The 72,089-nt window shown below is 43.0% G+C and overlaps 1 long non-coding RNA gene across 3 annotated transcripts; it reads left to right on the top strand.

The window, feature by feature from the left end:
- Positions 1-4,850: 4,850 nt before the first annotated feature.
- Positions 4,851-36,393, top strand: LOC117354753. 3 transcript variants are annotated; one of them, XR_004538238.1, is made up of 8 exons: positions 4,851-5,292; positions 5,546-5,557; positions 5,811-5,828; positions 17,170-17,190; positions 17,474-17,518; positions 31,321-31,341; positions 31,625-31,669; positions 36,204-36,393. It is a non-coding gene; the product is annotated as an uncharacterized LOC117354753 (long non-coding RNA). The 3 variants fall into 3 exon arrangements; XR_004538237.1 differs by having other exon boundaries at positions 4,852-5,557; XR_004538236.1 differs by having other exon boundaries at positions 4,855-5,828.
- The last annotated feature ends 35,696 nt before the right edge of the window (positions 36,394-72,089 follow it).

The following is a 72,089-nucleotide window of genomic DNA, read 5'->3' on the forward strand; positions in this document are numbered from 1 at the left end:
CTTTGACTGCATCTTGTTTCTCGGGCTACGGACAGTCTGTATCCTGTCGTGCAGAACCTTCAGCCTTGCTGAGCCCCCAAACAGAGAGAAGACTGTCCCAATGGGCTAGCTGAGCGTCTTGTTCCCTGCTCAGTCAAGAAAGAGTCTAAGCTTTGCCACATGGCACAAGAATGCTCCTGAGGTGCTAAATTTGTGCAATCCTGGCAAGAATTTACAATAGGATAGCCCAAGGACTCCATCCCAACAGGTTGTGAGGCAAAAATTTGTTTTGGAAGAGCAGGGAGCTTTTGAAAAAAAAGACTGCTAAAAATCCAAGATGGCCACAGTTAAGAAATTCATGTCAAAATCATGATATTTTTCACATATAACAAGTCACAAAAACAGCGATTTTAGGATTTTTTAAGTAGGGAAACAGGAGGACATGCAGAAACCTTAAAAACTGCCAAATTAAGACCCCCCTTCCCCCAATTCACCTCACAAAACAAAATAGGACTTAAATTCAAATTTTACAATATGTAAATAGCATGAGAGCTTACATTCATACTCGCGTTAATGAACGCATAGTGGCGGAGCTAACGGTGACACGCATTAAATATCCAGTATTTCCTAAAAGGCTTCTAAAAGAGGTTATCAAATGCAATAACATTTTTTTATTTCAACTACTTTCAACTCTCAATAATACCGGGAGGTTCTTTATATTACAACTCTATTTTCAAAAACCCAAGGATCAATTTAAAATTCTCTTTTAACATACCTGTTTATGCCAGTAAGATTTAGATTTTAAGATTTTAAATTTTAGATTTTAAGTTTTAACCATGGGGAGACTGCATAGTATCACGGCCCGATAGATAAGCCACTTTAGCCGTCGTCTTTCATACTTTACCCAAACTCACGGGATTAAATACTAGTCCGATGGCGTCTGATGTCACATCCGGAAATTTAAAAATCTGATACCGACCATCCGAAATTAAGCCTAAATAGTAACAAAAGGCTTAAGGGATTTAAATATGTAAACCAAAAGCCACCCGTTGCAGGGTGGAAGAGATACATAACATTCGCCACCTTCCAGTCTTCTGGAATCTTTCCCGATTTGATTGACAAATTGGCTATTAGTTGATGCAATTCTGCTATGGTCCCTTTCAGTTCCTTGATGACCCTCGGATAGATGCCATCCAATCTCAGGGATTTATCGCTCTTAAGCCTATCAATCTGCCTACAAACCTCCTCTAGACTGACCGTCAATCCTGTCAGCTTTCCATCTTCATTTCCAGCATATAGCCTGATGGGTTCCGGTATGCTGTGTACATCTTCTTTGTTAAATACAGACACAAAAAATGTGTTCAGTTTGTAGGCAATTGCTTTGTCCTCTTTTAGCGCTCCCTTTATTCCATAGTCATTCAATGGTCCACCGCTTCCTTCGCTGGTCTTTTCCCCTTAATATATTGAAAGAACAGCTTGAAGTTCTTCGCCTTCTGAGCTATTTTTTCCTCATAGTCTCTTTTGGCCCCTTTTACTGCCTTATGGCACCTGTGATGTTTATGCTTTTTCCAGTTTTCATCCATTTTTGACCTTTTCCATTCTTTAAACAAAGTCTTCTTGTCTGTTGTGTCTGATCGCTTCCTCATTCTTCCCTTTAGGTTTGCATTACTTATAATTTGGTAAGTCCAAACATTTGATTTTCTGAACAATTGCCAAAGTCAAAAGTATTGAATTGGTGTTATTGTATCAGAAAAATATTAATAGGAAAAAGAAAAAAGTCATTTTTAGTTAGGAAAGCCTTGGCTTTCTAACCCTTAGGGCCGTAATTTAAAAAAAGTGTGAGGTCATGTGACGTGATTGCTGGTGAGGACGGTTTCTTGCTAGCTCCATGCTGGATGAACTTGCATTGCATTAAATTGGTGGGTCTCAAACAGCATTTTCAATTTGTTTATCTAGCGCTTTTGAAGATTCATCATAATGGCATGTGGCAATCATTTGCCACCCCGGAGACTGCAGGTGACTTTATTGCTACTCTGGGAACTTCTTCTGCTTCTAGTGGACCTTGAGGGTGCAGCATTTTAGATTTTGTGGAGTTGTTCCTTCATAACATTTTGCAGATCCTTTCTGGTGGTATTAGTTCTCTGTTATTTGAATTGCTAGGGGATATCACGGTATTACTGGCCTGTTCATGGAGGGGGTGCCTTGTTAATCTAGCGTCAGTTCGTACCTCCATTGGTATCCCTATTGGGAGGATATGTTGGGGTTTCTGTGGGAAAGAGGGGGATGGGTTTGTTGGGTTGGTTAGGTTTTGGGGAGCAGTGGCAGCACTGGGGCTTGCTTTTTATTATGGGGGATCTATATGTTTGCACATACTGGGGTTGTTGGGTTGCAAATTATTTTTTGTACTGTGTTTGGGTATTGCTTCCTTCTCTGGAGTCTTTACCACTTTTATCTTCTGGGTGAGGCTGGGTGCCCAGTAGATTTTGTTTACATTTATTGGCTTATGGTATGTCCCCTGATACACCTTGAGTAATCGCCCATTGGGAATCATTTCCTGAAATGTGTCAGGCATAACGTGCCCAATTAAGAGAACGAAAATTCTCACTCAGTTGAAGCATCATAGGGTGGACATTGCCTGCCTCCAGGAAACACACCTTACTGATACTGAGCATGCGAAACTGAAGGGGAGTTGGGTGGGAGACATATTACGCTTCTTCCCCTGGTAAGAAGGCTGGCGTGGCTTTGCTGATTCATAGGGGTTTACCTTGTGAGGTTCAAATTAAACAACATGATCCCCAGGGTAGCTATTCATTGTCCCACATTACAGTGCGGGGTACCACCTTCCGCTTGCTTATAATTTATGGTCCCAATGTGTATTCTCACCCTTACTTTCAAAACTTGGTGAATCTTTGCATTAAAGAGCCTGCATTACCATTGATAGTGGCTGGGGATTTTAATCAGGTTCTGGATCTGGCCATGGATAGATCCCACTCTCCTGTGGGAGCATTGGGGAGGAGTACTAAGGGTATTCCTTACTTTTGCCCATCCTTGGGGTTGGTGGACCCAGGGCATCTCTTACTTCCAACCGACCATGATTATACCCACCAGTCTAGAGTGCATCATACCTTTTCGTGCATTGACTACCTTTTGACTGCTGAATCTTTATTTACTCAGGTAGAAGAGGCTACAATTGGTCCCTTGGAGGTATCTGACCATAATTTAATTTGGTTGGCTGTCTCTATGGGTGGCCCATCGGGCCTTGGGTGTGGGTGGTGGTTCCCGGCATATTTACATGGGGATAAACAATTTACTGCTTATTTACAGACTAAATGGGATGAATACCTTCACTTTAATTCTCTACACTTAGAGAGTCCAGTCCTATTTTGGGAGGCAGCGAAGGCCGTCCTCGGGTGACATTATTTCGTACGTGTCCGCTGAGGAAGAGATGAACTTTGTTGGACTAGCGCAGAAATGGACTCAAGAACTACGGGTCTCTAGAACGCCGGATATGTTGAAAAAGGGCCTGCAGCTAGGTCATAAACATCTGACTCAAGCCACAGACAAAGAACGTAATTATACATTTGTGCAGGTGATCATTGGATTAAATGTTTGCATACACACGCCACTCTTGGACACATGTTTTGGATTCAACTTATAGCATATGTGGCACAACTTTGGAATTGCTCATGGCGCTTACATCCTAGTTTTCTTTTTACGTTGCAGGTCCGTCTTCACCCTATTTGACCGGGTTGTGCAGCCTTTATTAGGAAAGCCATTGTTTTGGGCAGAACTAGTATTTTGCATTGCTGGCTTTCCCCACAACCAGCTACTATGTCACATTGGAGGTCTCTGATGATCCACCATGCACTGATGGAAAGGAGAGATGTGGGAGCTCTGAAAAACAGATGTTGGACTCCCTTTTGCATGACTTCAGAACAAACTTGGGGTTTGAGTGGTTAACGGAGGTATCCCTTTCTATGCACTTGCTGCTGCTGCTGCTCCCGGGGTGGGAGGGGATGGGGTTGGTTGCTGATACACTCTAACTGCTGATTGTTTTTGAAATTACTTTACTGCACTTGTTTGCTGTTGTTTTCTGAACCTTTAATAAAGAGATTTACACATAAAAAAGTGTGAAATTTTGACCTGTTTCTCACAGTTCTTCAGAGACAGAGAAACTGATTTATTCAACTGCCAGTTTTTTGCCTGTGACAACTAATCACAAGTATTTTTGGCAAGAACAACAATCGCTAAAAAAAAGAAGGAAAACCTAACAAGCCCTTCTTCAGAACAAGCGTGGGTCTGTTGCCCTTACAGACTTGCCAGCCTCGTTTTCTCACATAGCAGCCGCTAGGACCATGGAGACTTTAGAAGTTAAGATATCTATGCCTCCAATTTCACTACAAACCGGCACGGAGAAAATGCCAGTGGTTTTTATGGCTCCTTCCCCTCAGGGCCCTGCTTCTGTTCCAGCGGGGGAGGGAAGTGCCATTCCAGCTCAACTGGCTGCACCCCAGCATTGGCAGCAATCAATAATATGAGGCAGTTCCTGGATATCCCAGGTAAGTGTTGGGACGTGGGTGCTTTCAGCGGCTAATAGGAAAGCCACACTGGGACGTTGGTTCCCACGCAGGGACTCTGAAGGCTGCACCGTTGAGAAGATTTTATTGGGCCACGTTCTTCTTCTCTTGTTCCCTCCCCTCGGGGCCATATTTTGACTCTGCAAGGTGATGGAATCCTATCGCTGCCATCACAGCAAATAAAAAAGGGAAACTCTATATTATTAATACTTATAATATGATAATTATTAACTAAGTACCCAGAAGCTCCTGCTGCTGAATTTTGGTACTGGCATATTAGACAGAGAGTTTGAATTCATGAGTGGCAGTGGCTCTCTCTTTTTTATCTTATTGGGGAGATGCCTCTGAAGAAGTTGGTGGGTTCTAAATGCAGTGGAAGTTACAAAAAATACTAATAATAATTATTTACAAGTCTTGACGGAGCAACTACCCTCCTACACCCAGTTGCACAGATGGTTGCGGAGAGCTCGTGGTGGGCTATGTCTCCAGTTTCAGAACCATTGGATATGGAGAAATCTGACAGCAAACCAGTATCCTTCAGCCACTGTGTCTTCCTCTGTGTATATGTGTGTGTCTGTCTCTGTATTTCTGTGTGTCTGTCTATATCTGTGAACATATGTGTGTCTGTCTCTATTGATTGATGCCAATAAAGTGACTTTGCTGCTGTATGACTCTCCCATGAGATGTTCCTCTCTAATATCACTGCTCTCATTCTTCCTTTTAGGGTCAATTTGTGGTAAGTCCAAGCTTTTGTTTTTCTGAACTATTGCCAAAGTCAAAAGTATTGAATTGGTGTTATTATATCAGAAAATCTTGCTCATTGTAGCCACTCTATCTATATCTGTGTGCGTGTGAGTGTCTGGCTTCATATCTGTGATCATATGTGTGTCTGTCTCTATTGATTGATGCCAATAAAGTGACTTTGCTGCTGTATGACTCTCCCATGAGATGTTCCTCTCTAATATCACTGATCTCATTCTTCCTTTTAGCGTCAATTAGTGGTAAGTCCAAGCTTTTGTTTTTCTGAACTATTGCCAAAGTCAAAAGTATTGAATTGGTGTTATTATATCAGAAAATCTTGCTCTTTGTAGCCACTCTATCTACATCTGTGTGCGTGTGAGTGTCTGGCTTCATATCTGTGATTATATGTGTGTCTACCTTTGTGTGTGTGTGTATTCATATGTTTGTCTGCCTCTGTCGACTTTCCCATGAGAAGTTCTTCTCTAATATCACTGATCTCATTCTTTCCTTTAGTGGATCTTTCCTGATACGGTAAGCCCAAACCTTTGATCTTATTCTTTTTCTTCTGAACTATTCTAGATGTGACATATATAATTGTAGCCAGTGTTTATATCTCTGTATATATGTGTGTGCGTGTTTGCATGTGTGCATGTCTGTATCTAACATGTGTGCATGTGTGCATGTCTGTATCTGTCTGTCTATAATTCTGTCCTATTTCTGTCTATGTCTGTCTCCCTCTATTGATTGATGCCAATAAAGTGACTTTACTGCTCTGCTACTATTTATTATTATTTCTATTGTGCTGAAAGGTGTACACAGTGCTGTACATTTTAACATACAATAGACAGTCCCTGCTCAGAAGAGCTTGCAATCTAATTTAGACAGGATATTTCAGGTAACGCAGCCTCCCATTGCTCCAGTGGTGCTCAAGGTGCCCAAGGCTTCTAAGCCCAAGCCCCCTAGCGGCCGAGATCGCGAAGTCCGTACAGAAGGTCCCATTGCAGATGCGGATCCCTCTTTGCCGGCTTCGTTCCATGCCATGATGGAGCAGGGTTTCGTCGAGCTCTTTACTAAGATTGGGCCGATTCTTCTCTCTCAAATCCAGCCTGGGCATGCGGAAGCCTCCCGCGAGGTCGAGTCGCCTCCGGTGCCCCCTCGACGGTCACTCTTGCTGCTGGGAGCCGAGTCTCAGCAAGTGGCTGGTCTGGCTTCGGGGCGTGCATCGCAAGGAGCAGAGTCTTTGCCCATGCCACCTCCGATTCACTCGATTCATGGCGCTGAATCCTCCCCACTGCCTGGAGCGGATCATTCCTCAATGCTGAGCCTCGAGGCTTGGCGGGTGCCTCAATGGGCTTCTTCTCAGCCTCCTATGCTTCGATCCACAGCCTCCAGCCCCATCTACTCGCTGGATGCCTCGTCTGAGCCTCGCTCGGTTCGACGTTCGAGACCTGCTTCTGGACACAGTTCTGGTCATCGCTCGAGACATTCATCAAGGCATTCATCGAGACATGCCTCGCCTCATCATAAGCACCCCTATAAGGAATATTCTCCACCGGCTTACTCGCCTCCTCCTATGCCGGAGCTCGAGGAAGCCATGGGATCGCTCTCCCCCTGCCGATCCTCGGCCTCTGTGGATCAGGACGCCTCGACATCGAGTCCTTCTCGAGGCCAGCTCTGGCTGACCAATTGTCTTTCTCATCTTTCCTGCGTCAGATGGCGGTGGATCTTGATATTACTCTGGACTCGGGTTCCAAGTTTTCCAAGGAGTATTTGGAGACGATGCATCTTCCACAGCCTCCGGCTGAGTCTCTTTGTCTGCCTCTGCATAAGCTTCTGGACCAGACCTTTATAAGATGTTTCGAGACACCTTACTCCATCCCCGCTGTCCCTGGGAAGTTGGATGCCAGGTATCGCACGATGCACCATAAAGGATTCGACGGTGCCCAGCTCTCTCACCAGTCCCTCTTGGAGTCCTCCTTGAAGCGGTCTCATCTCTCCCAGGTCTATGCCTCCGTTCCTCCTGGCCGGGAGGGCAGGACCATGGACAGATTTGGCAAGCGCATCTACCAGGCTTGCGAATGTTCTATGTGCGGGAGCCGACCTCTTTGACGAGTCATTTCAATCCATTCTCTGCCAGAAGCTCAAGCCTGCTATTTCTCACCCGTCTCGCCAGCCTATGATCTATCAGCGGCTCTACCCCCCGAAGCAGGCACCCGCCATCCGTCAACCTGTGAAGAGGCAGCACCAACAGAAGCCCCAACAAAAACTGCAGCCTTCTGCTGTCCCCAAGGCTCCTCAGCCTTTTTGATTGTCTCGTAGAGAGCATAACTTCCATCGTTCTGCCCTTCCCTGTTTTTCCCATCGGGGGTCGTCTCCATCATTTTTATCATCGATGGACTACTGTTACCACCAACCTCTGTGTCCTTTCCATTGTAAGGGAGGGATACTTTCTTCAGTTCCATCAAGTTCCTCCGGAACATCCTCCAAAAGAGTATCCTTCCAACTTAACCCAGACCGCCCTTCTTCTTCAGGAAGCTCAGGCTTTGCTCCGGCTATGCGCCGTAGAGCCGGTCCCTTTGGACCAACAGAACAAGGGTTTTTACTCCCGGTACTTCCTTGTTCCGAAGAAGACGGGTGATCTGCATCCTATTTTGGACCTCAGGGTGCTCAACAACCCCATAAGCTCCACCAAACTCACCCAAATCAACATAAAACCTGTACCCCCCACACTCCCCCTCCACAACACTTACACAAAACATAACACCAGCACAAATGGGAGGGAGGGAGGGAGGGATAATCTTTTCATGAAGAGAGTATTCTACTGTTCCCCTTTCCTCACAGAATTCACTCCAGCCTGCCATAACATCCAACAATCACGTGACTGCTCCACCCCATCACCTTAGAAACCTCCCTAATCATAAGAACATAAGAACATAAGAAATGCCATCTCCGGATCAGACCTTCGGTCCATCAAGTCCGGCGATCCGCACACGCGGAGGCCCTGCCAGGTGTACACCTGTCGTAATTTATAGTCCACCATATCCTTACATGCCTCTCTTAAGGAGATATGCATCTAGTTTGCTCTTGAAGCCTAGGACGGTCGATTCCGCAATAATCTCATCTGGGAGGGCATTCCAGGTGTCAACCACTCTCTGAGTGAAGCAGAACTTCCTGACATTAGTCCTGAACCTGTCCCCCCTTAGCTTCATTTCATGTCCTCTAGTCCGTGTCAAATTGGACAATGTAAATAATCTTCTCTGCTCTATTTTGTCGATTCCTTTCAGTATTTTGAAGGTCTCGATCATATCCCCATGCAGTCTCCTTTTCTCAAGGGAGAACAATCCTAGTGTTATAAGTCTATCCTCGTATTCCAGTTTCTCCATACCCTTCACCAGTTTTGTTGCTCATCTCTGCACCCTCTCCAGCAGTTTTATATCCTTCTTTAGGTAGGGAGACCAATGTTGGACGCAGTATTCCAAGTGTGGTCTGACCATTGCCCTATAAAGCGGCATTATAACTTTCTCCGATCTACTCGAGATTCCTTTCTTTATCATGCCCAACATTCTATTTGCCTTCTTTGCCGCTGCCGCGCATTGTGCCGACGGCTTCAGGGTCCTATCTATCAGTACACCCAGGTCCTTTTCTTGTTCACTCTTCCCCAGAGTTGCACCTGACATTGTATACTCGTATTCCTTATTCTTATTGCCTAAATGCATTACCTTGCATTTCTCCACATTGAACTTCATCTGCCATTTCTCCGCCCATGTTTCTAACCGACACAAGTCGCTCTGGAGTTTCTCTCTATCCTCATGCGATCTGATCGCCCGGCATAGTTTTGTATCGTCTGCGAACTTGATGATCTCACTGGATGTTCCTTCCTCCAGATCATTGATATAAATATTAAAAAGGATCGGCCCAAGTACCGAGCCCTGGGGTACACCACTAGTCACTTTCTCCCAATCGGAGAACTTTCCATTTATGCCCACTCTCTGCTTTCGGTTTTCCAGCCATTTGCCTATCCATCTTTGTATATCCCCCTCTATGCCATGGCTTTGTAGTTTCCTGAGAAGTCTTTCATGTGGAACTTTGTCGAACGCTTTCTGGAAGTCCAAGTATATTATGTCCACCGGCTTCCCACTATCAATTTGCTCGTTCACGGTCTCAAAAAATTGGAGTAAATTTGTCAAACATGATTTCCCTTTCCTGAATCCCTTTTTATCTCCTCTTATAAACTTGTCAATCCTTATTCTATAGATCCTTAATAACACTTCATATATTCCTCTCACCCTCTGCCCCACCCATTTTACTCACACCATCATTCAATAAATATTATCAGCAGGTGACATCAGCTCAGCTATTGTTATATCACACCAGATGAATCTGGTGTTCTTCTTTAATCTTACTTTTTCTTTTTTAACTTCTTTCTTCTTTTCGTACCTGTCAATAGGTATTCAGCAGTATTGAATTTTTCCCTTTATTCCCATTGTATTTTCCGTTAATGTCTTCTAGCCTAAACTTTATTGTGGTTACTCCTCTTTCCTTCTTCTTATTTATCATTTTCTCTTTGTATTTAGTTTTTATGTCTTTGTTTAAATATTGTATTCCCCCTTTTTTACTATTGTATTTCACCAAGAATTCAAGTTAGGTGAGTAATCAAATTTTAACTTGATCAAATGGCTCACCTTTATCCACATCTTCATTCACACCTTCAAAGAAATTCAGTAGATTGGTGAGGCAAGATTTCCCTTGACTAAATCCATGTTGGCTTTCTCTCATTAATCCATGCTTGCAAGATTCTGTCATTTTGTTCTTTATAATAGTCTCAACCATTTTGCCCAGCACTGACGTCAGCCTCACTGGTCTATAATTTCCCAGAACACCCCTGGAACCCTTTTAAAAATCAGCGTCACGTTGGCCACCCTCTATTTTTCTGGTACTATGCTGCATTTTAATGAAAATTTCCGAATTATTAACAATAGCTCTACAAATTCATTTTTCATTTTTATCATCACTCTGGGATGTATACCATCTGGTCCAGTTGATTTGCTATTGTTCAGTTTGTCAAACAGGCCCATTACATTATCCAGAATTACAGAAATTTGTTTAATTTCTCTGATTCATCAGAACTGAATACAATATCTTGCACCAGTAATGCCTTAAGACAAAAGAACAAAATCCAAAAGGTGGCACAAAGGAGATGAAGCAGCAAAACAACAAAAAGATTATGGAACAGATCAGACATACCAGTGCCCAAATGACTTAAAAACAAACTACAAAGGATATATATAGTCACAAGTGACCCACAAGATAAAAACCAAATAACACAGGCCGAGTTCTAGCAAAGTAAAATGCCTTCCTCAGGGGTCTTATAAGGCCCTTGGCTGCCTTAAATATAAAAACGTGATAGTCACAAAAAATCCATGCAGTTTAAGAGGCTACAAATGAGCAGCACAGCACAGAAGCCTCCAGTGTAAGCTCATATCTTGATACCAGCCTACTGATATGAAGTTATTTGGCCACATAATAAACTACAAACTGGTACATCTGATTTTCTGTCCCACAATCTTTTGGTTCTTTTCATTATGTTTATTTTTATTTTTCATTTGATGTCTCTCTTAACGCAAAAGGTCAAAGCTTTTACAAAACAAATCACGATGAAGAGAATGCCAATATTAATAGGAAAGATAAAACAATCAAACAAGATATTCTTACAATGAAAATAAAAAATATAAAAACAATATACTATTCAAATGATTAATTTAATAATAGATTTACTGATGCCATGAATTTCATTTAGAGTTACCCTGAAAAAAAAAATCTTCCAAAGTTATTTAAATTTGGAAAAGGATTGCTCAGATCTTTTTTTTAATATAAATCTTTATTCATTTTCAAACATACACAAAGTGCATATAAAAAATACAACAATTGGTACAATAAAACAGAACTTATAACTACCAAATAATACTAGAAATATCTTCCCCCCATCTACCCATCCAATCCAGATGTGTATAAAATTCTATAAAACAAAGGAAGGCTTATACTATTAATTGGTGGTTAATTAATTGGTGGTTAATGGAAGTCGCTCGAAGGAAGGAAAGGTGAGTAGTGGAGTCCCTCAGGGTTCGGTGCTGGGGCCAATCCTGTTCAATATGTATGTAAGTGACATTGCTGAAGGGTTAGAAGGAAAAGTGTGCCTTTTTGCAGATAATATCAAGATTTGTAACAGAGTAGACACCGAAGAGGGAGTGGAAAATATGAAAAAGGATCTGCAAAAGTTAGAGGAATGGTCTAATGCCTGGCAACTAAAATTCAATGCAAAGAAATGCAGAGTAATGCATTTCGGGATTAATAATAGGAAGGAACCGTATATGCTGGGAGGAGAGAAGCTGATATGCACAGACGGGGAGAGGGACCTTGGGGTGATAGTGTCCGAAGATCTAAAGGTGAAAAAACAGTGTGACAAGGCAGTGGCTGCTGCCAGAAGGATGCTGGGCTGTATAAAGAGAGGCGTAGTCAGTAGAAGGAAGAAGGTGTTGATGCCCCTGTACAGGTCATTGGTAAGGCCTCACTTGGAGTATTGTGTTCTATTTTGGAGACCGTATCTGGCGAAGGACGTAAGAAGACTTGAGGCGGTCCAGATATGATAGGAGGCTTGCGCCAGAAGACGTATGAGGAGAGACTGGAAGCCTTGAATATGTATACCCTAGAAGAAAGGAGAGACAGGGGAGATATGATTTAGACATTCAAATACTTGAAAGGTATTAACGTAGAACAAAATCTTTTTCAGAGAAAGGAAAATGGTAAAACCAGAGGACATAATTTGATGTTGAGAGTTGGTAGATTCAAAGGCAATGTTAGGAAATTCTACTTTACGGAGAGGGTGGTGGATGCCTGGAATGCGCTCCCGAGAGAGAAGGTGGAGAGTAAAACTGTGACTGAGTTCAAAGAAGCGTAGGATGAACACAAAGGATCTAGAATCAGAAAATAAGATTAAATATTGAACTAAGGCCAGTACTTGGCAGACTTGCATGGTCTGTGTCTGTGTATGGCCATTTGGTGGAGGATGGGTAGGGGAGGGCTTCAATGGCTGGGAGGGTGTAGATGGGCTGGAGTAGGTTTTAACGGAGATTTCCGCAGTTGGAACCCAAGCACAGTATCGGGTAGAGCTTTGGATTCTTGCCCAGAAATAGCTAAGAAGAAAAAATTTAAAAATTTAAATAGAATCAGGTTGGGCAGACTGGATGGACCATTCGGGTCTTTATCTGCTGTCATCTACAGTTCCACATCATTGACTGGGAGATGACTGAAGAGCTGGCTGGTAACTTACTTCCAGAATTCTTTTCCCCAGAGCCGATGGTGGTGGAAGATAATAGCACTGTGGTTGAGAGCTGGCCAGAGGAAATGGAGATAGCCGAGTTAACAGTGAGTCTGTGAAAAGGTGTTTTTTTTCTGCCTGGTTTGCTGAGCTCTAAGAAATGTGACGGTTTTCTCCTCTCTATGAAATGTGAGCAGCTGAGCCAAACACTAGGCTGTAGTTTTAGCCTGGTAAAACTTAAGGCTCCCTGGTTTCAGGACTCTGTGCAAGAGCCCCGCTTGGAACTGATTAGCATAGCAACTGTGTAAGGTAATTAACCTGCATGTCACTTAGGAACAGAGATTAAGAATCTGAGAGTAATCCTGCTCCATTTCCTTTGGGAAGCTCCAGCCCAGCTGGAGAGTGATTGCACTGCTAAAAAACACACTACTATGAATGTTCCTCCTATAGCTCTGCATGGGAAAGCTGTTTCTATTAACGGTTGCACTGCTTAGCTTTATTGAAAGCTAATGGACTGTATTTTGCACTGGCATCAGGAGATATGCCCGATTGAAGGACTCTGGTACAGGGGACTGTATATGGTTTGTCAAGCAAGCCCAAAGCTTATTAGTGAGATTCAGTGAATGAAGTGAAAACGTTTGCCTTTTTGTTTGTATTATTTTCATGCTACCAGGGAAACCTGGGTTGCATGATGATCCTGTGGCTGGTGGCCGAATAAAGCTTGTGTTTTGAACCAAGGTCATTCTGACAACCATGGTTTTTTTTAAATCTTTGGAAGTAAGCTTGGTTAGGCATTTGCCAGTGGCAGCCAACTTGAAAGGATACCCTAATTCTAAAGGGACCACGCCAGAAGTGAACAACGTGCCACTACCCGGCAGCTCAGGGTATCCTTATAGAGCCCGGATGTGACAGAGTAGAAAAGGTTCAAAGAAGAACGACCAAGATTATAAAGGGGATGGAACTCCTCTCATATGAGGAAAGACTAAAACGGTTAGGGCTCTTCAGATTGGAAAAGAGATGGCTGAGGGGAGATAGGAGTGAAGTCTATAAAATCCTGATTGGAGCAGAACGGGTACAAGTGGATCGATTTTTCACTCCATCAAAAATTACAAAGACTAGGGGACATTCAATGAAGTTACAGGGAAATACTTTTAAAACCAATAAGAGGAAAAATATTTTCACTCAGATAATAGTTAAGCTCATCTTTTATGAACCGCCTAGAACTATTTGGTTAAGTGGTCTAGAAAATGATTTATGTTTATGTTTAAACACAGCTTCAAATAACTGGGCTTTCAGCCTGGATTTGAATACCGTCAGAGATGGAGCCTGATGTAATGAGGCAGGCAGGTTGTTCCAGGCATGCAGCACAGCAAGGTAGAAGGGAAGGATATTGGAGTTGGCAGTAAGGGAGAAGGGTACCAACAGGAGGGACTTGTCTGACGAATGGAGTTCCTGGGGAGAGTATGGGGAGTAATAAGAGAGGAGAGATACTGAGGAACTACAGAGTGAGTACACTTGATGTCAGTAAAGGGAGCTTGAATTGTATGCAGAGATGGACAGAGAGCCAGTGAAGCAACCTAAGGAGAAGAGTAATGTTGATATAATGACCCTGACGGAATATGAGGTATGCAGAAGCATTTTCAACAGATTGAATGGGAGAGAAATGGCTTAGCAGAAGAACCGCAGGAAGTGCATTGCAGTAATCCAGATGAGAGGTGACGAGAGCATGGATGAGGGTCTTGGCAGCGTGCTCTGAAAGAAAAGGAAGGATTTTTAGCAATATTATAGAGAAAGAAATGACAAGTTTTAGCAATCTGTTGGATATGCCAGGAGAAGGAGAGCGACAAGTCAAAGATCACCTCTGAGGTTGAAAGCTGAAGAGACTGGAGTATAAGAGTGTTATCTACTAATATAGAGAATGGGGGAAGAGGAGAGGTGGGTTTAGGAGGAAAGAAAAGGAGTTCAGTAATGACTATATTTAATTTTAGATGGTGACAAGATTGCGAGGGGACATGATAGAAACATTCAAGATACTGAAGGGAATAGACTTAGTAGATAAAGACAGGTTGTTCATCCTCTCCAAGGAAGGGAGAATGATAGGGCACTCTCTAAAGTTGAAAGGGGATAGATTCTGTATGAACGTAAGGAAGTTCTTCTTCACCCAGAGAGTGGTAGAAAACTGGAACGTTCTTCTGGAGTCTGTCATAGTGTAAAACACCCTCCAGGGATTCAAGACAAAGTTGGACAAGTTTCTGCTCAACTGGAAAGTATGTAGGTGAGGCTTGGCTAATTTAGAGCACTGATCTTTGACCTAGGGGCCGCCACCTAAGTGGACTCCTGGGCACGATGGACCACTGGTTTGACCCAGCAGCGGAAATTCTTATGAGCCAGGAGCCAGAACCAGACCGGGTTGAGAGCACCCTGTGGCTATGACAACAATCTCCAAAGTTGACCCCAAAGGAGGCATAGTCATTTCCAGAAGCAGAGAAGAGTGAAGGAGGAGGTGACTGTGCAAAAATGTAAAGATAGCACATGGTGTTAGAGGAATGAAACTTGTGCAATTGCCCTTGACCCCATGGCCAGAAAGAGCCACAAGACCACTGGAAGCTGAAGGCAGCTCAACCTGGTAATGATCTTTGGGGTCCCAGCTATGTCTAACACCACTCTGGCAACAAATACAATAAAACCTGACACATTCTAATCACAAAAAATATATATAGTTGTTTTTTTTTTACCTTTTGTTCTATGTTCATTTTATTTTTCAAATCAAGTTGGTCCCAGTCTCTGATTTCTGCTTCCCTCTTTCGTCTCTTAGCTCACTCACCAGGATCTCCTGTCCATTTGACATTTCTTTTCTTCCCATGTTCACCCTCCATCTCCCTTCTCTGTGTTCCTATAGTTCCTTGTCTAGTATCTCTGGTCTAGTATCATCCATCCTCACTCCTCTATCTCTAGCTTCTCTGTCCAGCATCAACGCTTTTGTCCCTATGCCCTTCTATGTACAGCATCTCCCTGAGTCCCTGCTCTCCCCAAAAAATCTAGTATCTTCTCTCTGTGCCCCCATGTTCAAAATGGTCTCTTTCTTTCCATGTTCCCACACCCATCATGACAAGTATTATCCCTCTGTGGTCATACTCCATCCCCATACAGCATACATAGAGCTTTGATTCACTGCCTTGTGTCTATCATGTCACCTGTGTTTCCTCTGAGTCCATCTTCTCCCCTCTCTGCATCGCCCACACCACCCATCCAACTTCTGATTCTCTCTCTCTTCTCTTCCTTCAGCATCCGGCTCTTTCTGCCACTGTGGGTCAATCAGTTGTCTCCCTCTTTCTTCAACCCCTTGCTCTGGCATCTTTCTCCCTTCCCTGCAGTGACATGTGGTCAGGGCCTTAAGGAGATTTACCCCACACCCATAAGGCAAATGGTGCTCAGCCAATCAAATTCAGACCAGGGGGTTCAGAGAATCCCCAGCCCAAGAGCCCTGCTTTTTTTCCCTTTTGGTTTCCTTTTTGTTTGATGCAGTTTGACTGGTTGAGCAGGCTGCCCACTGAATCCCCTGAAAGCCCTCTCCGCATGCCACTGCTTCCCTGTAAATCCTCCTATGGAACAGCACTTCTCTCCCTTCCCTCCAGTCCCGACCCTTTATACAGGCCTCCCCCATGCATTTCTATAATTTCTTTCTCTTCTCTCCAGCCATTCCTTGCAGATCTTGCCTTCAGTCACCCTGTAGGTCTAGCACCTCTCCTTGCTCCCAGTCCCCCCGCCACCAATTCAGCACCCCTCTCTCTTATCCCTAGCCCTCCTGCCCACAGATGGAGTACCTCCATTCCTTGACCCAACCTTTCCCGCAGGGTCAGCACCTCTCCCCCTTCAATTTCCATTTCTTACTTTCTATCAATTTTGAAAAGATCTTAAAACCCACTTATTTAAACAATATAATATACATTATCGATTTTCATATTATCATGTAGTTATAATATACTTTTAATCTTTTTATCTATACTATTTTAGTTTATTTTGTGGTTTTTTATTCATTATTTTTATGCTTGTATTAGTTACTTAGAATTATATTATGTATGATGTTATTATTATATTGTATGCTGAGAACCTATTGTGTAAACTGCTTTGAACTGCTGGGTAGGTGATATATAAAAATAAATTATTATTATTATTAATTATTATTCCCTTCAGCACCCAGCACCCATCTCCCCACAGGTCCAGCATTGTGTTGGTTGGCCTGACACCCATAATTCACTGAAATACCATGGAGGGGTGAGGGAGGAAAAAGGACTGAGAGATATGTAATCCTTGGTAGCTGGTGTGCACTGCCTCTGGGTGGGCTTTAGGTGAAACTGGGTGGGCCTGGGACCTTCCGTGGCTATGCTCCCGGTACATGTGTCTGTTCTTGTCTGCATTCACTATCTGTTAGCGTGTGTGTGTGTGCACAGACGTGTTCATAGGTGTCTGCACACCTCCATTGATTGATGCCTTTGCTGACAGAACAGTGACTTTACTGATCTTCTCTAAAATCTCTGCTCTCGTTCTTCCCTTTAGGAAAAGCATTCTGATTTATTGGTAAGTCCAGACTTTTGTTCTTGTTCTTCTCAACTGTTGTAAATTTCAAAACCGCTTCTTTTTTGGAGTTAGTGTGTCAGCAAAACTTGCTCTTTGTAGCAACTGTGTCTAGCTCTGTGTCTGGCGTGTGCGTGTGTGTGCATGTACGAGTGTTGCTGTGTGGATATCTGTGAGAATCTTTGTGCCTCTTCTGGTTGATCCCTTTGAAGTGACTTTGCTGCTTTTCTCTAGAATCTCACTCTCCTTCTTCCCTTGTACCTGGTTTGTTTCTTTTTTCTTGCAGAAAGCTCTTCTGAGAAACAAGAAATCCCATGGAACATAATTGCTGGTAAATCCAACTTCCTCTTGTTAGGTATATTAGCAATTTGAGCATAGGTAAAAGACAGCAATTACCAATCATTTAGCCACCCCCTTCTCTCTGGTTTTCTATCACTTTCAGGAGTATATTGTTTCAAACATTCATCTTGGCCTCTGATTCCCCTCCTCTCTCTGGTCTATGAAACAAGGGAGAGGAAGGAGGAAGGTTCCCTCCATCTTGCCCCTCCCTCCACCGCTCGACGCCACTCCAGTCCCCCCTAGAACAAAAAAATAATCCTACCCATACTAGAAAAAAAACCTCAAAAGCAATACAACTCACTCCAAACTTTCTCACATACATACCAACCAACCCACACCTCTCAACTCCACAAAATGAAGATTTCAAAACAGGAACAGTCATCATCCTGTTACTCTTGATCCTAACAAACCGGAAAGCAAAAGTAAACTATAACTCTCCTATTCCAGTTTTAGTAACAAGTAATAGAAACCACCACCCAGCAGGGAGATACCATATAAACGTGGTTGACTGCTCCTCCTGCATGCACCACAGGATTCCCCAGACCTGGGGGAGAAGACCTACAAACGCCTCCCGAAACCATCCCAGGAACAAACCAACCCCCCAAGCAAACTACCTCATCTACCCAAAAACTTCAAGTAACACTAAAAGAGAATTTACATCAATAAAATGCGCATACATGAACATCAGATCCCTAGGCCCAAAACTGAGATTATAAGGGACTGGATAGAAACAGAAAAACTAGGATGCCTCTTCCTCACAGAAACATGGCTACCTCAGATGCCGACCCCAGAATAACAGAAGTGTGTCCACAAGGCTACAAAATACAAGTAGTTTGCAGAGACAAAAAATGAGGCTGAGGACTAGCCATCCTAGCCAAAAACACTCTAAATATAGCCCTACAGGACAAAGCCTCCACCCCACACATGAATCTACTCTCATGCCAACTATCGAGCCCCACACTGAAAGAAACCTTAATATGCCTACTTTGCTACATAACACCAGGAAATTGGAACATAGCAAAATCAGAATTTGAAGAATTTATTCTCAGAATCTCCCTCATATCAACATATAACCTAATCCTAGGCAATCTTAACCTGCACCTAGAAGACGAATCTTCCAATCAAACAGAAAACCTCCTCGCATTCCTCAAAACCCTTTCCTACAGAATCCTGGACCCACAAACCACACACGAAAAGGGCCACCAAATCGACATAGCTGCCTTCATGTCCCAAACATCCACCACACAAGACATACACACCACAAATGGAACTTGGTCTCGCACCCTCTGGTCAGACCACTAAAGATACACCTTCAAAATCAATTGGACACGGCAAAACCAAACAAAATAACCAAAGCTTAACATACGAAACACACAACAAGATCGACCCACTTAAATTCTGGAATAAAGTAGACACCATGATCCAAGATGGCAACCCCAAGGATTTCCTAAACCATCGGTGCACTCTAAGCACAGCCATCCTTGACGACATGACACAACCACAAAGAAAAACCAGAATCTGCAGATGCTCAGACAAATGGTTTGACAACGAACTACTACAACTCAAACGACAATGCAGATGTCTTGAAAGAGAATGGTGAAAAGACAACCAAGAACACACAAAAACAACTTGGACAATACTGAACAAACAATACAAACAAAAGCTAAAAGAAAAAAATATAGTAACATAGTAACATGGTAGATGACAGCAGATAAAGACCCGAATGGTCCATCCAGTCTGCCCAACCTGATTCAATTTAAATTTTTTTATTTTTTTTTCTTAGTTATTTCTGGGCAAAAATCCAAAGCTTTACCCGGTACTGTGCTTGGGTTCCAACTGCCGAAATCTCTGTTAAGACTTACTCCAGCCCATCTACACCCTCCCAGCCATTGAAGCCCTCCCCTGCCCATCCTCCACCAAACGGCCATATACAGACACAGACCGTGCAAGTCTGCCCAGTAACTGGCCTAGTTCAATATTTAATATTATTTTCTGATAAAATCATACTACTAAATAAAATCATACTACACCATTCAAATAGGCACAGAAATCCAAGACACCAAAAAACTTTTCAAACTTCTAAAGGAACTCACAGACACCAAACCCTACCTAGACACCAATACTGCACCTCCCACCACAGCAAACCAACTGACTGAATTCTTAAGAAACAAAATCTCAACAGCCAGAAACACTTTCACTGGGACCCAAACCATCTCGACAAAATCTCACTACCACCCATAGAAAAAGAGGTCTACGCAGCAGACAGAAATTGATCAGACTTCCCAAACTTTCAATGGCCCAACCTAGAAATACTCTACAACAAATGCAATCATGTAGCCTGTGACCTCAACCACTGCCCCATAACTGTTAAAAGCAGCCAGCACTAAATTCCGCACCCACCTTATGCGGTGGATCAGTTACATGCTAACAGAGGGCCAGTTTCCACAAGACCTATCCGAAATCATCATAACACCTATCCTGAAAGACTCAAAGGGAAAAACAGATCATCCATCCAATTATAGACCTATAGCCTCCATATCGCTTTACATCAAACTAATGGAAGTCCTCGTAGCAAAACTTCTCACCAAATATTTGAAAACCACAACATACTCCACCCCTCACAATAAGGCTTCAGAGGCAACTACAGCACAGAAACACTATTAGTCTCCCTCTTAGACACAGCCAAACAACACCTAAGTAAAGGTAAAAAAATGCTACTCATACAACTCGATCTCACAGCGGCATTTGACCTAGTAGATCACAGCATCCTACTACAAACACTAGAGGCAATAAAAATCCCAGGCAAAGTCTACAATTGGTTTGAAGGATTCCTCTGCTCAAGAAAATACAGAGTTAAAGCAAACAAGGAAGAGTTTGAATCCTGGAACAACCCCTGCGGAGTCCCCCAAGGCTCCCCACTATCTCCAACACTCTTCAACCTTTACATAACCACACTTGGCACATGCTTACATGAAATAGGCCTAACTTCATACAGCTATACAGATGACATCACCATCGCCCTTTCGACCAAATCAACCCCAACACAACGAACAAACTACACACTGCACTAGAAACTGTGTCAAAATGGATGAGAGACCACAAATTAAAGCTGAATCAAGACAAAATCAATTTCTTCTAGAAAAAAACAAAACCACAACCATAACAAACCTAGAACTAGACGCCATCACATACCCCATACAACCCAGCTTAAAACTGCTGGGAATAATGATAAACAAAGGCTGCACCATGCAACTTCAAATCAGCAAAACGATCCAGAAGGCATTCGCAACCATGCACAACCTAAGGCAAATCCAAAAATTTGTTTAATAATGCGTTATATGATATATTTATGTTTTTGTGATAATTGTATTGTATTGAATTGTCAAAGTTTTAAAAATCATTAAAGATTTATTTAAATAAAAGAACTTAAGAACATAAGAAGTTGCCTCCGCTGGGTCAGACCAGAGGTCCATCCCGCCCAGAGGTCCGCTCCCGCAGCGGCCCATCAGGCCTATCACCTGTGCAGTGGTCCCTAACTATTCCTATAATCTACCTCAACCCCTATCTGTACCCCTCAATTCCCTTATCCTCTAGGAACCTATCCAAACCTTCTTTGAAGCCTTGTAACGTGCTTTGGCCTATCACCGCCTCCGGAAGCGCGTTCCATGTGTCCACCACCCTCTGGGTAAAAAAGAACTTCCTAGTGTTTGTTCTAAACCTGCCCCCTTTTAATTTCTCTGAGTGCCCCCTTGTACTTGTGGTTCCCCACAGTGTGAAGAATCTGTCCCTGTCTATCTTTTCTATACCCTTCAGGATTTTGAAGGTTTCTATCATGTCTCCTCTAAGTCTCCGCTTTTCCAGGGAGAATAGCCCCAGCTTTTTCAACCTGTTAGCATATGAGAAGTTTTCCATACCCTTTATCAGTTTAGTGGCTCTTCTCTGGACTCCCTCAAGTATTGCCATGTCCTTCTTGAGGTACGGCGACCAGTACTGGACACAGTACTCCAGATGTGGGCGCACCATTGCACGATACAGTGGCATGATGACTTCCTTCGTCCTGGCCGTGATAACCTTCTTAATGATACCCAACATTTTGTTTGCTTTCCTTGAAGCCGTCGCACACTGTGCCGACGCCTTCAATGTTGTGTCTACCATCACCCCAGGTCTCTTTCAAGGTTACTTACCCCTAGCAGTGATCCCCCCTTTTTGTAGTTGAACATCGGGTTCTTTTTCCCTACATGCATGACCTTGCATTTCTCTATGTTAAAGCTCATTTGCCACTTTTTCGCCCACTCTTCCAGTATCGTTAGGTCCTTTTGCACAAACTTTTGAACAAACTTGAAGGGCTGAAGTTAGGACCCAAAGTGGTGAACTGGGTCAGAAACTGGCAGTTCGACAGACGCCAGAGGGTGGTGGTTAATGGAAGTCGCTCGGAGGAAGGAAAGGTGAGTAGTGGAGTCCCTCAGGGTTCGGTGCTGGGGCCAATCCTGTTCAATATTTATGTGAATGACATTGCTGAAGGGTTAGAAGGAAAAGTGTGCCTTTTTGCAGATGATACCAAGATTTGTAACAGAGTAGACACCGAAGAGGGAGTGGAAAATATGAAAAAGGATCTGCAAAAGTTAGAGGAATGGTCTAATGCCTGGCAACTAAAATTCAATGCAAAGAAATGCAGAGTAATGCATTTGGGGATTAATAATAGGAAGGAACCGTATATGCTGGGAGGAGAGAAGCTGATATGCACGGACGGGGAGAGGGACCTTGGGGTGATAGTGTCCGAAGATCTAAAGGCGAAAAAACAGTGTGATAAGGCAGTGGCTGCTGCCAGAAGGATTCTGGGCTGTATAAAGAGAGGCGTAGTCAGTAGAAGGAAGAAGGTGTTGATGCCCTTGTACAGGTCATTGGTGAGGCCACACTTGGAGTATTGTGTTCAGTTTTGGAGACCGTATCTGGCGAAAGACGTAAGAAGACTTGAGGCGGTCCAGAGGAGGGCGACGAAAATGATAGGAGGCTTGCGCCAGAAGACGTATGAGGAGAGACTGGAAGCCCTGAATATGTATACCCTAGAGGAAAGGAGAGACAGGGGAGATATGATTCAGACGTTCAAATACTTAAAGGGTATTAACGTAGAACAAAATCTTTTCCAGAGAAAGGAAAATGGTAAAACCAGAGGACATAATTTGAGGTTGAGGGGTGGTAGATTCAGGGGCAATGTTAGGAAATTCTACTTTACGGAGAGGGTGGTGGATGCCTGGAATGCGCTCCCGAGAGAGGTGGTGGAGATTAAAAATGTAACTGAGTTCAAAGAAGCATGGGATGAACACAGAAGATTTAGAATCAGAAAATAATATTAAATATTGAACTAGGCCAGTTACTGGGCAGACTTGTACGGTCTGTGTCTGTATATGGCCGTTTGGTGGAGGATGGGCAGGGGAGGGCTTCAATGGCTGGGAGGGTGTAGATGGGCTGGAGTAGGTTTTAACTGAGATTTCCGCAGTTGGAACCCAAGCACAGTATCGGGTAGAGCTTTGGATTAGAGAGTTGCGCAGGGACAGAAATCCCACCCGTCCCCGCCAAAATCCCACCCGTCCCCACCCGTCCCCGTGAGGAATCCCTCCGTCTCCACCCGTCCCCGTGAGGAATCCCTCCGTCCCCACCCGTCCCCGCGAGGAATCCCCTCCGTCCCCACCCGTCCCCGCGAGGAATCCCCTCCGTCCCACCCGTCCCCGCGAGGAATCCCCTCCGTCACCATCCTTCCCTATAAACTTCAGAAATAGTTATTTTATTTAATTATGCTACTGAATTAAAGGCTCTGGTAGAGACCCATTTACAAATAAGCAAAGAGACTTTATTAATTTGGAAATATTAATTGGGAAGAATACATACTTTGTAAATGGGTTTCTACCAGAACCTCTAATGTAAATATAAAATATAAATACTCAGCTGATGAGAACCCACAAACTGTCAGCTGAGGACTTCCTTTGCAGTTGGCCGGGGGTCCCCTTTGCCAAGCTTGGCAGGCAGCAGTAGCGTCCCTGAGTCACAGATGCTGGCACCTCAGTGGCTCATGGATGCTGCCAGCGACTGCTGCGCTTGGTGGAGGGGAGTTCTGGCCATCTCTAGAGGAGGTCCTCTGCTGGCGGTGCTTGGGGATCCCCACCAGTCACAGCAAGGGTCAACAAGTACTTCAACACTGTAGAAATAAAACCAGAAATGTATTTCCTTTTCTTTTGAACACAAAACAAAGACATCTGCCATATACATTTCTCAAAGCTAACATATTTTAGTCAATAAATTCCGTTTTTTACCTTCGTTGTCTGGAGTCTTATTTTTCCATAAAGTTGGTCCCAGTTTCTTTTTTCCGCTTTCCCATCTTCTGTAAATTCTTCTGTTGCTGTCCATTGGTTCCCCCTACCATGGTCCAGCATTTATCTCTTTCTCATCTTTCGTGCCTGCCCACCAGCCCCATGTCCAACATTTCTCCTTCTATCACCCCTCTCCAACACTATGCCACATCTCTCCCTCCATTCCCTTCACCACTGTCCAATATTCCTCCCTCTTGCATCCCTTTCAATCTGTCCCATTGTTCCCTTGCCACATTTCTCACTCTCATCTTTTTCTTCCCTATCACATTCTGTACCTTCCTCCCTACGACCAAAAATTCTCCTCTTTCTTCCATTTGCCGTGTGTGTGCCGTGAGGGAGGTCTGGTGCCCCAGAGTAAGAGCAGGGGTGCCCACACTTTATGGGCTTGCGAGCTATTTTATAATGACTAAGTCAAAATGATCTACCAACAATAAAATTTTAAAAAAACACAAAGCACAATGAAAGGCAGAGAAAATGTTAATTATTCATATTCCGGGTTTTTTCAAAGAGGTCACGGCAAATGACTCTATGCAATGTCACCTCGGTAACAAAATACAAAAATAGACAAATACACCCCCTCCCTTTTTACTAAACCACAATAGTAGGTTTTAGCACAGGGAGTTACGCTGAATGCTTCGCGCTGCTCTCAATGCTCATAGGCTCCCTGCGCTAAAAAACGATATTGCGGTTTAGTAAAAGGGAGCCATAGTGCAAAATATAGACAGCAGATATAAATTCTCAAAACAGACACATTTTGATCACTAAATTGAAAATAAAATCATTTTTCCTACCTTTGCTGTTTGGTGATTTCATGAGTCTCTGGTTGCACTTTCTTCTTCTGACTGTGCATCCAATCTTTCTTCCTTTCTTTCAGCCTCCTGTATGTTTCCTCTCCTCCAGACCTCATTCTCTCCCCCAACTTTTTCTTTCTGTCTCCCTGTTCCCCCTTCTTTCTGTCTCCCTGTCTGCCCGCTTTCTTTCTTTCTCCGTGCCCTCCCCCAAGCCACTCGGTTTGCTGCCACCGCCATCGGGGAATAGCCCCCAAGCCACCGCTGTCCCAAGCTTTCCCTGCAGAAGCGTCGCGCTGACCAGCATTCCACTCCCTGACGTCAATTCTGACGTAGGAGTGGAAGTTCCGGGCCAACAAGGCATTTCTCCTCATTCCATCCAGCCTGAGCCCCATCTCTCCTTGATCCAGCATTTCCCTTCTGTGTCTGTCAGAATTACTATTCCACCTATTTTCCAGCATCACCCTTCTTTGTGTCCATCTCACCTATATCCCTATCTCACCACTTTTTCAGAATCTTCATTTGTCTCTGTCCTTATCTTTACGCCATGTTCACCATTTGCCCTTTCAATGTCTTTATCTCCCCCCCACACACTTTTTCAGCATTACTTCTATGTCTCTGTTTCACCTCCTCTTCATGTCCCCTCTTTTTCTCTATCCTTATTCAGTAGGTCCTGCTTACCCTTTCTCTTCTTTGTGTCACTATCTCCATTTTCAGCTTTCCCCCCTTTTCCTTTGTTACTGCACCCGGTAGCCAGAATCTTTCCACCCTCCCTCCACTCCGGCGCAGCCCAGTATGAAATATTTCCTTTTGTTTCCCTCTCCTCTCTCTCTCTCTCTTCTCCTCCCTCACCCACGAGTCCTGCATCTGGCCCTCTCCCTTCTACCTGCACCTGGCAACACCCCCCTGCTCCGCGGCTCTCTTAAGCAACTCGTCAGCAGCGGTGATCAAGACAAGCTGCCGACATCGAGGCCTTCCCTCTACGAGTCCCGCCTTTGTGGAAAAAGGAAGTTGAAACAAGCGGGACTCGCAAAGGGTAGGCCCCGACATCAGAAGCTTGTGTCGATCGCTGCTGCTGAGTTGCCGAAGAGAGCCGCGGAGCAGAGGGTGTGGCCGGAAGCAGGTAGAAGGGAGAGGGAGATAGTTCAAGTTCAAGTTCAAGTTTATTGATTTTGATATACCAACCATCAAATTAATATCTAGCTGGTTTACAATAAGATTACAGGATAGAAAAGAAAAAATAACAAAAAAGTGTATATATAATTAATTTAATAGTATTGTGTGAACATAAATAACATTACAAGACAAACTGGAAAGTGAGGGAGGTAGGGAGGGAAGGTTAAAAGTTACATATTGGAGATAGAAAAAGGTGACAGTGGGGTTAGGATAAAACATGAGGGGGGGTCATAATATCAGAGCTATTTAAAGATAGGAAGGCTGTAGAAGCTCCGGAGCATGACACCTACCCGGCCAGGATGATTTCTTTTTCAGGCGTGCAGCTTACAAGTCCGGCGTCGTGGCGGGAAATAGCATTGCTGAGCAGTGAGCTCAGCACGTACACAGATGAAAGCCTTGCATGCTGATTGGTCCGGCGGTACGGCGGGGCGGGGCCGCCGGACCAATCAGCAAGCAAGGCTTTCATCTGTGTACGTGCTGAGCTCACTGCTCAGCATGGCTATTTCCCGACACGACGCCGGACTTGTAAGCTGCACGCCTGCATCGCCAGAATTTAGGTAGGCTGTTTTCATCCCCGTGGGAGTCCCTTGGGCCAGGGGCGTCCCCGTGGGTGTCCCGTGGGCCAGGGGGCATCCCCGTGGGAGTCCCGTGGGCCAGGGGGGGAACCCGGGGGATCCCCGCGATACCCGTTCCCGTGCAGACCTCTACTTTGGATTCTTGCTCAGAAATAGCTAAGAAGAAAAAATTTAAAAATTTAAATTGAATCAGGTTGGGCAGACTGGATGGACCATTCGGGTCTTTATCTGCTGTCATCTACTATGTTACTATGTTACTATGTAGCATAGCTGAGCTTGCCTCAGACTCTGCAGGGCAGTTCCACATCATTGACTGGGAGATGACTGAAGAGCTGGCTGGTAACTTACTTCCAGAATTCTTTTCCCCAGAGCCGATGGTGGTGGAAGATAATAGCACTGTGGTTGAGAGCTGGCCAGAGGAAATGGAGATAGCTGAGTTAACAGTGAGACTGTGAAAAGGTGTTTTTTTTCTGCCTGGTTTGCTGAGCTCTAAGAAATGTGACAATTTTCTCCTCTCTATGAAATGTGAGCAGCTGAGCCAAACACTAGGCTGTAGTTTTAGCCTGGTAAAACTTAAGGCTCCCTGGTTTCAGGACTCTGTGCAAGAGCCCAGCTTGGAACTGATTAGCATAGCAACTGTGTAAGGTAATTAGCCTGCATGTCACTTAGAAACAGAGATTAAGAATCTGAGAGTAATCCTGCTCCATTTCCTTTGGGAAGCTCCAGCCCAGCTGGAGAGTGATTGCACTGCTAAAAAACACACTACTATGAATGTTCCTCCTATAGCTCTGCATGGGAAAGCTGTTTCTATTAACGGTTGCACTGCTTAGCTTTATTGAAAGCTAATGGACTGTATTTTGCACTGGCATCAGGAGATATGCCCGATTGAAGGACTCTGGTACAGGGGACTGTATATGGTTTGTCAAGCAAGCCCAAAGCTTATTAGTGAGATTCAGTAAATGAAGTGAAAACGTTTGCCTTTTTGTTTGTATTATTTTCATGCTACCAGGGAAACCTGGGTTGCATGATGATCCTGTGGCTGGTGGCCGAATAAAGCTTGTGTTTTGAACCAAGGTCATTCTGACAACCATGGTTTTTTTTAAATCTTTGGAAGTAAGCTTGGTTAGGCATTTGCCAGTGGCAGCCAACTTGAAAGGATACCCTAATTCTAAAGGGACCACGCCAGAAGTGAACAACGTGCCACTACCCATCAGCTCAGGGTATCCTTATAGAGCCCGGATGTGACAGAGTAGAAAAGGTTCAAAGAAGAACGACCAAGATTATAAAGGGGATGGAACTCCTCTCGTATGAGGAAAGACTAAAACGGTTAGGGCTCTTCAGCTTGGAAAAGAGATGGCTGAGGGGAGATAGGAGTGAAGTCTATAAAATCCTGAGTGGAGCAGAACAGGTACAAGTGGATCGGTTTTTCACTCTATCAAAAATTACAAAGACTAGGGGACATTCAATGAAGTTACAGGGAAATACTTTTAAAACCAATAAGAGGAAAAAAATTTTCACTCAGATAATAGTTAAGTTCATCTTTTATGAACCGCCTAGAACTATTTGGTTAAGTGGTCTAGAAATTGATTTATGTTTATGTTTAAACACAGCTTCAAATAACTGGGCTTTCAGCCTGGATTTGAATACCGTCAAAGATGGATCCTGATGTAATGAGGCAGGCAGGTTGTTCCAGGCATGCAGCACAGCAAGGTAGAAGGGAAGGATATTGGAGTTGGCAGTAAGGGAGAAGGGTACCAACAGGAGGGACTTGTCTGACGAATGGAGTTCCTGGGGAGAGTATGGGGAGTAATAAGAGAGGAGAGATACTGAGGAACTGCAGAGTGAGTACACTTGATGTCAGTAAAGGGAGCTTGAATTGTATGCAGAGATGGACAGAGAGCCAGTGAAGCAACCTAAGGAGAAGAGTAATGTGGGTATAATGACCCCAACAGAATATGAGGTATGCAGAAGCATTTTCAACAGATTGAATGGGAGAGAAATGGCTTAGCAGAAGAACTACAGGAAGTGCATTGCAGTAATTCAGATGAGAGGTGAAGAGAGCATGGATGAGGGTCTTGGCAGCGTACTCTGAAAGAAAAGGAAGAATTTTTAGCAATATTATAGAGAAAGAAATGACAAGTTTTAGCAATCTGTTGGATATGCCAGGAGAAGGAGAGCGACAAGTCAAAGATCACCTCTGAGGTTGAAAGCTGAAGAGACTGGAGTATAAGAATGGGGGAAGAATATAGAGAATGGGGGAAGAGGAGAGGTGGGTTTAGGAGGAAAGAAAAGGAGTTCAGTAATGACTATATTTAATTTTAGATGGTGACAAGATTGAGAGGGGACATGATAGAAACATTCAAGATACTGAAGGGAATAGACTTAGTAGATAAAGACAGGTTGTTCATCCTCTCCAAGGAAGGGAGAATGAGAGGGCACTCTCTAAAGTTGAAAGGGGATAGATATTCTGTATGAACGTAAGGAAGTTCTTCTTCACCCAGAGAGTGGTAGAAAACTGGAACGTTCTTCTGGAGTCTGTCATAGTGTAAAACACCCTCCAGGGATTCAAGACAAAGTTGGACAAGTTTCTGCTCAACTGGAAAGTATGTAGGTGAGGCTTGGCTAATTTAGAGCACTGATCTTTGACCTAGGGGCCGTCACGTACGTGGACTTCTGGGCACGATGGACCACTGGTTTGACCCAGCAGCAGAAATTCTTATGGGCCAGGAGCCAGAACCAGACCGGGTTGAGAGCACCCTGTGGCTATGACAACAATCTCCAAAGTTGACCCCAAAGGAGGCATAGTCATTTCCAGAAGCAGAGAAGAGTGAAGGAGGAGGTGACTGTGAAAAATGTAAAGATAGCACATGGTGTTAGAGGAATGAAACTTGTGCAATTGCCTTGACCCCATGGCCAGAAAGAGCCACAAGACCACTGGAAGCTGAAGGCAGCTCAACCTGGTAATGATCTTTGGGGTCCCAGCTATGTCTAACACCACTCTGGCAACAAATACAATAAAACCTGACACATTCTAATCACAAAAAATATATATAGTTGGTTTTTTTTACCTTTTGTTCTATGTTCATTTTATTTTTCCAATCAAGTTGGTCCCAGTCTCTGATTTCTGCTTCCCTCTTTCGTCTCTTAGCTCACTCACCAGGATCTCCTGTCCATTTGACATTTCTTCTCTTCCCATGTTCACCCTCCATCTCCCTTCTCTGTGTTCCTATAGTTCCTTGTCTAGTATCTCTGGTCTAGTATCATCCATCCTCACTCCTCTATCTCTAGCTTCTCTGTCCAGCATCAATGCTTTTGTCCCTATGCCTTCCTATGTACAGCATCTCCCTGAGTCCCTGCTCTCCCCAAAAAATCTAGTATCTTCTCTCTGTGTCCCCATGTTCAAAATGGTCTCTTTCTTTCCATGTTCCCACACCCATCATGACAAGTATTATCCCTCTGTGGTCATACTCCATCCCCATACAGCATACATAGAGCTTTGATTCACTGCCTTGTGTCTATCATGTCACCTGTGTTTCCTCTGAGTCCATCTTCTCCCCTCTCTGCATCGCCCACACCATCCATCCAACTTCTGATTCTCTCTCTCTTCTCTTCCTTCAGCATCCGGCTCTTTCTGCCACTGTGGGTCAATCAGTTGTCTCCCTCTTTCTTCAACCCCTTGGTCTGGCATCTTTCTCCCTTCCCTGCAGTGACATGTGGTCAGGGCCTTCAGGAGATTTACCCCACACCCATAAGGCAGATGGTGCTCAGCCAATCAAATTCAGACCAGGGGGTTCAGAGAATCCCCAGCCCAAGAGCCCTGCTTTTTTTCCCTTTTGGTTTCCTTTTTGTTTGATGCAGTTTGACTGGTTGAGCAGGCTGCCCACTGAATCCCCTGAAAGCCCTCTCCGCATGCCACTGCTTCCCTGTAAATCCTCCTATGGAACAGCACTTCTCTCCCTTCCCTCCAGTCCCGACCCTTTATACAGGCCTCCCCTATGCATTTCTATAATTTCTTTCTCTTCTCTCCAGCCATTCCTTGCAGATCTTGCCTCCAGTCACCCTGTAGGTCTAGCACCTCTCCTTGCTCCCAGTCCCCCCGCCACCAATTCAGCACCCCTCTCTCTTATCCCTAGCCCTCCTGCCCACAGATGGAGTACCTCCATTCCTTGACCAAACCTTTCCCGCAGGGTCAGCACCTCTCCCCCTTCAATTTCCATTTCTTACTTTCTATCAATTTTGAAAAGATCTTAAAACCCACTTATTTAAACAATATAATATACATTATCGATTTTCATATTATCATGTAGTTATAATATACTTTTAATCTTTTTATCTATACTATTTTAGTTTATTTTGTGGTTTTTTATTCATTATTTTTATGCTTGTATTAGTTACTTAGAATTATATTATGTATGATGTTATTATTATATTGTATGCTGAGAACCTATTGTGTAAACTGCTTTGAACTGCTGGGTAGGTGATATATAAAAATAAATTATTATTATTATTAATTATTATTCCCTTCAGCACCCAGCACCCATCTCCCCACAGGTCCAGCATTGTGTTGGTTGGCCTGACACCCATAATTCACTGAAATACCATGGAGGGGTGAGGGAGGAAAAAGGACTGAGAGATATGTAATCCTTGGTAGCTGGTGTGCACTGCCTCTGGGTGGGCTTTAGGTGAAACTGGGTGGGCCTGGGACCTTCCGTGGCTATGCTCCCGGTACATGTGTCTGTTCTTGTCTGCATTCACTATCTGTTAGCGTGTGTGTGTGTGCACAGACGTGTTCATAGGTGTCTGCACACCTCCATTGATTGATGCCTTTGCTGACAGAACAGTGACTTTACTGCTCTTCTCTAAAATCTCTGCTATCGTTCTTCCCTTTAGAAAAAAATCTCTGATTTATTGGTAAGTCCAGACTTTTGTTCTTGTTCTTCTCAACTGTTGTAAATTTCAAAACCGCTTCTTTTTAGGAGTTAGTGTGTCAGCAAAACTTGCTCTTTGTAGCAACTGTGTCTAGCTCTGTGTCTGGCGTGTGCGTGTGTGTGCATGTACGAGTGTTGCTGTGTGGATATCTGTGAGAATCTTTGTGCCTCTTCTGGTTGATCCCTTTGAAGTGACTTTGCTGCTTTTCTCTAGAATCTCACTCTCCTTCTTCCCTTGTACCTGGTTTGTTTCTTTTTTCTTGCAGAAAGCTCTTCTGAGAAACAAGAAATCCCATGGAACATAATTGCTGGTAAATCCAACTTCCTCTTGTTAGGTTTATTAGCAATTTGAGCATAGGTAAAAGACAGCAATTACCAATCATTTAGCCACCCCCTTCTCCCTGGTTTTCTATCACTTTCAGGAGTATATTGTTTCAAACATTCATCTTGGCCTCTGATTCCCCTCCTCTCTCTGGTCTATGAAACAAGGTAGAGGAAGGAGGAAGGTTCCCTCCATCTTGCCCCTCCCTCCACCGCTCGACGCCACTCCAGTCCCCCCTAGAACAAAAAAATAATCCTACCCATACTAGAAAAAAAACCTCAAAAGCAATACAACTCACTCCAAACTTTCTCACATACATACCAACCAACCCACACCTCTCAACTCCACAAAATGAAGATTTCAAAACAGGAACAGTCATCATCCTGTTACTCTTGATCCTAACAATCCGGAAAGCAAAAGTAAACTATAACTCTCCTATTCCAGTTTTAGTAACAAGTAATAGAAACCACCACCCAGCAGGGAGATACCATATAAACATGGTTGACTGCTCCTCCTGCATGCACCACAGGATTCCCCAGACCTGGGGGAGAAGACCTACAAACGCCTCCCGAAACCATCCCAGGAACAAACCAACCCCCCAAGCAAACTACCTCATCTACCCAAAAACTTCAAGTAACATTAAAGAGAATTTACATCAATAAAATGCGCATACATGAACATCAGATCCCTAGGCCCAAAACTGAGATTATAAGGGACTGGATAGAAACAGAAAAACTAGGATGCCTCTTCCTCACAGAAACATGGCTACCTCAGATGCCGACCCCAGAATAACAGAAGTGTGTCCACAAGGCTACAAAATACAAGTAGTTTGCAGAGACAAAAAATGAGGCTGAGGACTAGCCATCCTAGCCAAAAACACTCTAAATATAGCCCTACAGGACAAAGCCTCCACCCCACACATGAATCTACTCTCATGCCAACTATCGAGCCCCACACTGAAAGAAACCTTAATATGCCTACTTTGCTACATAACACCAGGAATATGGAACATAGCAAAATCAGAATTTGAAGAATTTATTCTCAGAATCTCCCTCATATCAACATATAACCTAATCCTAGGCAATCTTAACCTGCACCTAGAAGACAAATCTTCCAATCAGACAGAAAACCTCCTTGCATTCCTCAAAACCCTTTCCTACAGAATCCTGGACCCACAAACCACACACGAAAAGGGCCACCAAATCGACATAGCTGCCTTCATGTCCCAAACATCCACCACACAAGCATACACACCACAAATGGAACTTGGTCTCGCACCCTCTGGTCAGACCACTAAAGATACACCTTCAAAATCAATTGGACACGGCAAAACCAAACAAAATAACCAAAGCTTAACATACGAAACACACAACAAGATCGACCCACTTAAATTCTGGAATAAAGTAGACACCATGATCCAAGATGGCAACCCCAAGGATTTCCTAAAGCATCGGTGCACTCTAAGCACAGCCATCCTTGACGACATGACTCAACCACAAAGAAAAACCAGAATCTGCAGATGCTCAGACAAATGGTTTGACAACGAACTACTACAACTCAAACGACAATGCAGATGTCTTGAAAGAGAATGGTGAAAAGACAACCAAGAACACACAAAAACAACCTGGACAATACTGAACAAACAGTACAAACAAAAGCTAAAAGAAAAAAATATAGTAACATAGTAACATGGTAGATGACAGCAGATAAAGACCCGAATGGTCCATCCAGTCTGCCCAAACTGATTCAATTAAAATTTTTTTATTTTTTTTTCTTAATTATTTCTGGGCAAGAATCCAAAGCTTTACCCGGTACTGTGCTTGGGTTCCAACTGCCGAAATCTCTGTTAAGACTTACTCCAGCCCATCTACACCCTCCCAGCCATTGAAGCCCTCCCCTGCCTATCCTCCACCAAACGGCCATATACAGACACAGACCGTGCAAGTCTGCCCAGTAACTGGCCTAGTTCAATATTTAATATTATTTTCTGATAAAATCATACTAGTAAATAAAATCATACTACACCATTCAAATAGGCACAGCAATCCAAGACACCAAAAAACTTTTCAAACTTCTAAAGGAACTCACAGACACCAAACCCTACCTAGACACCAATACTGCACCTCCCACCACAGCAAACCAACTGACTGAATTCTTAAGAAACAAAATCTCAACAGCCAGAAACACTTTCACTGGGACCCAAACCATCTCGACAAAATCTCACTACCACCCATAGAAAAAGAGGTCTACGCAGCAGACAGAAATTGATCAGACTTCCCAAACTTACAATGGCCCAACCTAGAAATACTCTACAACAAATGCAATCATGTAGCCTGTGACCTCAACCACTGCCCCATAACTGTTAAAAGCAGCCAGCACTAAATTCCGCACCCACCTTATGCGCTGGATCAGTTACATGCTAACAGAGGGCCAGTTTCCACAAGACCTATCCGAAATCATCATAACCTCTATCCTGAAAGACTCAAAGGGAAAAACAGATCATCCATCCAATTATAGACCTATAGCCTCCATATCGCTTTACATCAAACTAATGGAAGGCCTCGTAGCAAAACTTCTCACCAAATATTTGAAAACCACAACATACTCCACCCCTCACAATAAGGCTTCAGAGGCAACTACAGCACAGAAACACTATTAGTCTCCCTCTTAGACACAGCCAAACAACACCTAAGTAAAGGCAAAAAAATGCTACTCATACAACTCGATCTCACAGCGGCATTTGACCTAGTAGATCACAGCATCCTACTACAAACACTAGAGGCAATAAAAATCCCAGGCAAAGTCTACAATTGGTTTGAAGGATTCCTCTGCTCAAGAAAATACAGAGTAAAAGCAAACAAGGAAGAGTTGGAATCCTGGAACAACCCCTGCGGAGTCCCCCAAGGCTCCCCACTATCTCCAACACTCTTCAACCTTTACATAACCACACTTGGCACATGCTTACATGAAATAGGCCTAACTTCATACAGCTATGCAGATGACATCACCATCCTTCTGCCTTTCGACCAAACCAACCCCAACACAATGAACAAACTATACACTGCACTAGAAACTGTGTCAAAATGGATGAGAGACCACAAATTAAAGCTGAATCAAGACAAAATCAATTTCTTCTAGAAAAAAACAAAACCACAACCATAACAAACCTAGAACTAGACGCCATCACATACCCCATACAACCCAGCTTAAAACTGCTGAGAATAAAGATAGACAAAGGCTGCACCATGCAACTTCAAATCAGCAAAAACGATCCAGAAGGCATTTGCAACCATGTGCAACCTAAGGCAAATCCGAAAATACTTCAACAATGAACAATTCAAACTCTTGGTACAAGTGCTAATCCTAGGACTCATGGACTACTGTAACATCCTATACCTGTCATTCCCAACCAACATGCTAAAACAATTACAAACAGTCCAAAATACAGCTCTTAGATTGATTTACTCCATGAAAAAATATGACCACATTACCACCGCCTTCCGAGATTCACACTGGCTTCCAGTACAAGCAAGCATACAATACAAATTCTACTGCACCCTATTCAAAGCCCTAAATGGAAACGGACCAAGCTATCTGAGCAACCGCCTAATAAGGAAAAATACATCCAGACCAAGGAGAATTCATGCACCCTTTACTACCCACCAATCAAAGGTATACAAAGCAAAAAAATATACGATGGACTATTAGCCACCAGAGCAGCGAAACTAGACTGCCTCCTCTCCAATCTGCTAACTATAACGCCCAACTGCAAAACATTCAGGAAAGAACTTAAAACCTTTCTATTCAAGAAATTTATCAAATGATCTATCTAAACCTGATTGACCCTCCACGCATACTACCAGGCCAACCCTTGTTGTAAACTGCCTAGAATTGAAAGGTATTGGCAGAATAGAAGACACCAATGTAATGTAATGTACAGAGCAGGAAAGAAACCGGTCTTTATTAGAGATCTACTGTATGAACACCCAGAGCATGAAAAAGCAGGAAGTAATAATGTAATCCAAAATAAAAGTTCTGCATTCAGACCTAAACAGAAGATTTAGAATCAGAAAATAATATTAAAGATTGAACTAGGCCAGTTACTGGGCAGACTTGTATGGTCTGCGTCTGTGTATGGCCGTTTGGAGGAGGATGGGCAGGGGAGGGCTTCAATGGCTGGGAGGTTGTAGATGGGCTGGAGTAAGTCTTAACAGAGATTTCGGCAGTTGGAACCCAAGCACAGTACCGGGTAAAGCTTTGGATTCTCGCCCAGAAATAGCTAAAAAGAAAAAAAAAAAAATTTAAATTGAATCAGGTTGGGCAGACTGGATGGACCATTTGGGTCTTTATCTGCCGTCATCTACTATGTTACTATGTTACTATGTTACTATGTTACCTAATCAATGTGTTCTTGAAGCAACTCCCACTTCAATACTGATCACGATAATCCATTCAGAAAGATTTTGTGTTTTTCTCTCAGATTGCCTCTGCTCAGTATTTCCTTGTCTTTTTCTCTCTTCTAGAAGGTCCTGGCCTCGCTATCAGCCAAAGGAATGTGCCAAATGGCCACCGTAGAATCCTCTCTGTACTCTTCTCTTCCATACAAGGGATCTTCTTCCATATCATCTAGCACTTGAAGCCTATTATTCTGTAGAGATGTCTCATGATTCTGCTGTCCCTTGTTTCGCTTCCTCAATAAAGTAAAAGCATTCACATTCCTGGTTCTACTTCCTTCATCTCTTGAGACATGAGTTATCACAAGTACAATTACAATATTGCACAAGTTCTGTGTGGATTACAGAGAAAAAAGCTGGTCAACCTGAATAAAACATGAATTTGTGCAGACTGCTGAACCCGTTTCCCCCTTTAACCCTGGTTTCTAGGGTAATAGAGAATGGGTGAAGTTCTTGTCTCAAATATGTAGCCACCCCCTGAGTCGGTGGAAGGGGCAGTGGGGTCATGTATCCTGCTTAGGAGATCCCAGAGTTTGAAATCACCCTCCCTCTCCAGGTGGCAAAAATGTCACACACCAGACTGGGCTTCCCAAATACTTATGTTTATTGCTTCATTGGGGAAACAGCTGTAGATATTTACAAGAGATTTAAATGAAAGGTTATAGTAGACACTGTTTAGTCAAGCAGGTAAATAAAGCCGTCCTCTCAAGATGGATGGCCTAGACTGAAACATTTTGAAAGGACTTTCTTAAGAGATTTTACTCCACAGGTGACCCTTGAGGGGAGGAATTCTGGCCTAGTGTATCATTGTAGACAATATGATGAAACCTTCTGCCCAATATACGGCGGCAGCCAAAAAAGCAAACAAAATGCTAGGAATTATTTTAAAATGTATGGTTAACAAGACTAAAGATATAATACCTCTGTATCGTTCCAGGTGGGATCATACCTCGAGTATTGCGTTCAATTCTGGTCTCCTTATCTCAAGAAAGATATAGTGACACTAGAAAAGGTTCAAAGAAGAGCAACCCAAATGATAAAGGGCATAGGCAGCGGAATGCTTTTTTGTTTGGGGCCCTGCAAGCTCCGCCTCAGACTCCGCCCCCATAATAGTACTAATTGTAATACCATTATTTCCATTCATTTTTCATATATACACACACACAATATAATCTTATTAACAATACATAATGAGTAACCACAAAATTAAACTATGCAAAAGCACACTGTATGTTTCTCAACATTCATTCCTACCAGAACACCTGGCCTTGGTCACACATGCAGAACACAGATAACCTCTATGCAAATACAGGACCAGAAACTAAAGTACTAATATATAGAAGACTCTGCATGCAGAACAACCCCCAGAGAAATAGAAACAAATGCATTTATTCCTTAACAGTGCAAAATATAGTAGTTGTAATTTTTAAAACTGACACAATTCAATCACTAAATTAAAAATAAAATCATTTCCCCTAGCTTTGTTGCCTGGTGATTTTGGTTTTCAACCCATCTTTCCCAGTCTCTGGCTGCACATCCTTCTGTCTGTGCTCTTAACTGTGTATCCTGGGCCAACTCATCCATTTGCTCTTTTTAATCTCCTTCACTTTCTGCCATACATCCATATTTGTTTCCTTCAGAGAACTCAGGGATAATGATTAAAAAAAGAAGGAAGTGAGAAAAAAATATAAATGTAACAAAAAATAAACTGACCAATAAAATGGCCAGTCTATGGAGGGTGATCAAAATTATATGTTAATTGCTCAGAGACATGAAAGTCTGTAGGGAAGGATAATCATCCCCCTTGTTGTAAGAGTTCACCTTCTAGTCATTGCAACTGCTTTAAACAATGATCACGCTCCAAGCCATGGTCAATATAATAAATTAGTGTCAAAATCCTTCTGAAACATTCAATAATAAGAACATAAGAAGTTGCCTCCACTGGGTCAGACCAGAGGTCCATCTCGCCCAGCGGTCCGCTCCCGCGGCGGCCCATCAGGTCTATGACCTGTGAAGTGGTTTCTGACCCCTTCTATGACCTACCTCTAGTTCTATCTGTACCCCTCAATCCCCTTATCCTCCAGGAACCTATCCAAACCTTCCTTGAACCCCTGTAAAGTGCTCTGGCCTATCACATCCTCTGGAAGCGCGTTCCATGTGTCCACCACCCTCTGGATAAAAAGGAACTTCCTAGCATTTGTTCTAAACCTGTCCCCTAGTGGTTGTGGGCCCCCACAGTTTGAAAAATCTGTCCTTATTCACCTTCTCAATGCCCTTTAGGATTTTGAAGGTTTCTATCATGTCCCCTCTAAGTCTCCTCTTCTCCAGGGAGAACAGCCCCAGCATTTTCAACCTGTCAGCGTATGAAAAATTTTCCATACCCCTTATCAGTTTAGTCACTCTTCTCTGGACCCCCTCAAGTACCGCCATGTCCTTCTTGAGGTACGACGACCAGTACTGGACACAGTACTCCAGGTGCGGGCGCAACATTGCGCGATACAGCGGCATGATGACTTCCTTCGTCCTGGTTGTGATACCCTTTTTGATGATGCCCAGCATTCTGTTTGCTTTCTTTGAGGCTGTCGCACACTGCGCCGAAGGTTTCAATGTTGTGTCCACCATCACCCCCAGGTCTCTTTCAAGGTTGCTCACCCCTAGCATTATTCCCCCCATTTTGTAGCTGAACATCGGGTTCTTTTTCCCTATATGCATGACCTTGCATTTCTCTACATTAAAACTCATTTGCCACTTTTTTGCCCATTCTTCCAGTCTCGTTAGGTCCCTTTGCAGGTCTTCACAGTCTTCCATGCTTCTAACCCTGCTGCAGAGTTTGGTGTCATCAGCAAATTTGATAACCTCACATTTCGTCCCCGTCTCCAGGTCGTTAATAAATATGTTGAACAGGAGAAGTCCCAGCACTGACCCCTGTGGAACTCCGCTCGTGACCCATTGCCAGTCTGAGTATTGGCCCTTTACTCCAACCCTCTATTTCCTGCCTGCCAACCAGTGTTTGATCCATCGGTAGACATCCCCTTGCACCCCGTGGCTCCACAGCTTTTTAAGTAGCTGTTCGTGAGGTACCTTGTTGAAGGCTTTTTGGAAGTCAAGGTAAATGATGTCTATGGATTCCCCCTTATCCATCTGGCTGTTTATTCCCTCAAAGAAATACAGTAAGTTCGTGAGGCAAGACCTTCCTTTGCAGAAGCCATGCTGGCTCGCCTTCAGCTGTCCATTGTTTTCTATGTGTTCGCAGATTGTGTCTTTAACCATTGCTTCCATCATTTTTCCCGGAACTGAAGTCAAGCTCACAGGCCTGTAGTTTCCCGGGTCACCCCTTGATCCTTTCTTAAAGATGGGTGTGACATTTGCTATTTTCCAGTCCTCTGGGATCTCCCCAGTTTTTACGGAGAGGTTGCAAATTTGGCAAAGTATTTCTGCTATTTCGTTTCTCAGTTCTTTTAGTATCCTTGGATGGATACCGTCTGGGCCCGGTGATTTGTCGCTCTTCAGTCTGTCTATCTGTCTGAGGACATCCTCTTTGCTTACCTCTAGTTGTACCAGCCTTTCATCATGGTCTCCGGTTATAATCTCCTCGGGCTCTGGGATGTTGGATGTGTCCTCTCTGGTGAAGACTAATGAGAAGAATTTGTTTAACCTGTCAGCTATCTCTTTTTCCTCCTTTATCTTCTCTTCTTATAAAAAATGCAACCATCACTTTTGTTAATGAGCTATAATACTGTAATACTTTCACTTATCTTATAAATAAAGTTCCAGGGGTCCCAATGTGGCTCCGTTTCGATTTCTGTCTCAGGAGACCCGAATGTGAATATTGTAGGAATCCCTCGGAGCTGTTAGTAAATGTTATATTAACTGGGTGATGTGCAAACACACCACTGCTGGGTAGCAACGTTGATTTTAATTTTTCCAACATCCATCTTTGTCAACAATATTCAGGGAAAAAGATATAAAAAATACCTCAATTATAAAAATGAAAAAATAGGGAGTGGAAAAGTTTGTGTAATCAAAAAACACTTCCCTGGATATGCAATAGTAATGATTTGACAATGCTATACATATGTAGAGATCAGCTCAGAGATATGGAGGGACTTTTACCTTGCCATCCAACCATTGCTGTATCTTCCACACTTTGAAGCATAAATAGTGCCAGTTCATGCCAAATTAATATGAAATCAGTGTGAACAAATCAAAAAATTAAAGTTGCTCAACTTAAAACTTGGTTTCTTGGTTTCAACACTTCGTGCTCCTGCTTCAGGAAACCAAACAGCTTAGAATTCAGCCGCACTCATCAGGATGTGCTGGGTGGCAATGGGTACTTGAAATCTTCAATGCAGCTTGAATGTTCAAAAAGACGCTGCCGACTACCAGCTGATTTTAAAAATCTGTGCATCAACCCTTGAGAGACATGTCAAACATGTGATGATGTTCAATCTCTACCACCTATCAACTTAAAGCCCACTCTTGTTAAAATCTCGATGCTAAAAACTGAAAAGCTGAAAAGCCAAAACCAAAATACTACAGAGACAAAATACTGAAAAGGGCCAGTCAAGGAAGTTGTAGAAAAAAATCGGACTGTAAAAGTACTTTTCATTCTGTGAGACAGCACCTCCTAGTGGCGATCTTAAGCAATGTCCTATACTGAATTCCTACAAAAAGGCTTGCCATTCAAGCTCACTGTTTAAACCAGCAGGAACTAAAGTGTGTAGTGTAAAAATCCAACGTTGCTCTTTATTCCACAAGAAGTGTGCAAGATTTCCACCCCGTGGTACTTGGGGTACTTCCAATACTGAAAAAGAGAGGGATTCAATCGGATGTTGTAAATCCATCCAATGCTGGACTAAAGGAACTGATAGAACTTGTTTCTTAATTCTGCTTAGATGTTCGGTGATTCATGAACGGATAGTTCTCGTTGTATGTCTCATATAAAGTTTTGGGCAGAGACGTTGTATTATGTAAACTACTCCATTAGTGGTGCAGTGTGGAGCTTTGTCTGCCTCAGTAACATATAGTAACATAGTAGATGACGGCAGATAAAGACTGGATGGACCATTCGGGTCTTTATCTGCTGTCATCTACTATATTACTATATGTTACTATGTTACTGAGGCAGACATAAAGCTTGTAAAGGAACACTGCTTGCAAATTTTACATTTGTCACAGGTGACAAGCAGTCTAGACCCTTCATCGTTAGATTTATATTGTGCTCTCATTAAATGATTGCACATATTACACCCCTTGGAGAAAGCTCCTGAAACACTGCATCATACTGTAACCCATTCCAATGAGATCTTATGATGTCCTTGATCTTGAATGCATTGTACGAATATGGTAAAACACATACTACAGCTAGATCCGTAGTCTTAGCTGCAGATGTAAGCAACGTGTCACATTGAGCATATAGTGCCCCTTTATATGCTTTCAGTACTATGGACTTTGGATACCCCCGAGTTAAGAATCTCACTTTCATTTCTTCTGCTTTTACTTGGAAGTCTTGGTTGGAAGAACAAATTCTACATAAAGTAGGAAATGTCCTACAGGGATGTTTTCCCGTAGGTGTCTGGGGTGATGACTATCATATTGTAAAACATTGTTGCGGTGCTTGGAGATCCCACCAGCCACAGCAAGGGTCAGCAAGTACTTCAGCACTGGAGAAATAAAACCAGAAATGCATTTCCTTTTCTTTTGAACACAATATAAAGACATCTGTTATATACATTTCACAAAGCTAACATATTTTAGTCTGGAGACTTATTTTTCTATCAAGTTGGTCCCAGTTTCTTTTTTCTGCTTTTCCGTATTCTGCAAATTCTTCTGTTGCTGTCCATTGGTTCCTCCTACCATGGTCTAGCATTTATCCCTTTCTCATCTTTTGCCCCTGCCCACCAGCCCCATGTCCAACATGTCTCCTTCTATCATCCCACTCCAGCACCATGCCACATCTCTCCCTCCATCCCTTTCACCACTATGTCCAGCATTCCTCCCTCTTGCATCTATTTCAGTCTTGTGACAACCCCAATTCCGTTTCGGGTTTTGTCCCAAAGATAGAGAGAAAATACACTATACCCCTATGCAAGAGAGCTGACTTAGTAGAAGCACAGACTACAGAACTAGCTGACTACTGCTGGGACAGAGAGTTGGCAACAGATGAGGCATGGCAGGAAAAGGACATGCGGGAAAGCTGCACACAATTTAAACCTATCCCTCAACCTTTCCAGCAGCCTGTCCCTATAAGAGCCAGAGTTGGAAAGGAACCTGCACTTAGCCAGATGGAACAAGCTAGTGTGTGGAAGGCCCTTCTTCCACCTAGGCTCAGGGGAAGCCATGGACATGCAGGAGAGTCTAGTAGGACCTGAGGCTTTTCCAATGGATATAGAAATTCAGTGAGAGATATGTGCTGTGGAAGGGGAACACAGAAGTGCCTACCATCTCTGAGCCTCCAGATAAGACAGTGTTTTGCCCTTGAAGGAGATTAGTACCTTTCTCCGTTGATATTGAACTTTAAGTTTGTGCCTGAGAGCTTTAATTTGGAGCCTAACAAATGTTTGGAGGTATTTCCCTGTTGCACAACAAAGAAAAATGGGGAGACCCAATGATCCACAGTGAAAACAATCCACCAATGAAAACAAAAACAAAAAACTGTGGATACAGATGTTCTGGAGATAATTTATTATACACTGACATATAACAACATGAAAATTCAATTTAAAAAATACAATGACAAAAAATACAGTGATCAAAATCCAATCGGACCCTACACGGTCTGTGTTATGGAGAACACGCCTTCCTCAGGGGTCCAATGGTTTGCAAACTCACATATAAGTCCCAAAAGAATATGTGACGATTGCAATTAATGCAAAATGCAGCGGTCAGACTAATTTTGGGGCTGAAGAAGTTTGATCACGTGACACCATACTACCGACAGCTGCACTGGTTTCCGATGGAGGCATGCATAAAGTTTAAGTTCGCCTGCCTCTGCTTTAAAGTACTATACGGTCTAGCCCCTAAATACATAACTGACCTTTTCTCCTTCTCAGCCAACAGGCATAAAAGAAGCTCACATTCGAACTTCGTTTCCCCCCCAGTTAGAGGATGTAAATTCAAAAAACACCATCAACACCTTCTCTCACATCAGGCAGCATTACGGGGTAAAGATCTAGAACAATTGCTTTTGCCCACCACTTGTGAGGAATTCAGGAAGCGCCTAAAAACACATCTGTTCCTGAAGTATCCAGACAGTTGACCCGTACCACTCTTTCTCTTCAATAACGGTTCTCTTGACCTAGTAACCACTTGCTTTCACCTCTAAGTTCAATCAATTGGTACCATCTTTTAATCTTTGTAAACCGCATAGAACTTTACGGTCCTGTGGTATATAAACTGTTATTATTATTATATAAAGAATTGGACTGAAAACAGTCTATTGTCTTTAAACACGTGAGCAAAAACACTGCAGACAAGCTGAAATAGCAAAAAAACGCTATAGTGGGTTCCCTGATTGGCAGAATCTTAAAAATTATTATAGTTTGCAGGTTCAATGCTTCCAGACAGTATAAATTAATTTCTGAATTCTTGAAGAAAAAACCCAAAAAATAGTCTTAGGGGCATTTGGAGCATTGAGATAAAGCAGTATATTTCTGCATCTCGATGGCCACAAACTTGGACTTGGCATCTATGAGACAAATGTGGTTTTTTTCTGTTGCATAGATCTTTTTGGACCCCTATTAGGTTACATAAGTTCGACAGTTCTAAATCTAACAGATGCTGGCACTGTCATTTAGACATTGGGACACTGGATCATCTGTTGTTCTATTGTCCTTTGATACTCAGCTTCTGGAATTTAATATGGGGACAGATTAACCTCATCCTGGAATCAATAATCCCTTTGACGTATGAGGCAATTATATGTGGAATACATTTTTTTTAAAGTTCAATCACTTTTATTAGCATTTTGTCATATAAATACAAACATAGACCTCATATTCGTAATAAGACTTTACAGAGTGTAAGAACAGGCGGTCCATGACATATCAGGAAAAACAGAACAAAGAAATAAGAACATAACTCAACTAACAAGCTCATCAGTTGTTAAACACACAGGTATGAGAGGATATAATGACATTAAAGTGTGTCACGGAAAGTTATAAGGTGGCTCATACAGTCATAGACTTCAAAAAGATGATACAATAAGACACGTCTTGTGTTCGTGGTTCATGATTCTGGCTCACCAGGACGGTCATGAGGTAACTCGAATGCTACTTCACTGGACAGTGGTGCCCACATGGTTGTGAACTTCCGGAGCGACTTATTGCGTTCAGCAGCAACCCTTTCATAGCGGGCATGCAAACAAACAGCGTTCCACCACTTTCCAATTGGCTAAAATCATTCGAATTGCAATGAGTAAAAGTAACTGTATTACGTGGTGTATCTCATGCATAGATGGTTCCTGAGTGGAGCGCATGATAGAGATCAAGCATGTATATGTGAATGGGATGCTACTACCTCCCAAAGAGGTAATATGAGGCCAAATCGGGGCCCAAAAGCCCTTCAGCAAAAGGCACTCAAATATCATGGGTTTCAAAGTTCCTATGGATAGTTTGCAAGACCAGCAAAGACCTGTTTTAATCGTATGTTGTAATTTTGATAACTTTTGTGGTGTCCAATACGCCCTGTGCAGCATGAAATAATAAGATTGGTATAAAGCAGTAATTTTATATGGTATAGCCCATATACTTCCCCAATCATCCAAATCCATTACTATATTCAAATCGTCATGCCAAGTATTCATCAGTTGATCTGGAGTGTGGACTTGGTGAAATCTTAATATTTGGAAGCCTCCTTTTTATGAAAGGCAATCCTGCTGCAAAGGGTTAAAAGGTCTGGTACTAGCCATGATCTATCTTTTGAGTGTATGAGGTCATGAAGTGCAGGTTTGAGTTGTAGCCATTGGAAAAAACCCGAAGGCGGTAACTTATACAGAGAGCACAGTTTGTCATAGGGTATCCAACTATTCCCATCAAAAACATGATGTAGAGTCCAAATGCCAGAGGATGTTGCTGTATTTTAATGTCAGGGTTGCCCCATAAAGGTAAATACATAGATCTGTTCCATTTGACATTCACAAAATTTTCATCCGTTTGGATAGCCAGTTTATAGGAATCTAACACATAGTCTTTCTTCCGTATCCTCCCAGTAGATAAGACAATTTTGTCCACTGATATAATTCCCAATCTATTTCCATCCAAGATGCATGCCATTCAGTTTGGTCAGAGGGAAAAAACCACCGTGAGCACTGTCTAAGAAGGAAAGCATAGTGATAATCCAAAAACTCCGGGAAGTTCACAACCCCATTCTGTCACGACTGTTTCAATTTATGGAGCGCTATTCGGGGTACTTTGTGATTCCATAGGAATTTAGTCAATAATTGATCAATTTTATTGTAGAATGTTTTCGGGAAAAGAATTGGAAACATACTTAAGGGGTAAAGGATTTTAGGTGTAATAACCATTTTGATTGATTCCAATCTCCCCCACCATGTAAGATTCAGTGGTTTCATCAATCTAGTGATGTTATCTATAATATCAGTGGAGATAAACGTTATTGTGTCTTCAATTGTATTTCCAAAATTTAAACCCAGATACTTTAATTTGGTCTTGGCCCAGTGAAAGTCGTATTCCACCATATCATTCTTAGTAACAAATTTATTGAGTGGCATTAATTCTCTTTTGGAAGTGTTTAATTTATATCCAGAGTATTTGGAATATGCGGATATAGTCCCTAGTAACTCCGGAAGGGATTGTGGATTAGTGTATATCAATATATCATCCACATACGCAGCCATCTTAACTTCAAGATTTCCACATAATATCCCAGAGATTTGAGAGTTCTGCCGTATGGAGATCAGTAAGGGTTCTAAAGCAATATTAAACAAGAGAGGGGAAAGAGGACATCCCTGTCGCGTTCCTCTGGAAGGGCGGAATGATGAGGATTGAATGTTACTGATTTTAAGAACCGTGGTCAGTGAGGAATATAGTACTTTGATAATAGCCATAATCTGATCGTTAAAGCCAAACTTTAAATAAAAAACTCCACTCCACACGATCAAATGCTTTTTCAGCATCGAGTGTTAAAGCTATGTATGGCTGAGTGGAATGTTGTGCATGATGTATAAGGGAGGTTATCACTAGCCAGACGACCCGCCATAAACCCATTTTGTTCCGGGCCTATAATTGTAGGTAAGACACGCTGTAATCTATTGACTATAAGTTTGGCATAAATTATAGCGTCTACATTAATCAATGACAACGGCCTATAGTTTTGTACCAATAGGGGATCCTTTCCGGGCTTAGGCAATACTATTATACTTGCATCCGTGAAGGACCCCGAAACATTTCCAGTAACAAGAAAATAATTATACAGTTCTAGTAGGGCAGGGACAAGTATCTCCTGAAATGTACAGTAAAACTCAACCGTAAAACCATCCGGTCCCGGTGCTTTCTTTTTAGCCATAGCGTGCAGGGTGTGTAAGTGGAGCCGTAAGCATTGCATTATCTTTCTGGGATAAAATAGGATGCGTTATAGAGTCCCTCAAAAATGTCTCAGATTGTTGTGCAGGCAATTCTGTCTTATAAAGCGTATCATAGAATTGTTTAAATTCATTAATAATCTCTTCAGGTTCCATTAGGACAGTCACATGACTATCTATAATAGCATTGATAGTTGATCTCTCTTCCTGAACCTTTAAATAATTAGCGAGAAGATGTCCGCTCCTATTATTATTGCTGTGGTAAGTTGCCGATTGCATAAATACGGAATTACCAGCTTGAATACAAAGTAATAAGTTATATTTAAGTCGTATGTCGCGGAGCTCTTTCAATGTTTTCGTATCATCGGGTCGATGATGATGCGCTATTTCCAGATCCTTAATTGCCCGTTCTAACTCTAACAATTGTTTCATTTGATTTTCTTTTTGTACGCCTGATACGCTATAATAATGCATCCCATATATGTATCCAACTAGTTTGGGACGGATTGCTGGTCCTTTTTCGGTCCCTCCCTTACCTGATTTTGTGGTGTCTCCTTTGGGAGTGATACCGAAGAAGGAGTTGGGAAAATATAGGCTGATTCATAATTTGTCTTTTCCCCCGGGGTGCAGTGTTAATTCGTTTATTGCTCCTTTGTTTTGTTCTGTGCAGTATACTTCTTTTGATGTCGCAGTGTCCATGCTGCGCAGTTTGGGTCCCGGGGCCTTATTCGCAAAGGCTGCCTTTCGTGCATCCTGATTCCTTTCATTTGTTAGGTTTTCAGTTCCAAGATGGTTATTATTTTGACAAGTGCATGCCGATGGGGTGTTCTGTGTCCTCTTCTTATTTTGAAGCCTTTTCCTCTTTTCTGCATTGGGTCACTGAGCAGGTGTCCGCTTGTTCATTATTTGGACGTCTTTTTGTTCGGGGGTCCTGTGGGTTGAGTGCAGTGCAGGATTTGTTGGAGGCTTGTTATGCGGGATGGGGTGATGAAATTTTGTTAACTGCTCATGTGCGATACCGCCATGAGTGGCGGCTGGACTCTGCGCCACTGCGTGTCTTGCCGAAAGGGAAGTGGGGAATGGGGGTGAATTTTGGAAGAGGAGCTAGTTCGACACCGAGTAGCTCCAGAATTTTGAGAATAAGCTACACTGTATTGGAAAATGTTCTAAGTTGTTTTTATGGCCCATTTTTTGCCACTTTATATGGGTTGTGTATTTGATGTGAACAATCTGAGCGAGATGCGAATTCCAGTGTTATTTCTTTCTTTTCATTGGATCGTTGAATCCCTTGACATTGAGAGAAATAAGTCACAATAGGATGTTCGATCCCCATAGCCAGAATCTGACAATCAAGTCCAGTAACACACAATTTAGACAGTAAATACACACAACTGAAAACAAGTGCTTCACCCCTCTCTGCCCTGAACTGCCGAGAGAGACTGAAACAAACCTACTCTACGGGTAGCGAGAAGATAAGGACAGCACAGCTGCAGTCCAACAGATGAGTGTAAAGTATTCATCCGAGTCCTACACAGCATCTTCTGCGGAAAACAAGAAAATCTGGTGCCATTGACCACAGAACCATCAACTCATCCCACTGATCCTAAACCTAAATCCATGCTCAGTTTCAAGGGTGATGATCTAATCGGAGTTGATCCGTGTTCTCGGTTCTATAACTATACCAGCAATGGTCATATGTGAGTGTTAACCAAGCAGTGGCTCGTAGATATGCATTGGAGCACACCATATAGAGCGATCACAAGAAATTCTATAAACCCACAGCATAGCACTACATATCAAATTATTATCAAGAAATTCATAGTATACATTAAACAAAGGATTATGTGAAGCGTATCGGTGCAATCAATTAAATACTGCCTGCAAGCAACGCCAGCCGAATTTCATATGTAGAACCATTGGGAAAGTTAATATCATAGGAAGTAATGTGTAATATATCAAATAATAGGAGTAAATGTGACAATTAATATGGCAGTCTCCAATTAAAGACCGATCATATCAAACTGTGTATTAGAACTTGCAGCACAACGGGACCATATCATTAATAGTAGAAAAAGCAGAAACATAATTGAGTGCTGCTGAATCAAATTGTGTCCCTCCAGCTCATAAAGGAATTAATAGTGTCGTATTCGCGGGTGCTGGGGAGACATTTAAGTAAGTTAGTAGGATAGCTATGAATATATCCTAAAAGTGATAGAAAAACAAGCATTGTCCCATTTGATTGCTTTTTGCATAAAAATGTGGAACTTCAGCTAATCCCATAGTTGTAGAACTCACAGCAGAAAATGAAGAATTCTTGAGATCAGGACTATACAGAATTCATAAGTAGATTAAGAGCATAAAAGTTATATAGATCGAGTAATAATAGGAACTCCAACAAAATCTCCTGGAACATGAAAGCAATAGTGCATGAGAACAGGACTAGCCGGAATTGATATGCATGTGTGCTGAGAAGACATTGAATTCAATTCAGATCAGACCCAGCCGATGCACAATTGCCTACTGCGGTCTAAAAGTTTGGAACACCAATTCATATCACAGCATATCAAATGGAATTATAAACAGGCAGCTTAAGAACAGTTAAATCATAGAATTAAAATGAGACCAGGCACGTACACATTTGATTGCTGCGGAGTAAAAGTAATTGCAATACACTGTCACCAGCACTCTTAGGGCAAGGGGCCCAGGAATGCTGGGACAGTAATTATACCCTTGTGACCTGAGGTAGGATTCACAAGGAATGTCAGGATACACACTTAGCGTTAAAGGATTTTCACCTAAAAGTCAGAGGAGTCAGAATGAAAATCCGGACTGGATTTATTAAGTTCCCCAACAGGAAAATGCCAACCCACTTTGTTCAGGATTCTTTAAATAAAACAAGAAGCTTTCACAAAAGAAAGAAAAACAGCCTTAATGTTCTTGTCATATATTGTAAAGTTTCAAATCCAAACGGCCAAAAGAAAGTCAAAGAAAAACTCTGTACTCCTGAGTCTTAGCTTTAAAGTTCTTTGCTGCAATAAGCAGGAAAACACAAACAGTCTTTTTGGCTTTGAAAAAAAACGAAGTTTGTCCAAAAGGAGCAGTGTCACCGCACTGCACTATTTCAGCCGGTAGTAAGGCTGGCCAGGTGGTGTGCTCCACGTGCTGTAATATGCCACATAAAGAGCCCTCAATCCCACCTCAAACGTGGGGCAAAATTCCCCCCACCACACTGGCAAAACAAACAAAAGCAAAAAGTCCCAAAACAATTCAGTATCCCCAAAGTCAAATGGAATTGCTGTACCTCTTAGTCAGGCAGGCAGGGAACTGCTTTGGAGACATTTATATCCATGGGTTGTTCTTCCAGGATTGGTTCAACTCCCAATTCCATGGCCTGTGGACTCTCAGAGCAACTGGGAGACAGCATAGCATCTGCTTCTCCAAGCTCCATACCTTCAGGCCCTTGAGGGTTCTGCAGAGCTCCTAGTCCTGAGCTAGCCAGAGGGAACTGTTCATGGGACTGGTTTCCTCCTCTCCAGCCCTCCCTCTCCCTTACTAACCGTTCAGACCTTAGGTTCAGGAGTTTACAGCCCCGCCCAACCTCCCCAGCTGAAATGCATTTCCGGTTGGAAGCCTTGGGCAGGAAAGGGGGAGGGGAAGTCTGGAATTCTACCCCCACGCTCCCTCTACTGGAATTAGAGGAAATGTCAGGCAAAAAACTACTTTGGGGTTTAAACTGATGAGGAAGGGAATTACCTGTTCTAGCCTGTTCTAGCCACCGGCTTTGGACTAGGATCAACCCTAGCTGGCATACCCTGCATATCACAACACCCAGCACACCTGTGCTAGAAAATTAGTAGTACTCCAATTAATAGGATGGCATATCATACTGAATTGAAAAATCGGCAGCACAGATCAGTACTAGACGTAATTCAGATGCATTGCTGCTGAGTAGAATTATGGATTTCCAACTAATAACATAGTGTTTAAGGACAATACCAGTCAAAATGCATATGCAGGAGTGCTAGAAACATAAAAATATAGATGTGGAGCGTCATCTAATATATAGCTTATCATACTGCACTTATAAAACACCTAGCACAGCATACTAGAAAGCTAATAATGCTTATGAACAGAACCCAGCAAAATTCATAGGTATGGGAGCTAAGAAGACAATTAATAAGGTTATAAGCATAGAATTCATATGCAATACAATTTAAATAACACTGGAAATCATTACCAACCGAGATTTATATGCAGAAATACTGGTAGCAGATAACACAATCAAAAGCAGGATAAGGTAATAGAAAACAAAATTATAAACGTAGAAAGCACAGTCACATGTGATCGCTGTGGAATAGTAAAAGGCAGAGAGCAGCACCCATAGATTGTATATCATCATGGAGACTTACACCATGGAATATGCTGAAAAACACTGGGACTTATGTGCAATCATGTTGGATTCAAAACATACAAGGTTTACTAAACATGCACAGTCACCGCCACCTGCAACAGTCAATCCCCCAGGGTGGCAGGGAGAAAAGACGATGGAGAAACAGAAAAAGAAATGCTGCGAATAAAATAGTCAGTGCTACTACAGGAGCAGAACATCACAGACAGCAACACGAAGTATAAGCAGCACTGGTACACGATAGTCAGCGAGGGAGTTCGCTCAGGGATATTGAAGAACAGATAATACAGTCACTGTGCAAGGACACAGAACGCATGGCATCCGCCATTACTCCCTTGTGATAAAGAAGTGGAAGCCATGGGGCAGCAATTCATCTCTATCCAGGGGCTTTAGTAATATCAATGAGCAGGGAGAATCGTGAAAACTAAAACTAATAAGGCAGAGAACTCACGGTAAATATTATACGGCAATCAAATCCCATAGGATGTAGATCAGATAGAAAATCAGAGACAACTGGAATACATTGTGCAGAAGAGTGGAGAGTTATGGTGCAGCCCAAGTTTGAGCCGGGTAGCAATGATTCCTCACACTTCATCTATGCCAGACGGCTGAAGGTCTTCAAGGGATTCAGCCAAAGCTGTTGGATCAGTGAAATCTTTTGTAGAATTGTTAACTGTAACCCGCATTCGTGCAGGATACAGGAGCCCATATTTTGCATTCAGGGCTTTCAGCTTTGGTCTGTTGAGTTGTTTCCTCAGTTGAGCAGTGCGTTTACTGAGATCCGGAACAAATAATATATTAAAGCCTTCATATTTCAGTGGTGCTTTTGCCTTCGCTTTCATCATAATTTCAGGAACCTGACTGTACCTGAGTAAACGAAGCACAATAGGTCTCGGGTAGCGAGAATTAGTGAGCATGTGCGATGGGACTCTGTGTGCTCTGTCAATTTCAAATTCTTTAGCAAATTTAATGTCCAATAATTTTGGTATAAAGGTCTCCATAAATTTAATCATATCAGATCCTTCCCGACCTTCCGGTACCCCCAAAATTCTCACATTATTTCAACAGGACCTCAAATTAGTCTCCTCGAGGTCTCTTTCCAGCTGAGTAATTTTTTTAACTTGTGCTTGGAGCGATTTTATATTTTCTTGTTGCACTAACTGTTTAGCTTCCACTGATTCAATTCGAGATTGAAATTGAGTCAAGTCTTCCTTCATATCAGCTACGTCCGTTTTGATTTCAGTGATATCTTCCTTCATTTCAATGAGCAGCAGCCTCAGGGCCTTGAATTCAGCCATGATGTTATCCTCCTCTTTACCATCTTCCGTCGTTTTTTTAGGAGATGGAGGGTCCGGCTTGTGTCTTTTTCCCACCTTTGATGTAGCCATGAGTAATATCTCTTTATAGATGCAGTTTCCGCAGAAGTTAAATATAATTTTTTAGATGAATATTTGATTTAAGATAAAAGACTGCAGGAGCTCAGCAACTATGCTGCCATTCCCTATGCTGCTTGCTAGCGCCACCCCCCCCCCCCCCCCATATTGCTGCATATTAAACCTCGCATAGATCGCTAGAAAAGCAGGCTCTTCTTGATAATGACAGGGATAGGTATGCAAATGATAACCCACAATTGGAAGAATTGCGATCGCCTCAACTTTCCATTTTGGTGGGCCAGTTTATGTTTAGGGTACAAATACAAAAAGATGAATGCAGATATGTTGGGGCATAGCAAATTATTTAATTTGGTTTGGGGCCCGTTGACATCCTTTGTTAATTTAGTTGTCTTTGTTTAGATTTTTTGTGGGTGGATGGGGAGGGGGTATCTTTTTGGTTTATTTCTTGATGGGAGGGGAGGGATATTTATCTTCTGCATTGTTATTTAATGGAATTTAAGTGCTTATTTTGTTATTAATGTCTGTATAATTCATGGCACGTTGTATTAGTTTTGAAAATTAATAAAGATTTAAAAAGAGGATAATGACATTAGCTCAGCTTGCTCTTGATCTAGAATTGATCGCTGATTTAAGGTCAGATTTTTTCTGATGTTATTAGCTTTGTCTATGAAATAATTTGCAAGTTTCTGGGCAGTGGGCAGGTTACTGTTTGTCTGACTTTGCCTTTTGGTTGTAGAAGTTATTGATTTTAATATAAAGTGTTCCCTTTCCACCAATATTTCTCCCTCTCATCTGTACCGCCCTCCCTCCCTATGACCAAAAATGAAAACACGTGCGTGCCCACTCATGCCCTCCCTCCTTTTCTGCCCCCTTCCTGCAAGACGTCAGAGCTGCACTTCTTCGCAGACCAGCAGACCCTGCACGTGGCTGACACAAAGCCTTCCCTCTGACGTCATCTCTGATATCGGGGGAAGACTTCCAGTTTCGCTACGTGTGGCATGCTGGGAGTGCTGCAGGAGGGCAGGAAGAGAGGACGAGCCACTTGACTCCATCTGCCTCCAACCTCTCGAGATCCCTGAGACTATGAGTGGGGTCCCCATGACCTGAAGAGGGAATCCACGGGATCCCCGTGGGTCCCCATTCCTGTGCAGCTCTCTAGTTCAAAGGTAGCGTTTACACCCTCTTTTTATAGTTTCAGGTCAGCCACACGCCTTGTTTTTACACCAGTTTTTATTCTCTGCACCTGATTTTGTCTTTAGAGGTTCAATTAGACATGTTTTTAACACCAACTCGTATGTCTTTTCCTATTCGTTTAATCTTACAGTCTTTTTTAGTTTGACTTTTAAGTGCTGCAGCGCCATCTAGTGGGTAGGGTTGGGATTTTTTTCTATACACATACGTTGTTCATTTGGCCTCCGCAATTCCATTAGTTTTTCTTTTATCAAGATATCTTTTTAGACTCCTGTGATATTTTAAGTGCTTCTTTTACATATATTGTGTTGTTTTTTTAAGCCTCTATATACCTGTTTGTGTTGTTTTTATTGAGATAATTGTGCATTGTTGCTGTTCTTATAAAGATGCTTTTGCTTTCCTCTCAACCCCTATGATAATTTTAACATTTATGCTTTTACTTGCATATATTATTTTCATCTATGTTCATTATGTTGCTAATGTTATTTTACTTGTATCTATCATGTTCATATTTATAATTTGGATTGGTTTTAATTCATGTTATTATGTTACCGACACCTTTTATTAATGTTCATGATGCTGTTGACTTTATTAATGTTGATTTGAACTATATTCATGCTTTTTAACATTTATTTTATGTCATTTTTCTTGTCACTTGTACATTTTTATATTTTTACACTTATGCAATATCCACATATTCTTTTAGACTGATTCCATCACCCCTGAGGCAGAAAACATGGACCGTGTCGGGTCACCAAAGACTAAGGACATTATATTAATGTATTTATGTGTTGAGTTTTTGATTGAATTTACACTACTAAACCTGTGGATTCCAAGGTGCATTTGGACAGTCCCACTCGCCACTTGTTCTTCTTTTCATGAGGTAGATATTGAACAGAATAGGTGACAGGGTTGAACCTTGTGATACGCCGCAGGTCAGTGCCCAAGACGGAGATGAAGTGCTACCAAACAGTATGGACTGTTGTCTGTCTGATAGATAGGATCTGATCCACACAAGTACTGTTCGGTTGCATTCACTCTGGAGTCATTACAATAGGTGTTCAATCCATGCCTGTGAACCAGGTTTTGCAAAAATCCTCACACTTTTTTCTCATCTGCTCCTCCTATTTAGCTGAGAGAGACAGAGCCCCCTGAAAGCGAACCATGCAGAAGTATTTCTAATCTAATCTAATCTTCCATTTGTGTGTCGCACATATCTATACAGGCTCAAGGGGACAGATCAAGGAGGAAGGGGAAAGGAGTAGGGCAGGGGGTATAGAGAAAATAAGATAGGGACATAAAAGTAAGGGGAATTATACAGAAATTAAGACTGTTAATTGTCAAAGAGGTGAGTCTTCAGGTTTTTTCTGAATGCAGTGTAGTTGTCTCTGTCCTGATAAATTCTGTTAGATCATTCCAGATTTTTACACCCAGATAAGTTAGCATACAGCAGAAAATTTGCTTGTAGTGGAGGAATTTTGTGGATGGTAGATTTTGTTGGATTCTGTTAAGGATTCATTTTGATGTCGACCAAACATTAGAGAATAACTGGATGAAAGGGGCTGCTGAGCTTCCATATAGGATCTGGTGTAGGATACAAGATGATTTGAAAAATATTCAGGATGATATAGGGAGCCTATGTAGTTGCCTGATGAAGGTTGTGATTGAATCAAATTTCTTTAATTTGTAGATTAGTCTAACGGCTGTGTTATGGATAAGTTGTAGTTTGTGGATAAGAGCGATGTTGATGCCAAGGTAGGCAGAGTTGCAATAGTCCAGTTGAGGTAGGCCCATCATCTGAATGATCAGAGCAAAGTGGTGTGGGTGGAAGTATGATCTTGTGAGTCGCAGTTGACGCATAGTGTAGATGGTCTTTTTCCGAAGGTTAGAAATTTGTGGTTCCATTGTGAGAGTGTCGTCTAAGATGCAGCCTAGTACCTTGGTGGCTTTTTCCATTATGAGAGTGATGTCTGATGGAAGAGTGAGGTTAGGTATGACATTCTGTTGTGCGGTGCAGAAACCAATGGCTTTGGTCTTACTGGCCTGTTGTTCGATGCTCTGCTTCTTCTGTTTTATTATTATTTTCTTAAGTTCGTGTTTCGGTGGCTTTGGTGCCATGAGATCACTACTGCTGCCTCTGCTTTTAAGCCTTCCCATTAGTGCTGTGAGGGTGTGTGTAGGGGAATCCCGAACTACATTTACAAGTCTTCGCACCCCCGTTAGTGGGGGGGGGGGGGAACCCCCACTACACTGAAAACTCCAAACGGAAAGGAAAATGGGAGTTTTCAGTGTAATGTTTTCCCCCCACCCACCTCCAACGGAAATAATGTAATGTAATGTAATTTTATTTCTTATATACCACTAATCCGTTAGGTTCGAAGCGGTTTACAGAAAATATACATGAAGGATGCAATAAGATAAGATAGGTACTTTGAAATTCCCTTACTTTCCCGAAGGCTCACAATCTAACTAAAGTACCTGAGAACAAACAAATTAGTAAATAAAGATAGAAGAAAAAAATGAGATATGAAGCATCGTAACAAGAATACATTGAACTCTCAATACCATACTTTTAAAGCAAAATGTACAATCCAAAATAATAATGTAATGGAAAAAAAACAAACCTAAATTAGATAAAAATATAATTTTAAGAATTAAATAAAATATAGAAATGTAAAAAGAAAAATAAACATTAGAAGTGAGGAAAAAAAGGTAAAGGAAGGAATATGAATAGAATGGAATGAGAAACCGTTAAACAATAGAATTCTGAGGAAATTTAAATGAAAACTAAACAAATAGATAAAAAAAAAAAAAGATAAAATATGCAGAATGGAATAAAAGTTAGGAAGGACTTAATTTCATTTCCATCGATCATCAATGTCATCATCCCTAGTGCTTTAGCCGTTTCAACCAGACAACCGCCATCATCGGCCTCTGCACATCAGCCATGGGTCCACTTTTTCAAAGCAGTGAGAAACATCTCCATTACACTCAACAGCTCTCAGATCTTCCGGCTCCAATTTTCCGCTCCTTGGTCCGGACTATGCAACTCACTCAGCCAGCCCTCACACTTGATGGCATCATCCCTCACAACAGCACTCCAAGCCAGCTGCGGGACATCAGGCGCGGTGAGATTCCAGGCATGATGAAAAGCCAATCTCCGGACCTCCCGTCCTGCTGATGTCGCACTGCCAGTAGGAAATTCGAAGCTGCATCGCTGCAGGAAGCCAGAGTCCACGCCGATCACCTCAGACATGGCGCATCCGCATCGACAACCGCCTCTACTCGACGACTCAGTCACCCTCCGTCGAACTCGGCAACGCCCCCCCTCCGGTTCTCCACCATCAGCCCTACTCGCCATGGATCGGTCACCAGGCACAGCTCAGGATTGCCAAAGGTGAAGGAATACCAGGTGAGAACAAGGCCTTTCTGACAGACCGAGAACAACGGTCAAATCAGAACTGTCGGATCAAAGCCCACAAGTGAAGTCCCAACCAGTATAAAAAATCAAAGAACTGAACAGGATCCAAGATGGCCGCTACTGCTATCTGATTGCTGTGAGGACGCCGTCGATAGTCTACTTACCTTAAGATTTGTCGGCCAAATGCCGAAAAGAAGGAGCAGAAGCGTCGATGGAGCCTCCCGACGTTCGGTAGCCCCGTTGCCTATGGTCAATGACATTTTTCGGCGCCTTCTGAGCGAGCAGGAAGCGTTGGGGAATCACCCTGTGAGTGCCCCAGCAGAGAGTAGTGCCGCGGGGTCTCCTCAAGGGCTTGACATCACGCTGAGCCCCGACGTAAGGACGCCTCCGCTTCAGCCACAAGCGCTGGGAGCCAGTTCAACGCGAGGAGAGAGCACACCCGAAGAGGAAGTGTCCCCCCCCCGAGAGGCCAGTTTGTTGGAGGGCTCGCTATAGGGAACAACCCAGAGTGATTCTCTCCTCTGGAAAGAACCAGCGACTGGGACAACGTTGGCTGAAGAAACTCAGGACCCCAGAGAGGTAAAGCACTCGACTGAACAGTATTTAAAGACACAAGTTACGTTTATTCCTCCTGATAAGCCCTCTGAAGTCACTTTAGATTCTCTATGGGACTTAGTATCTAATCTAGGGAATTCCCTTAATCCGCAAATAAAACACTTGGATCAAGAGATAAAAAACCAGAAAGGAGAAATTAATTTATTAAAGCAAGATATTGTATTGCTGAAGTCCGAAATACAAGAAGAAAACAAGGAGCTTAAAACAATTCAAAGTAATCAAGATCTACTTGTTAAAGATAATCTAATTATGAAAACAAAATTGGAAGATCTTGAAAATAAGACTCGGGCTAATAATTTGCGTTTAATTAACTTTCCCAAAATTTCATCAATTTCTCCACGAGAAATGATAAAGCGCTACTTTCTGGAGATACTAACAATACATGAGGATTCTTTACCACCTCTTACAAGGGTATATTATTTGCCCACAAGAAATCGGGATCCTCAAAAGAAAGAAGATGAAGGAATGTCGCAGGAAGCACCCTTGGATGTTCCATTTTATGGGAACAATCAGATAGAGAATTGGCTACTCCAGCCACCCTCTTACTGACTGTAGGGACTGGATCCTTAAACTTTTCTTTAAAAATAGGTCTAAGGACTTCCTGGGTCTCTAGGAAGACTCAGAAGAGAAGAAGGGAATTCCTAATGTGACCCAGATTGGAGCTTTTCTCTTTCTTAGATATCCATGTAAATGTGTCATCAGATACCGTTCTTTCAAATATGTCTTTGTAGAACCGGCTCATTTGATTGCTTTTCTCTCTCTGAAACGTCTTGAGTGTGGAATACCAACTGTACCTAAGTGATAATGAGCTCTGCATCAGCACAGATTCAGTAATTTTCTTTGTAAAACTATTCTTCAATTTAATTATTCTTTTCGTTAATCTTGGATCTAAAATTGAGGACTAGTGTGTGATTAAGATAAGAAAGGTTTTCTTTTTTTCCTTTATATTTGATCCATTATTAGGATTGAAAGTTAACCTAAATGTTATATTTTCTTGATTATACTTTCTGTACAAGTTATGCTTGATAATAATGTAAAATCTTATAAATAAATAAATTTTAAAAAAAAATCAAAGAAAAGATTAAAAAATAACACAAATAAAAATAACAATTAAATAAATAAACAAAAACAGCAGGAAAACCAAAAATAAAAAGAAATAAAAGAGAACAAAGGGAGACAGCACAAATGGTGACTTAATCGGCTGTCATCTTGTTAGAAGTCATAGAAACATAGAAGATGACGGCAGAAAAGGGCTACAGCCCATCAAGTCTGCCCACTCTGCTTACCCACCCCCTGTCTATGCCCTAATGACCCAATTTCCTTATCTTGACCCTCGTAGGGATCCCACTTGGGTATCCCATTTATTCTTAAAGTCTGGCACGCTGTCTGCCTCGATCACCTGCACTGGAAGCTTGTTCCAATGATCAACCACTCTCTCTGTGAAGAAATACTTTCTGGTGTTGCCATGAAATTTTCCACCCCTGAGCTTGAGCGGGTGCCCTCTTGTGGCCGAGGGTCCCTTGAGAAAGAAAATATCATCTTCCACTTCGACACGTCCCATGAGGTACTTAAATGTTTCGATCATGTCTCCCCTCTCCCTACGTTCCTCAAGAGTGTAGAGCTGCAATTTGTTCAGTCTCTCTTCGTACGAGAGCCCCTTGAGCCCCGAGATCATCCTGGTGGCCATCCGTTGAACCGATTCAATTCTGCGCACATCTTTACTGTAATGTGGCCTCCAGAATTGCACACAGTACTCCAGATGAGGTCTCACCATGGCCCTGTACAACGGCATTATGACTTCAGGCTTTCGGCTGACGAAACTTCTATTGATGCAACCCAATATCTGCCTTGCCTTAGATGAAGCCTTCTCCACTTGATTGGCAGTTTTCATGTCTGCACTGATGATTACTCCTAAATCTCGTTCTGCTGAAGTCCTAGTTAAAGTTTCTCCGTTCAAGAAGTACGTCCTGCATGGATTTCCGCTTCCGAGGTGCATGACCTTACATTTCTTAGCATTGAAGCCTAGCTGCCAGGTTGAGGACCAACTTTCCAATGTAAGCAGGTCCTGCGCCATATAATTCTGTAAACTGCATTCACTTACTATATTACATAGTTTGGCATCATCGGCAATTAGTGTTATTTTACCTTGAAGCCCTTGAGTCAGATCCCCTATGAATATGTTGTTAGAAGTAATGTTTCCCCCCACCCTCTTCCAACGGAAGTGTAAGAATTTGTAAATGCCCCTCACAACGCTAACGGGAAGTCTTAAAAGCAGAGGCATCAGTGGCACGCATATGTTCTGTGTGCAAATGTTGACACGCTTTAGTTCTGGAACTGAGATTTCTGCAGGATGAACTGTGCTTTCTCCACTAGCATCTGAGGTGAAATGTTTGTCACTACCTCTGAGGAAAATCTAAACTAAAGGCCTTTTTATTTCAAGATGTTTGACCATCTTTAGGACGAGTTGCAACTAAGAAATTGAATGCTACCCTTCCTTCTGTTCTCATAAGAACATAAGAGCTGCCACTGCTGGGTCAGACCGATGGTCAATGCAGCACGTCCCATAATGCACTAGAATGAGGAATATTCAAAGACGGGGTCTGGTCAGGACCACCCAAAAACTCAAACTCGCTTTTCCACCCCTAAAAGCTATCATTTCTATTGGTAAACGGGGGAAATCCTATCCGTTTAAACTAACTAAGGTTAAAAGAATTAGGTTCATTTCAATCCATTCACAAAAACTTAAAAACTTGGTTATTCTCAAAATTGCAAGTTCTGGTTTTCTTTTAGTCTCTTAATTTTTTTAGTTTATTGAAAGCCAAGTCGAGCTTTATTATATGAAGATGAGCCGGACTAAAATGTTAGGTTTAGTTTAGTTGATTTGGAAGAGAAGTTAGGCCGAGAGGGCTGTGCATTATAAATTGACAACAAACACAGGCAGGATATGTTGTGTTTATGGCCTCCTTCGATTATGCAGCATAAGAATGGTTGTTTACCTAGTAAGGGCGTTTGGGTATCGATGTCACCTTTGTGCTGTGTCTGAATTAGAGAGCTGCATGGGAATGGGGACGACGGAAATCCCGTGGGACCCACGGGGATCCCACGGATTCCCCTTTTGGGTCACGGGGATCCTGTTTGGATGCCCCCTAGGGTCACGGGGATCCCGTGGGGACGCTCCCTAGAGTCGCAGGGTTCCTGCAGGGTTGGATGCTGTGACCGGGCCAGTACCTGCGTTTCAATGGGGACCGGTCCAGGTCCACCTTAGAGCAATCCCTGCGTGCTTCCCTTAAAGGAAGGAAGTCCTGCTGTCTGACATTCACTCATAAGGCATGAAATGACAAGGCAAAGGGAAAAAAAACAGAGTCAATTCACTTATTCATGCGTTGACCACTTTATTCTGTGGTATGGTGCTGGGAGTAACCATACAGTCCGTCCAAACTCCAAGCAACGAAAAATAATCATACAAACAAAAGTAGAACTGACCAAAAGGGGTCTGTTTTCAGCTCTCATCTACATGCAGCTGATTCAGGTAAGAAAAAATAAAACACAAAAAAGTGTTGCAGTCTTAGTATTGAGACCAAAGTTCAACACTACTGTTAACACCTCTCACAGTTCTGTGCACAAGCCTTTAAGTTATAACGGCTTGACTCCCAACCAGCTCAAATGGAGTTGGTGGGGGAAGGGGAGTAAGCGAATCCACCAATTACTTTTCTGTATCACAGAATGCCACTAATGGCCCCACTAACCCAACCTGAATAGACAGTGGATTCTCCCCAACAATTACTCCCCTGATTCACAAAAGCACAGTAGAAAACAAAGCCAGCTTAACAATGCTGGAACCTGAGAGTTCCAACAAAAAAAAAACGTTTTTTTTTCTTTGCTGCACATAAGCAGGGCAGCACAAGTCACCTTAAACTTTTGTTACCTAAAGAAGCATTCCTTAGCAATAGACAGTCAGGTAGAGTAAGTTATAACTCCCAAACTACCCAGACCTGCCACTTAACTTTCCTGCATCAGGATGTCTTCAGACAGACCGGGAGTTTCCAGATATTCCATAGGTTCTGGTTGTGCTGGCTGGCTGGCAACAGGGTCAGTGTCTGTCTCCTGCATTTCAATGTCTTGGGCTCCAGGAGAACCGCCAGGAGAGCCCTCTCCCTGGGCTGTTCCAGAGTGAACTGCCTTTCCCCTCTTCAAAGCAGCCTCTAAAGTATTCAGGCGAACACACCCTGCTCTCAGAGGGGGAGGAGCTGCCTGCAAAGTTTGCTTAGTTTTTCTCGGCTTCCTCATTATCTCCTTCAGCTGGGAGTTTGTAGAGGGAGGGAGATCCCTTCGAGGCTGTTCAAGGCTATTCTCCTCCCACTCCTCTACTCCCTGGAGATCAGCTACCTGCGATTTAAAGGGGAATATATCTTCTTCCCTATTCTTTACCTCAGGCTTGTCACATTGGTTAGCCCTTCTTATGGCTGGGCAGGTTTTAGTCAAACCCCAGCCTGGCACAAACCGAGCTCTAAGGCTAGGGGTGTGACAATGCACTCGAGCCACGAGGTTCGTCTTCTTTTTCCTACCTGCCCTGCCACAGCACACAGCCGACCGGAAGTCTTCCACGATGTCAGCACTGACGTCGGAGGGAGGGCTTAAGCAAAGCCCTCCCTCCGACGTCAGCGCTGACATCGGGAAGACTTCCAGTCGGCTGTGTGCTGTGGCAGGGCAGGTAGGAAAAATTCAAGGCAGTGGCATACCAAGGGGGGGCAATCCGCCCCGGGGCAGTCTTAGGAGGGGGTGCAGAGCTGTCCAGATCCCCTTACCTTCGTGACGCTTTCCCCCAAACGACCAACAACAGGCCCGGTCTGACAAACCTCCCTGCCCTATAGCCGTGAATCTAAATTACCTTCTTACAGCAGCTGGATTCAGGACAGAGAGGTTTGTCAGATTGGGCCTGTTCTATTGTGGTCGGCGGGGAAGTGCCACGAAGGTAAGGGGCAGGGAGGGAGAAAGGGAGGAAAGGTGGAGTGGAGAGGAAAAGACGCTTAAGGGAAATGGGTAAAACTGAGGGGGAAGAAGGATGCTGAAAGCACTGGGGAAGACAGAGGGGGGAGAAGGACGCTGAAAGCACATGGGGAAGACAAAGGGGTGGAGAAGGACGCTGAAAGGACATGGGGAAGACAGAGGGGGAGAAGGAGACTGAAAGCACATGGGGAAGACAGAGGGAGGAGAAGGACGCTGACAGGACATGGGAAAGATGGGGGGAGAAGGACGCTGAAAGAAAATGGGGAAGAGAGAGTGGGGAGAAAATGCTGAAGGGAAATGGGGAAGAGAGAGTGGGGCAAAGACGCTGGCAGGGAAGAAGACAGAGATGCCAGACTATGGGGGGAGCGGAGGTAAGAAGATGGGTGCCAGACCAATTTTGAAGGGGGAGAAAGGGAGAGGCACAGTAACAGAGCAAATGGAAGACGCAGAGAGAAGAGAGATAGTGAATGGAAGGAATTGAATGAGAACATGAGGAAAGCAGAAACCAGGCAACAAAGGTAGGAAAAAAAATTATATTTCTTTTTTTTTTTTTGCTTCAGGATAAAGTAGTATATTAGTTGTGTTGATAAAAATTTATAAACATTAGAGGCTCTGATAGAAACCCATTTACAAAGTATGTATTCTTCCCAATTAATATTTCTAAATTAATAAAGTCTCTTTGCTTATTTGTAAATGGGTTTCTACCAGAGCCTTTAATTCAGTAGCATAATTAAATGAAATAACTATTTCTGAAGTTTATAGGGACGGGCGGGGATGGAGGGGATACCTCGCGGGGACGTATGGGGATGGAGGGGATTCCTCGCGGGGACGTATGGGGATGGAGTGGATTCCTCGCGGGGATGGGTGGGATGGAGGGATTCCTCACGGGGATGGGTGGGACTTTGACGGGGACAGTTGGGGACAGGTGGGATCTCTGCCCCGCGCAACTCTCTAGTCTGAATATATCAGCTGCAAACTGGTATTGCATGTTTACAGATGATAAGTTACCCTGTTCTGGGCTGGGGATTTTGTAACAACTTCTACTGATACTACTATTTATCACTTCTGTAGCAGAGAAAGGCTTATGCAGCGCTGTACATTGACATTTCATAGAGGGTCCCTACTCAGAAGAGCTTACATCATAAGTTACCCTGTTCCAGGCTGGGATTTTGTAACAACTCTTATTGATGCTACTATTTATCACTTCTGTAGCAGTGAAAGGCTTATGCAGCGCTATACATTACATAGAAACATAGAAACATAGAAGATGACGGCAGAAAAGGGCTATAGCCCATCAAGTCTGCCCACCCTACTGACCCATCCTCTTAAGTCTATACCTAGCGACCGATATTCCAGTTCGACCCTCGTAGGGATCCCACATAGGTATCCCATTTATTCTTAAAGTCCAGCACGCTGCTGGCCTCGATCACCTGCGCTGGAAGCTCATTCCAACGGTCAACCACTCTTTCTGTGAAGAAATACTTCCTGATGTCGCTATGAAATTTCCCGCCTCTGAGTTTGAGCGCATGCCCTCTAGTGGCAGAGGGTCCCCTGAGAAAGAAGATATCATCTTCCACCTCGATACGTCCCGTGATGTATTTAAATGTCTCAATCATGTCTCCTCTCTCCCTACGTTCTTCTAGAGTGTAGAGCTGTAGTTTGTTTAGTCTCTCCTCGTACGAGAGACCCTTTAGCCCCGAGATCCTCCTGGTGGCCGTCCGTTGAACCGATTCGATTCTAAGCACATCTTTACGGTAATGTGGCCTCCAGAATTGTACACAGTATTCCAGATGAGGCCTCACCATGGTTCTGTACAATGGCATTATGACTTCAGGCTTCTTGCTGACAAAGCTTCTACTGATACATCCCATCATCTGCCTTGCTTTAGATGAAGCCTTCTCCACTTGATTGGCAGTTTTCATGTCTGCACTGATGATTACTCCTAGGTCTCGTTCCGCCGAAGTACAAGTTAAAGTTTCTCCATTCAAGGTGTAATTTCTGCATGGATTACCGCTACCGAGGTGCATAACCTTACATTTCCCAGCGTTAAAGCCCAACTGCCAGGTCGAGGACCATCTTTCCAATGTAAGCAGGTCCTGTGCCATACTATCCTGTAAAGTACATTCCCTTACTATATTGCATAGTTTAGCGTCGTCGGCGAATAATGTTATTTTACCATGAAGCCCCTGAGTCAGATCCCCTATGAATATGTTGAAAATGAGTGGGCCCAGGACTGAACCCTGCGGTACTCCGCTGGCCACCTCCGATGTTTTAGAGAGGGTACCATTTACCATTACCCTTTGTAGTCTTCCACTTAGCCAATCATTGACCCAAGTAGTTAGTGTTTCTCCTAACCCCATCGATTTCATTTTGCTCAACAGCCTGCGGTGTGGGACGCTATCAAATGCTTTACTGAAATCTAGGTACACGATGTCCATAGACTCTCCCAAGTCTAGCTTCCTTGTCACCCAGTCAAAGAAGCTGATGAGATTAGATTGGCAGGACCTACCCCCGGTGAATCCATGTTGATTGGGATCCCGTAGATTTCCCTCAGACAGGATCATGTCTAATTTGCGTTTAATTAAAGTTTCCATGAGTTTACACACTATTGATGTGAGACTCACCGGCCTGTAATTCGCAGCCTCTGCCCTGCAACCCTTTTTGTGTAGAGGAATGACGTTGGCCGTTTTCCAGTCCAAGGGTACTCTCCCCGTGCTTAGGGAGAGATTGAAGAGTGCAGCTAGCGGTATCGCCAGGACATCGCACAGCTCCTTGAGTACTCTTGGGTGCAGATTGTCTGGTCCCATGGCCTTATTTACCTTTAGTCTTGACAGTTCACTGTAAACTTCACCTGGTGTAAACTCAAAATTCTGAAATGGGTCGTTCGCATTTGACTTAGCCTCTAACTGAGGACCGTGTCCTGGTGCCTCGCAAGTGAAGACAGAGCAGAAGTATTCGTTCAGTAGTTCGGCTTTATCTGAATCTGCTTCCACGTAATTCCCATCCCGTTTGATAAGGCGTACTATCCCGTCTGTGTTCTTTTTCCTATCACTAATATACCTGAAGAAGGATTTGTCCCCCTTCTTAATGTTCTTTGCTAGAGTTTCCTCCACACGAAGTTTGGCCTCCCTAATTGCTGTTTTGACCGCTGTAGATCTGGTCCTATATTCCATGATGGCTTCTCTTGTTTCCGTACTCTTGTAGGAAAGAAATGCTTTTTTCTTCTCCTTAACAAGGTGTGAGATCTCTGCGGTGAACCATTGGGGTTTATTGTTTCTTTGTCGTTTATTTACTGATTTTATGAAGCGGCTAGTTGCTTCATGTATGGTTGATTTCAGTGTTAACCACTTATCTTCTACATTATCGGTCTCCACTTGGTCCTGCAGCGTCCGATGTACGAAATCTCCCATGCGTGCGAAGTCTGTGCCGCGGAAATGGAGTACCTTTGTTTTCGTGTTTGATCTAGGGAAGCCTTTCCTAAGGTTGAACCATATAATGTTGTGGTCACTGGAGGCTAGCGTATCTCCTACTGAGACCTCTGAAACGCTTTCCCCGTTGGTGAGTACCAGGTCGAGGATCGCCTGGGCCCTAGTGGGCTCCATCACCATTTGTTTGAGACGGGCTCCCTTTATGGAGTTTAATAATCTCCTACTAGCGCTGGTTGTCGCTGAAAGTGTGCCCCAGTTTGTATCAGGCATATTGAAGTCCCCAAGTAGTACAGTGTCTCCCCTTAGAGTGATATTCTCAATGTCTTCAATTAGGTCTGTGTCCATGTCATCCAGTTGTCTAGGGGGTCTGTATACCACACCAAGATACAGGCACTTTTCTCTGCCTCTTGCCAGGTTTACCCAGAAGGATTCCCCTGTGTATTTGACATCTGTAATCCTGGTGGTTTTGATGTCCTCTTTAATATATAATGCTACCCCCCCCACCTAACTTGCCCTCTCTGTCCCGACGAAGTAAGTTGTAACCCGGTATAGCTATATCCCACCCATGAGAGTCCGTTAGCCAAGTTTCGGATATCGCCGCCACGTCTAGGTCAGCATTCCTTATTTCAGTCTCTAATTCTAGAAGTTTATTACCTAAACTGTGTGCATTAACATACATAGCCCTCCACTCTTTATGTTTGCTAAATCCCTTTGATACTTTTTCTTTTTCTACGTGAGTTTGTGTGACCCCTAGAGAACTGTTTGCAGTGTGGGTACTTACCTCAGAGCTTTGACTCATCTCATCAGGATAGTTCCTTACTGCGTTGGTATGTGAGTGGGTACCCTCCCCCGACTTACCTAGTTTAAAGCCCTGCGAAGCAGGCGGGCTAGTCGGTGTCCGAAGACATACTTACCTCTACTGGTCAGATGGAGTCCGTCTGGTCCCTGAAGTCCCTGTAGTGCCTCTCCATGGTTCAGGAATCCGAAGTTCATATCCCGGCACCATCCCTGTAGCCACTCGTTAGTCCTCAGGATACGCTCGTCCCTGGCTCTCCCCTTGCCTCTAACTGGGAGGATAGAGGAGAAGACCACCTGCGCTTCGGTCTGCTTCAGCCTCTCGCCCAGGGCTCTAAAGTCTCTGGTGATGTTCTCCGGGGTGTTCCTTGCAGTGTCGTTTGTCCCCACATGGACGAGAAGCATGGGAAAGTTGTCCTGGGGTTTGAGTAGTTTATCAAGACAGGTGGTGACGTCCCGTACTCTGGCTCCAGGCAGACAGCAGACCTCCCTCGAATCCATATCCGGTCTGCAAACTGGTCCCTCGGTGCCCCTCAGCATGGAGTCCCCAATAACTATTACTCTGCGCTTCTTCGTAGGGGGTTGGTCAGTTGTTCCCGGAGTTGGAGCTGTGAGTGGCCTGGTCAGTTGTTCCCGGAGTTGGAGCTGTGAGTTGGGCCCGAGGGTCCCTTCTCGGAAGAGCTTACATGATAAGTTACCCTGTTACAGGCTGATACTATTTATCACTTCTGTAGCAGTGACAGGCTTATGCAGCATTGTGCACTGACATTTCATAGAAGGTCCCTGCTCAGAAGAGCTTTCATGATAAGGTACCCTGTTCCAGGCTGGGATTTTGTAACAACTCTTACTGATACTACTATTTATCACTTCTGTAGCAGTGACATGCTTATGCAGTGCTATGTATTGACATTTCATAGAAGGTCCCTGCACAGAAGAGAAATGTTAGGGATGTAGAACCCAGGATGAGAGGAGTTAGAAGTTGCAAGCAGTCACTCTTGGCTTGCAAAATCACATTTAGACCACTGTGGGATTTGTACGGACTGAATCCGTCCATCGCTGTCAGTGCTGGTACCCATCATGGACCCATCAGAAATCCCAGATTGTTATAACATCTGCAGCCTTGAATTTGGTCACTGAATTGCTCTGATATAGGTACCTGTGGAACCCTTTCCCTATTCTGCCTCTGCTTCAAAGTACTATACGGCCTGACCCCCAAGTACATAACGGACCTTTTCGCATTTTCTAATAACAAACTCAAGAGAAACACACACCCAAAACTCATTTCCCCTCCAGTTAGAGGCTGCAAAATGAAAAAACACCACGAACACCTTCTCTCTCACCAAGCAGTCCCATGGGGCAAAGACCTAGACCAACTGCTTTCGCCCACTACATACGGGGAATTCAGGAAACGCCTAAAAACATACCTGTTCCAGAAATACCTAAACGATTGACCCGCTCTCCCTCCCCCCTCCCTATTCCACCTGAACTTACAGCACTGTTATAAATATAATCTGTTATCTTCATCTTATCGTAACTTTACATTGTTATTTATCCCCAACAGGTCCTGTCGGACATTACCTACTAAAATGTACTTATTACATTTTCGCTCAGCAAATTGTATTTCTATACTATTGCCTCCTGAAGTCTCTGATCTCTGTATTTCCTCTGAATATCTACTTGTTGTATTTCGCTGAATGTCCAGCACTCTTGATTGTAAACCGCCTAGAAGTCGCAAGATTGTGGCGGTATAGAAGAATAAAGTTATTATTATTATTATTATTCTGGTGTTCATTTTAACTTCTGTTGGTTTGTAGGGCACTCCCACATACCAGGTGTGTCAGGAGCTTGGCACTGTCGGAGGGGCAGGGTGGGGCACACTCTCTAGATATGTGGATTCCTCAGCAGGTGGGCTGACTTCTGTGACAGATGAAACCCCCCTCACCTGGTCATCTTAACAGGAGCATGCCTTTTCTAGATCGTCTGCTCAACATGCCAAACACGGCATCTCTGTGCACTACAGTTTATTATTCCAGCAGGGATGTGTGCAAAAGTCATGGCCATGTTTGTCACCCAGGCCTGTGCAAATGCCGTCTACACTGGGTCATCTCACTTGCTGACCTTTACACACAATAGTCTGTGTGAGCTCTCGATTGTCTCGGGATGCTGAAATCTGCACACTTACCTACACATAGAGGGGAAGGGGTGTAATATGCACTCCTGCCAGGTTGTCCCACACTCTGCACTTATGCAGGATGTGAAGCCGATGGAGAACATGTGACAGACTCCTGTTGTTCTCTGGAATTGGCACCGAAGCCTGTGCTTGCCTGCTTGTTACAGGAGACACCTTCCTTCTATTTGCCCTTGACTGGAGGCTGTGATGCACTGCAGGAGCTTTTGGGAAAGAAGCCACTTTGTCTATGTCTACCTGCAGTTTGTATACTGATACCCATATAGACGAAACCATATCCACATTTGGGGAACTGGTAATGTGCCCTTTCTGGGATGCTCCATTCTATGTATAAAGTCCTCTTAATGCCCTTCACTCTTTTATCTTACTGTAGCAAGATGGCTGTGGCTGTGCTTCCAGGAACATCAGCAAGTGGACACTAAGGTCACCTATTCAAAGGCTTGGCATGCTCTTTTTGTGGTTCTATATAGTAGACAAGACAAACATCTACTACATGGCCAGATCATAAGAACATAAGAATAGCCTTACTGGGTCAGACCAATGGTCCATCACCCCCTGTAGCCTTTCTCAATAAGAGACTTTTCCTCCAGGAACTTGTCCAAACCTTTTTTAAAACCACCTATGCTATCCGTTCTTATATTTATTGTTAATGTGATTGAATATATATATACATTTATTGTAATTTTGAAAATGAATAAAGAATTAAAAAAAAAGAAAGAAAGTATTTCCCTGTAAGTTCATTGTATGTCCCCTAAAAAACATGATGGCAGATAAAGGTCAAATGGCCCGTCTAGTCTGCCCATCCGGAGTAACTATTATCTCTTTCTTTCCCTGAGTGATCCCACGTGACCCCAGGCCCTCTTGAATTCAGACATAGCCTCTGTCTCTGCCACCTCTTCTGGGAGACTGTTCTACGCATCTACCACCTTTTGTGTAAAAAAAGTAATTCCTTAGATTACTCCGGAGCCTATCACCCCTTAACTTCCTCTATGCATTATCAATGAAAGAGACTCGACTCATGCGCCTTTACATTACGTAGGTATTTAAATATCTCTATCATATCTCCCCTCTCCACACACCATTTTAGTTGCCTTCCTCTGGACCAACTCCATCCTTTTTATGTCTTTTTGGAGCCTCCAGAATTGAACACAATATTCTAAATGAGGTCTCACCAGAGTCTTCTACAGGGGCAAAAATCGCTATTACTTGGTAGCAATGGACTAAAGAACGCTCTATCTGCTGAGGAAAACAAAGGATTGAATTTAATGGAAGGATACCTCAGTGGCTGCTTTTAACATTACTGCAAAAGATGAAAGAGCTGCAGTTATTAAGAAAAGATCCTTACGTTCCTTTGGAAAAACATGGGATGCGTTATTGGAAGTAGCTGTCATGCCCTATTAATGTAACCTTGTCATATGTATTATTTTACTGAATTCATACATTATTTTGTTAACATATCCATACATTTATTCTTATAAAACTATTCTGGTTGTACATTAACTATCCCTATTGTTCTTTTTTTGTATAACCTGTTTGATAACTAACAACAAATAAAAATGATTGAACTAAAAAAAATTGCAAAATTGCCAACTGCTGAACAAATTGTAAATAGATACAAGAAATGTATATTATTACAGAGACAGAAATTGCACAGCAGTAAGGCATAAGATGAAGGCAACCTCATCAAGATATAGAACACACACAGGCAATAAGGTCGTTATTGAATACAAGCACAGTATGTGAGAACAGAGAGTGTCAGAAGAGTTAGGGCGCTGGCCTTTGAGCGGACTGCTGGCCACGATGGACCACTGGTCTGACCCAGCAGCGGCAGTTCTTATGTTCTATGACCACAAAATATGACATTGCAATAAGAATGGAGAGGTGACCAAGTGTGATGGGAGGAGCTGAGAGTACTGGACTTCTCTGCGGTAGGCGTTAAGCAAAGTGTGTTGAAATCTGTTTTCCATTTCGTAACGCAAAAGCTTGGCCCATGCAATGAAACATCTTCACATCCAATTAGTATTTCAGAGTGGTCAACAGGAGTTGAGATGGATAATACAGTAGCTAGAGAATTACTATTGCTACTATTTGGGTTTCTGCCAAGCATTTGTGACCTGGATTGTATACTGGGCTAGATTGACCATTGGTCTGACCCTGTATGGCTATTGTCAAGTTCTTATGTCAGAAGCCTAAGAAACAAGATGGGACAGTTAGAATATATTGCACTAAATGAAAAGATAGATATAATAGGGTGGAAAGAAGAAAACCAGTGGGACACTGTTATATCGGAGTGAAAGGGTGGATCGAATTGATCGGGACAATTGAAATCATTTATATTTAAGTGATATCTGTAAATTGTACCCCAGTTATTTCAGCCTTGATAACAAGTTCTCTGTTGAGACATATTTATTTATGGAAGTGTATAATCTCCCAATTGGGGAGATTCTCAGTGGATCCTCTAATACCTCCTTCTACCAATATTCTTTCAAGATGTTTCAGTCTAGGCCATCCATCTTGAGAGGACGACTTTATTTACCTGCTTGACTAAACAGTGTCTACTATAACTTTTCATCTACAGCTGCTTCCCCAATGAAGCAATAAACATAAGTATTTGGGAAGCCCAGTCTGGTGTGTGACATGTTTTGCCACCTGGAGAGGGAGGGTGATTTCAAACTCTGGGATCTCCTAAGCAGGATACATGACCCCACTGCCCCTTCCACTGACTCAGGGGGTGGCTACATATTTGAGACAAGAACCTCACCCATTCTCTATTACCCTAGAAACCAGGGTTAAAGGGGGAAACGGGTTCACCAGTCTGCACAAATTCATGTTTTATTCTGGTTGTCTCTGTAATCCACACAGAACTTGTGCAATATTGTAATTGTACTTGTGATAACTCATGTCTCAAGAGATGAAGGAAGTAGAACCAGGAATGTGAATGCTTTTACTTTATTGAGGAAGCGAAACA

This window comes from Geotrypetes seraphini, chromosome 2 (genome assembly GCF_902459505.1).
Source record: "Geotrypetes seraphini chromosome 2, aGeoSer1.1, whole genome shotgun sequence".
NCBI lineage: Eukaryota > Metazoa > Chordata > Amphibia > Gymnophiona > Dermophiidae > Geotrypetes > Geotrypetes seraphini.